The sequence below is a fragment of the Setaria italica genome, chromosome VI (assembly GCF_000263155.2).
Source record: "Setaria italica strain Yugu1 chromosome VI, Setaria_italica_v2.0, whole genome shotgun sequence".
Lineage (NCBI taxonomy): Eukaryota > Viridiplantae > Streptophyta > Magnoliopsida > Poales > Poaceae > Setaria > Setaria italica.
This window is the reverse complement of record NC_028455.1, coordinates 29,393,607-29,451,150: the sequence shown is the minus strand read 5'-3', so window position 1 is coordinate 29,451,150 and position 57,544 is coordinate 29,393,607. Positions and strand designations below refer to the sequence as shown.

At 47.9% G+C, this 57,544-nt stretch overlaps 6 protein-coding genes, 1 long non-coding RNA gene and 1 other non-coding gene across 9 annotated transcripts; 3 read left to right on the top strand and 5 right to left on the bottom strand.

Annotated features, from left to right (window-relative positions):
* The first annotated feature begins 5,352 nt into the window (after positions 1–5,352).
* On the top strand, positions 5,353–10,545 carry LOC101774112 (probable leucine-rich repeat receptor-like protein kinase At1g35710). Its single transcript, XM_022827326.1, has 2 exons — positions 5,353–9,874; positions 9,988–10,545. The coding sequence occupies exon 1, from the start codon at positions 6,984–6,986 to the stop codon at positions 8,352–8,354; it is 1,371 nt and encodes a 456-aa protein (XP_022683061.1). The 5' UTR covers positions 5,353–6,983; the 3' UTR covers positions 8,355–9,874; positions 9,988–10,545.
* A 280-nt stretch (positions 10,546–10,825) lies between these two features.
* On the top strand, positions 10,826–17,468 carry LOC101772877 (cyclin-dependent kinase C-3). 2 transcript variants are annotated; one of them, XR_001164380.2, is made up of 12 exons: positions 10,826–11,053; positions 13,659–13,740; positions 13,843–13,933; positions 14,014–14,040; positions 14,180–14,280; positions 14,374–14,446; positions 14,531–14,645; positions 14,759–14,876; positions 15,448–15,593; positions 15,689–15,746; positions 15,949–16,053; positions 17,330–17,468. XR_001164380.2 is itself a non-coding variant. In XM_004973550.3 (11 exons), exons 1-11 carry the CDS (start codon positions 10,938–10,940, stop codon positions 15,994–15,996), a joined length of 975 nt encoding a protein of 324 aa, XP_004973607.1. In that variant the 5' UTR covers positions 10,826–10,937; the 3' UTR covers positions 15,997–16,256. The 2 variants fall into 2 exon arrangements, 1 of the variants encoding a protein (XP_004973607.1); XM_004973550.3 differs by lacking the exon at positions 17,330–17,468 and having other exon boundaries at positions 15,949–16,256.
* On the bottom strand, positions 16,389–25,513 carry LOC101773707 (respiratory burst oxidase homolog protein E). Its single transcript, XM_004973551.3, has 14 exons — positions 24,544–25,513; positions 24,289–24,448; positions 24,153–24,201; positions 23,851–23,964; positions 23,273–23,755; positions 21,230–21,667; positions 18,779–18,874; positions 18,157–18,272; positions 17,894–18,064; positions 17,643–17,802; positions 17,373–17,555; positions 17,146–17,274; positions 16,952–17,030; positions 16,389–16,820 (listed from the first exon to the last, which is right to left on the bottom strand). Exons 1-14 carry the CDS (start codon positions 25,283–25,285, stop codon positions 16,711–16,713), a joined length of 3,030 nt encoding a protein of 1,009 aa, XP_004973608.1. The 5' UTR covers positions 25,286–25,513; the 3' UTR covers positions 16,389–16,710.
* Positions 25,514–30,968: 5,455 nt separating this feature from the next.
* LOC101762228 (proline-rich receptor-like protein kinase PERK8) lies at positions 30,969–31,565 on the top strand. The gene has a single exon (XM_004974703.1). The coding sequence runs from the start codon at positions 30,969–30,971 to the stop codon at positions 31,563–31,565; it is 597 nt and encodes a 198-aa protein (XP_004974760.1).
* Positions 31,566–36,608: 5,043 nt separating this feature from the next.
* On the bottom strand, positions 36,609–36,681 carry TRNAA-CGC. The gene has a single exon. It is a non-coding gene; the product is annotated as a tRNA-Ala (tRNA).
* Positions 36,682–37,567: 886 nt separating this feature from the next.
* Positions 37,568–39,193, bottom strand: LOC101772199 (dormancy-associated protein homolog 3). The gene is made up of 3 exons (XM_004973548.3): positions 38,736–39,193; positions 38,160–38,265; positions 37,568–38,036 (listed from the first exon to the last, which is right to left on the bottom strand). Exons 1-3 carry the CDS (start codon positions 39,010–39,012, stop codon positions 38,009–38,011), a joined length of 411 nt encoding a protein of 136 aa, XP_004973605.1. The 5' UTR covers positions 39,013–39,193; the 3' UTR covers positions 37,568–38,008.
* Positions 39,194–45,777: 6,584 nt separating this feature from the next.
* LOC105914644 lies at positions 45,778–47,807 on the bottom strand. The gene is made up of 2 exons (XR_001164319.2): positions 47,480–47,807; positions 45,778–47,385 (listed from the first exon to the last, which is right to left on the bottom strand). It is a non-coding gene; the product is annotated as an uncharacterized LOC105914644 (long non-coding RNA).
* Positions 47,808–50,984: 3,177 nt separating this feature from the next.
* Positions 50,985–52,949, bottom strand: LOC101771270 (chaperone protein DnaJ). The gene is made up of 5 exons (XM_004973546.3): positions 52,710–52,949; positions 52,513–52,609; positions 52,285–52,352; positions 52,025–52,168; positions 50,985–51,632 (listed from the first exon to the last, which is right to left on the bottom strand). Exons 1-5 carry the CDS (start codon positions 52,818–52,820, stop codon positions 51,585–51,587), a joined length of 468 nt encoding a protein of 155 aa, XP_004973603.1. The 5' UTR covers positions 52,821–52,949; the 3' UTR covers positions 50,985–51,584.
* Between the last annotated feature and the right edge of the window lie 4,595 nt (positions 52,950–57,544).

The window sequence follows — 57,544 nt, the reverse complement described above, 5'->3', positions numbered from 1 at the left end:
GGTCGGGCTAGCGGGTACTGTGGCAGACACGACCGGAACAACAGGTGGGGTAGCGCGGGTTTCCATGTTGGATACGCCTGGACCATGCAGCGGATCATCTTGGGAAGCGCCGCCAGGATTGTTTGCACCACCCATCACCCAGCCAGGTATTGGTTGTTCCTGAAAAACTTTTTGCATAGTGTTATCAAGCAAAAGGTCAGTAGTATTAGTAATATGATCAATGCAACTTACATCCCCTTGATTACGAAGATGATCAAGTAAAAGAAGGATCTCTTTTCTAAGAAGGGCGCCTGCATTGGGATGTAGGTGAGCAAAAGGAAACACTGATTCATCAAAGATGACATCCCACAAGATGTAGATCCTACCAGTGGTGGCATCTAGACATTTAAAGCCTTTATGCATGGAACTATAAGGAAGGTGCATTTGACAGATCGAAAGGCTAATTTGCGACTATTGTAGGACCGTAAATTCGGGCAACAAGCATACCCAAAAATGCTAAGGGAGCTATAATTGGGTTTTTCATTGAGCAGACATTTTATAGGAGTTTCAAAATTAAGAACCTTGCTTGGAAGAATATTTACAAGATAGGTAGCGGTCAAGAAAGCTTGATCCCAGAATTTAAGAGGCATTGAGGTGTTTGCAAGGAGAGCGAGGCTGACTTCTACGATATGGTGATGCTTTCTTTTAACCAAGCCATTTTGCTGATGAGCATGGGGACACGAGACACGATGTGCTATGCTGATCTGTTGAAAAAATGAGCTTAATCTTTCATATTCGCCTCCTGAGTCGGTTTGCATAGACACAATTTTCTTGTTGTGCTTTCGCTCAACCAGATTCTGAAAGTCTTTAAAGACTTGAACGATATTAGATTTCTTTTTTAGAAGATAAATCCAAGTGTATCTACTATAGTCGTCAATGAAGCTCACATAATAAAAATGACGACCAACAGATATAGGTGCAGGGCCCCAAACATCAGAGTGAACAAGATCAAGAGGAGCTTTAGAAGAATTTATTGAACTCGAATATGGAAGCTGATGGCTTTTAGCCATTTGGCATGAATCACAAACCGACTCAAAACTAGTAGTACTATCACAAGGAAGATTATTATGACTAAGCACACGCTGAACAATAGGGAAAGCAGGATGCCCTAAGCGACTATGCCACTTAGAAATGGATGGTTTAATGGTGCCATAAGCTTCCTTGCTGCCGGCTTTGTCTGAAGAGATAGACTCTAGCGGATAAAGACCTCCTGTGCATCTACCTTGATGAAGGATTTTCCTCATTTCCTGATCCTTAATAAAGAAGAATTTAGGATGAAATTCAAGAAAGGCATTATTGTCTAATGCTAGTTTATGGACCGAAACAAGATTCTTGTGAGCACTAGGAACATGGAGAATATTTTTGAGATGCAATTTTCTAACAGGGGTATGTAAAGTTGAATGACCAATATTTCTAATTTTCATACCTGAACCATTGGCTGTTTGAACTTGTTCTCGACCATTGTACTTGTCTTTGACAGTCAGCTTGTCAAGCTCTCCTATGATGTGGTCGGTGGCGCCACTGTCCGCATACCAGTTAGTATCATAACCAAAACCAGTGGCTGTAGCACCGGCCATCTTGGTGTTTTCTTGATCGTCGTCCTCGTATCTATACCAGCATCTTGGTGCTTCATGACCGACTTTCTTGCAAGAAATCTGGCACACAATTTTCTTGGGCTAATTGGTGCTGCCACGGTTCTGTCCACCACGGCCACCATTATTGCGCCCATGACCGCGACCTCCATTGCCACGTCCTCCATTGCCTCATCCTCGAAATCCTCCACGATATGCTGAATTTGCTGAAGATGTATACTGACCCCCTTCGTTCTAAGCCTCAAGACGCATCTCGTAAGACATCAAGTGAGAGTATAGCTCGGAGAAAGGAACAGGATCCGAACAACCAAGCATCGATGAGACAAAAGGATTATACTCAAAATCAAGCCCATTGAGAATATAAGATGCCATCTCACCATCATCGATGAGTATTCCAACTGCGGCCAATTCATCCTTGATGGCCACCATCTTTGTGAAGTAAGTTGACGAGGACATGTTACCCTTCTTGAGAGTAGATAGCCGCATGCGTAGATTCGTCACACGAGCTCTTGATTGGGCTGCAAACATAGTCTGCAGTGCACTCCATGCTCCTGCCGAAGTCGTCTCTGCTACCACTTGCGCTAGGACTTCTTTGGTGATGCAGTTGAGTAGGTAGCTTAGCAATTGTTGATCTTTGGCCACCCATAGATCATACTCCGGATTGGCAACTATTTCTTTCTTGTCGTTGGCCTTCACCAATTCCATGGTCTTGGCCGGTTCCTTGATGGATCCATCTAAGATCCCCAAAAGCTGCGCACCACACACAGCAGGAAGGAATTGTGCCTTCCATAAGACATAGTTCTCCCATGTAAGCTTCTCCGCAACAGGAGCTCCAAGCGGCGCCGATGATGGGGTAGACGACGACGACGCCATGAGAGAGAGGGAGATAGTTTCGACTGAAATAGAAGGATATGGTTTCGGCCAGGTGGTGGTGGTGTTTCAGATGTACTGTGGAAGAAGTGCTCCGATACCATGTCAAAGATCAGAACACGGTTGCCTATCTTGGCTCGCCGTGGTTGCATGTTTATATAGGGGGAAAGTCCCAACAGATTACAATGGAAATAGTTACAGATAAAGGTCCAGCTGGTGTTCAAATACATCAAGAAGTCTATCTCTATCTCTATCTATCAACCAAACCGTAATCCATAACACCAAATATCCCTAACGATTACAAACCGTGTCACATACGACGACAACTTCTAACAATCACGAGCACGGCGAGGAGGGGCGCGGCGGTGGCGCGGGCAGGGACATGAGGTCTACGCTGTCGAGGGCGGACGCGGCCAGGGAGAGGTACTGTGCCGGGGGCGGCGACGTGGCCGCGGCGAAGAGGAGCGTGGCGGCGAGGCTGTGGTCGGCCACGAGGCAGCGCGAGAGCTCAGCGAATGGGATAAGGTGGCCCGTGCACGAGCTGCACACGAGGAGCACGCGCGGGCACGGCCGCACCACCGTCCGCTCCTGGACTTCTTCCATGGCGTGGCGCCTAGCTGATCTGAGATGCGAGCGCAGGACGAGTGCCACCGATGGTGCTCCGCTCCGGTGAGAGCTTGGGGGTGGAGTGCTTGTGCAGTTTGTGTTCTTCGTGATCCTCGGAAGGCTCGGTGGCCATCAGCTTTTGTAGTGTTTTTTTGCACAACACGACGAAGAATGTGTTAATCTTGCTCTCGCCTGGTAAGTCCAACATTCCGGTTGATATACATCATTGCTTGCATCATGAAGAATGCATTCGTTACGTGTTACGTGCCTATATCATTGAGCGTGTAGATCGATGCAGTTCAAATTTCCCAGCACAGTCAAAATGGGCGTCACGGCTGCAAACTGCAGGAGTGCTATGACAGTTGTGTCCATCTACAATAGTGGAATCAGAGGTGTAGAGGCAAGTAATTTCCAGGTTGCTAAGGTTGTGTTGTGACTCTGATTTTTTGTACAACTTGTGATTCTTCACACAATTTGATTCATATATGATGTGTATCAGTGTATGCAAGGATGTGAAATCAGTGAATTTCATATCAGGAAAAATTGTACCAAATCGTGTGCTAGTAAAGTAGTGGAGTTGTATATTTACAATGGTAACGTGTGCTCCTTGGAGTTTGGTGCTGTCCAGTTCGTTGTACCAGCAGAACATTCAGCTTATATGAACAGAGACTAAAGTAATGCCTACTGGTACTTGGTACTGTTAAATTGTGGATACAACTATCTAAGAGTTTGCGTACGGATAAAGTACCTTGCTATTTATGAAGTTTATGTTTGAAAATTGCTTGATAAAACTATAAATCACATTATGTTTGTTTCCTTTCTTTTTCAGTGGATTTTCTTTTCCTTATCTAATTATTAGATTTATTTTTTGGAAGGGGGAGAAAAACACATGGCTGTCCGTCTTTTCAGAGGCCCACATTTCTACTTGGCCCGGTCGGCAAAGCAAGATCACGAAAAGAAAAAAGTCCTATTTACTTCCTGGATAATGGGTTGAGTCTATATTTTCACCTAAGATTTGAAAAATGTCCATTCTATCACCTCGTATTCTTGAAACCGGACAAGTGACCCCCCTATCCGATTCTAGCCTGGTTTTATCCTATGTGGCACTGACTGGCAGCGATTTTGACATGTTGATGCATTTTTGTTGACGTGTCAACATAAAATAAAAATAAAAAAATAGCTCCACTCCGCTCCTCTTCCACGCTACGCCCTACGCTGAGAGCGAGCAAGCACAGCCGCGATACGCGAGGAGGTTCGTAGGTTGGTGGTGGTGCTGCCCAATCTGCCACCGGCGCTCCGCCTGGTTGCCCCCGACCTCTGTATTCTTGGTAGCGAGAGCATGTAGCGAGCGCCATGCTCTGTACTTGTCAGTGGAGCGGCACTCAATGTGTAGGCATGTTGGATCGATTGATTGAATGACTAAGCTTCTTAATTTGGTCGGAGAGTACTCAATTTTGTCCCTGAGATGCTCAATTGGATGCAGGTGATCAATTAGATCCTTGCGGTGCTTTCTGGTTGGAACCACCGACGGCAAGTTCGCGGCCACGATTGGTCCCTGAGCTGATGCAGTTTGGTCCTCATCGTTGCTATCTTGCTGACATCAAGCTGATTTGATTAATTGCTCTTTGGCTCGGATATCGTGTTAAGGTGTAGCGCCAGGGAGGCGACACAGGAGCGCTGGGAGCCGGCAGCGACCGGATCCGCTACTCTGGCGAGCCAGCGCCGTGCCGCCACAGCATCCCCGATGGTAAGGTGCAGTCGTCAGGCTCACAAATTCCCCTTCCTCCACCCATATTGCGTCATCATGGGAACCCAGCCTGTCGGCCGCGTCGAGCGATAGGGAGTGGAACTGGAGGTGTGCCCTGATGAGCGACTGAGCGATGCGACTGCACGAGGTTCATAGTGCTCTCCAAAAAGCGGACAACGACGAGGAGCCCCGCCAGGAAGGCGACCCCCTGAAGGCGTCCAGGGGGTCGCTGGAGGCGGACACAGGACCCCCAACCTTGACAGCGTGGGCACGGTCGCGGTCGTGGCGTTTCCCTGCGAGCTCCAGCCGCTGGATTGGGGAGGTCGCAGCCTGGGCTGCAACTGATAGAGAGGGAGGGAGCTGAAGATTACATGGGCTGACATGTGGGCCTGTTGAGCAGGTTGCCATCTAGAATATTCTAGATGACGTGGTGCCAGTGTAGGATAAAACCAGGATGAAATCAAATTGAGGGGGTCGCGTGTCCAGTTTCGAAAGAACGAGGAGCTAGGATGATGGATGGTTTTCAAGTCATTGGGTAAAAATGCGGACTCGCCTTATTGTCCATGGAGGTAAATAGGACTTTTCCTCCAGAAAAAAAATTGGAGCAAAACGGGCCGGCCCGTGAGACGGTAGCCCAAGCACAAGCCTGAGTAGAAAACGTAAAATGAGCCCTGCCCAAGCGGCGTCCGGCGCCGAGGGGGCGACCGGGTAGGCGGCGGTAACCATGGCTGGCGAGGACCGAGAAGGCGCCGCCCGGCGCCCTCCAACTGACGAGGAGCCCAGCGGCGGCGCCCATGCCGTCCACTTCTTCAAGCGCGCCCGCGGAAAGGCGGGGATTCGATGGGTAAACTAGCTACAGATAAAAATTCCTCTTTTTTTTTTCCTGATTCGTTCAATTTAGTTGAGTTGTTTTCTATTTTTTGTTATATAATCTGAATGCTGGTGATGTAGTTCTTCATGTAAATTAATGGCATAGTGGTAGTCATGTCCTGTCAAAAGATATTGACACAGTAAAACCTTTGGATTTTGGGGCGTTAACATGCAACATTTGCTTGGAAACGAGCCAACGAATGTTTTGTTCTAGTTTCAGAGTTCAGATAGAACATTAGTATCTCTTAAGAAACTGAGCAAGGAATGTTGCTTGCAAATGACTGGTGCCTGTACTTTGTGACAATTAATATGGGCTAGTGGGCTACGGGCTACAGCCATACAGGAACAGGAAGTCTTCCCAGGGAAGAAGAGGTCAAGGTTGCGCAGTCCTGATGACCTGATCCATGGAATGCTGCTTGCCTAGACTCTAGGTCACGAGACTTGCCCTTGAGCTCAGTATGACCAATTACTAAATCCACTTTATAAGGACGATACCACTTGTCCTTTTTTATTGGAAAAAAAATTGTAGTCATTTGAGTATATATAGTATAGTTATAGATAGAATTAATTTGATTTTGTTGCAGAAGTTCATTGTGCAAAACTAAGTCCCAAATTCTAAAACTTTTACAATTACTATATGATGAACTAAAGGTTAAATAGCATAGCTTCCTTTGCACATACACAATTCAAGTCCTAATCATACTGGCAATGATGTGCAGCTCTCCTGCATATTCAAGAAAAAAGTTCTAATCATACTGCAGGCTTGTGAAGGCGAGAAATTAGTGAAGGACTTCCTAATTCCTTATGAAACTGAAATTAGTCCATTGTTTTTCCGCTGGTAATCACAGCACAATTGGGGCTAATATTTCTACATCTACAAGGCATATATGCCCGGGCATGGCACAGCAATATTTATTAGATATGTCCTGTTTGTGCCGTGAAGACTCGTATTTTTCATTGACAGTCAACTAGCTACAGGGAAGTAGTACGATTGCATTCTGAAGGTACATGAACATCCTGCCATAAGATAGAATGCACAGTGCATATCAATACATGATATTATGAGACTGGTCTCCGTGAATTTAAAAGCTATGGTTATTAGATCTGACCTGTTATGTGGCGTGTAGACTAGGTCTTTGTGATGTTTAACTAGCTACAAGCCTATAACCCACTAGGTTGCATATTTGAATAGTTTATAAACGTTCGCAGTTCTCAAACACAGCCAATGCACTGCAAATTTCCTGCACTGCCGGTGGTACATGGCAAGTCCTCTAGCTTCAAAGATCTCACCAGCGTTTGCACACATTATGTTGCTACTATTTCTGCTTCTTATTCTTGCTCTTATGGTTATGACTGAGGCCGTGCCCCATCATCATGCTTCCGTAAGATCTCAAGCAGCAGCATTGCTTCAGTGGAAATCTAACATGCAGGGCAACACTGCTACGCCTGTACTCAGTTCTTGGAGGCCTGATATTCACCCATGCAATTGGACTGGCATCGCATGTGATTATGTCAAGAGACAGCATGCACTTAGAGTATTATCCATCACCAGTATCACCCTTGAAGGCACTGGACTTGTTGGACGGCTGGACACACTTGACCTTCTCTCCTTACCTGATATAACCAGCCTTGACCTTAGCAACAATAGTGGTCTCTCAGGTGAAATCCCGCCATCCATCGGTTCCCTTAAAATGTTGTCCAACCTCAACCTCTCTGGTGGTCGTCTTGAGGGAATCATACCATCTACAGTCGGTAACCTCACCATGATTCGAGGTATGTGTTTAAACAACAACTGGCTGTCTGGTCCAATCCCTGAAGAGTTTGGAAAGCTCTCCTTTTTGCTGCACTTGGATATTTCTTGCAATATCTTGCCAGGTGCTATTCCAGCTAGCATTGAAAATCTTACTAGTCTATCCTACTTGTCTCTCTCAAGTAATAATCTTACTGGTCCCATTCCTAAAGAGATTGGAAGTCTCGAACACCTTGTTTACCTTGATGCTGCACACAATATCCTGACGGGTTTTATCCCTTCCACTATTGTAAACTTGGCTGGCTTGCAAAATCTGATACTAAAGGTGAATCACATAGGTGGCACCGCCCTTGACAAAGTTGAGCATCTTTTTAATCTTCAAGTTTTGAACATCCACCATAATGCATTCATTGGCTCGATTCCTTCCAGTCTCATGAATCTCTTTGGTCTTCAGAAAGTTAATATTGGATATAATAATTTTACCGGTGTTATTCCTCTGAGTGTAGGAGATCTCTCTCTCCTCCGTTTTCTTAGTTTTGCTAATAATCGTCTGTCTGGAACCCTCCCCGTGGAACTTGGGAACCTAACAAACTTGGAGTACATTTGGATCTACTTAACTCGCATATCAGGCTCCATCCCTGTGAGTTTCGGGAACCTGGGAAATATGATTGATATGCGGCTATTTGCAAATTATCTCTCAGGGCCTCTATCTCAAGTGCATGCAAACCTTACTAATTTGGTTATTGTTGATTTGTCGAAGAATAGATTCACTGGGAAGTTGCCGGACCTATGCCAGGAAAAGTTTTGCAACACCTCAACTTTGGGTCAAACATGTTTCATGGTTTTGTTCCAGACAGCTACAGACACTGCACAAGCTTAGAATTTCTGAGCTTCTCAAGCAACCAACTAGAGGGAAATTTGTCTCAGCATTTTGGAATATACCCACATCTTACTGTCCTCGATTTAAGCCTGAACAACTTCTATGGATTCTTCTCACCACATTGGGGTTTATGTCGTAATTTGACAACTATGTGGATGTTTGGAAATATGATTAGTGGAACCATACCTGTGGAATTCTCCAAACTAATAAATCTTGGAGAGCTATTACTCTACTCAAACAGTTTAAGTGGTGAGATTCCACCAGAGATTGGTAATATGGGAAACGTCTATTGGCTAGATTTGAGTAAAAATCAACTGCTCGGGACAATACCTTCACAAATTGGCCATCTCAACAACCTTATGAGGCTTGATTTATCTCACAACTTATTGAGCGGAACAATTCCAAAGGAACTTGGAGACTGTCAAAAGTTGATGTTAGTTAAGTTAAATGACAACAACTTTAATGGGATTCTTCCGACAGTCATTGGAAGTATGATAAACTTGCAGATTATGCTAGATCTGAGCAAGAACAATCTCAATGGTGGAATACCCCTAGAATTAGGGGAACTGATCATGTTGGAAATCTAGAATCTCTCTCACAATCAATTGAGTGGAGGCATTCCATCCTCTGTAACAAGTATGCGAAACTTGTCAATCTTTGATGTATCATTCAACAGTTTGGAAGGTCCTGTTCGGCTGTTCCCAAAGGGATGCACAATGCTTCAATAAATTGGTCTGTCCATAACAAGGGTCTGTGTGGCCAATATGTTGGTCTGCCACCATTTTATTCGCCAACTGTGCACAAAGATGGGAAGAAACGCAGAAAGTTGTTACTAGCATTTGGGTTTCTTCTACTTGTTAGTGTACTTTCAGTAATCACAGTTTTCTTTATTCGACATAAGAGAAAACCTAAAGACACAACTGCCAGGAGTGCCAGAGATATATTTTCAGTCTGGACTTTTGACGGAAGATTAACATTCAAAGATATCATTATTGCCACTGACAGTTTTGATGAGAAATATTGTGTTGGATCTGGAGGTTATGGTAGTGTCTACAAAGCACAATTAGAGGGTGGAAGTGTGTTTGCCGTAAAGAAGATACACTCGAATGGAGAAATGACAGATGATGCAACATTTCACCATGAAATTGAAGTACTAATGAAGATAAAGCACCGCAACATCGTCAAACTGTATGGCTTTTGTTCACATAGACAATTCAATTTTTTAGTTTATGATTACATTGAGAGAGGAAGTCTGACTACTATCCTATGTCATGATGAGCTAGCAAATGAGTTTCACTGGAAAAGGAGAGTATCCCTCCTTAATGATGTAGCTCGGGCTTTATATTATTTGCATCATGAGTGTAATCCACCCATAATTCATCGGGACATTACGAGTGGTAACATCTTGTTGGAGACTGAGTATAAGGCCTTTGTATCAGATTTTGGTACAGCTAGAATCATAAAGCCAGATTCATCGAATTGGAGCGAACTTGCTGGAAGCTTCGGTTACATCGCACCTGGTATGTGCAATATGTGCATCTATCATGACATACTATTTATTTTCCAAAGAACAGTATTGATTTCTAATGGTTATTAAACGAAATTAACTTTGATTTTTTATTTTTTTTTGCAGAGCTCCTACAAACCTGTGGCTACAGAAAAATGTGATGTGTACAGCTTTGGTGTGGTAACAATGGAGGTGATGATGGGGAAGCACCCAGGTGATCTTATAGGCCGCCTAACCTCACTTGAAGAACTGGATGGTTTGCTTGAGGACATCATTGACAAACACCCTGCGACACCGACAAGCAACAAAGAACAAGATATTATTCAGCTAATTATTATTTCCAAACGTTGTGTGCAAGCTTCACCAGAAGACGCACCAACAATGCAGCAGGTGTATCGAACTCTTACTGGCGCCTATTAGCACCCCTTTGCTTGTGTTGATACTCCGCAGTTTACCGTTCTGAACCATTGTTTGTCAGGCTTTCAGTTTCAGCAGTAGAGAACCGAAACGTTTACTGAATGAAACATCTTGCGACAAGGATGTGAAAATTACTGAAAATCAGCAAAGCGAGTTGTATTCTGATATATGCTAGCAGTCATTTTGGAGTTTTGGATGCCTTTTCCTGTACCATCAGAACTTTCAGCGTATGTACACACAGGTTACAAGTAATGAAGTGATAATTTATCCGTGTGTATTGGTTTATTTAATAATAACTGGTGGAAAAGTATAAATCAATCTGGATTTTTTGCTAAAAATAATCTCAATTTGCGCACTTTTATTTGAAAAAACTGTAGGAGAGGCATGAAACCGTTCATCTGGTTTCTATTCGAATTGCTATTCCTTTTGCACAATTTCGCCAAATTGGAGTCGAAACGGGCCGGCCGGCATGTCGGCGCGGCGGCCCAAGCCTAGGCCCGTGAAGGAACCGAACGGCTGGCTTTTGACTTCCGTCGGACACTCTCCTGGGGCTTCCGCTGCCTCCGCGTCGTGCCGTCGCTGCCCTCTGCTGCCCAAGCGCCGGAGGCTCCAGCGGAGCGGTTGCCCGTCCCGCGACACCGCAGAGGCCTCCGCCGGCGATGGCCGGCGAGGAGGCGCCGCTGGGCGCGCTCAACCTTTCCGAGTACGCCTCCGCCGGCGCGCGGACGGTCGACTGCTACAGGCGCATCCGCAAGATCGGCGAGGGCACCTACGGGTAAGCGAAGCTGAACCGAAATCCCCCCTTCCGGCACGCGGCTGACCTGTTAGAATTCCTCTCGCATTACGTCCTGCTCCGCCTGAATTGTTAGCGGCGCGCCGCAATTGAACCGTGGATGGTGTGTAGCCGTGGGATCGTACGGGCGCCGGCGCCGGCGGCGGAGTGGTGATGATCCGTTCGGTCCGTGGTCGCACGATTCGTGGCGTGCTTGGAGCCAATTGTCGGCGGAGATTTTGAGTGGGGGCGTCGCTAGTGGGCGGAGCAGCTGTGCTTTTTGTTGCTTCGTCCTAGATGCCGTCAGTTATTGGGGCTAATTAAAGTTGTAATCATTTAGTCATTTGTTTAGTTATTTCTTAGGATTCCTTGTTGGGCACTAGGTGTTTCTGTCAGCATGCCTTTGCAGACTCCTTAATTGTTAGGAACATACTATATATTGAAGTTCTGTTGTACAGCAACTATGGAAATTTGTCATCTGTGTACAGTGCAGCTAGGTAATGTCACTTTTTAATCTGATGAAAGGAAATATAATCTCCTAATGACATCCTGATGGTGCTGTTTTCTCCAATGTGATTTTCCGTAGCTAGGCCATCTTCTGTGCAAAGTAGGTTTCTTGAATTCATGTATCAATGTTTTGGAGCATGTTAGGACCATCACACGCATTTCATTCAGTAGATAATGTAGATGAGCTGTCAAATTACCCTGTCCGGCCAATGCTTTGACAACTTATGATGGAGAGTTGGAGGCATTGAGGCCTTGGATGATGAGATCCTACAACTATGCAACGTCTGCAGATAAGAAAGAACCCAATATTGTCTTTTTTTGTGTGTGTGAATGATGGTTTACTCGTTTGGGCAATAGTTCAGGCTAAGAAACAGGCACTGTTCCCTCCACTTGGTTCTTTGTCCGTTTCATTGGGAATCATAGTTCAATACTTGAGTGGGTCCCTTTGGCCAATTGAAAGGAGTTTTTCACTCTTTTAAGTAATATAATTGTTTCTACTTTAACCTTAGCCTTCCTCCGCTTTTCACTGAAAACTCTGTAGTTTACTTAACAGAAAAGAAAGATAAGCATTCATACTGAATCCTAAATTACTGCAAGAATTATTTTGCAATTAATCGTCAACTCAAGGGTATGCTTGGTTCCTGGGAAAGATGAGCATCATGCCTCGTTCTGCAAATTTCGCTTTTCAGTAGTGCCTGAAAAACATGCTTCGCTTTGCAAACCTGCCCACTCAGGAGATGATATCCTTGCCTGTGGAGGCAAGCTGAATCAGCTCTCCTGCGTGAGCAAGGCTGCGCAGCATACCACCTTCATCAGCAGTTGTTACCTCGTAGCAGCATGACCTCAAAACATGAACTGAACTGAAGACCAGCATTTTTCTCCTTGGGACCTTGGATCACGGTGCCAGGGAGGAGGTGGAGGGGATGGGCTTAGGGTGCTTGCAGTTCTGGCACATTGCCAAGGAGCGATTATGGTCAGAAAGAGAAAACTAGTTGACTTCGAAGAAGCGGACTGGACTGATTGCCTGTAAGGAGGTTCTGGATCAATTACTCACATGGACTTTGGAGTTTGGATGATGAGATTCCTTTCTCCTTTCTTTTCCTTCTTTATTCTTTCCACTTGTTCATGTTCACAGAGATAGCTATCAGGGATAAGTAATGAACCCGTCTCATTGTAGTTCTTTTTTATGTTGTCGATTATAGCCTATATGGCAGTGTGGCAGTGATTTTTGACAAGGAGGTGAAGAAGGAATCTGGAGTAGTAAGCAGGAGAACCAAACACCCCTACCTTTCCTTACCGAGCCTTGGCCAGCTAGTCTGGTAAATTCCTGCTCAGGTAGCTGGCCTAGCATGCTCTCAGTGTTTGAATCTTGTAGAAACTGAGCCTAGCTCAGTTGATGGGAGGAGTGGGTGTGCACCCCTATCATCGAAGTTCGGGTACTCTTCAGTTTGAATTTGGGTGCCTATTTCTTCTTATTTACAGTGCCACCTAGTTCCTCCTAGGTTGGTTGAGCTTTCCGTTCGATTGTTTGAATGGAACAATTTGTCTTACCCTACTATGTTGACTACACCCGGCTCCTCCCTGTTAGAGGATCTAATTATATTAATTGGAAATCAATGAAAACTGTGCCTACCCTTCTTTTCTATATCCATAATTGGTAATCGATGCAAGCACTTCAATTGCAAATTTGAGTATGCATTGTTGCAATATACAAGGTGTATGAAGATTCAAAAATTAAACTTTCTGAGAAATTTGTAGCATTCATGGAAAATAAATAGAGGCATAAGCTAGTCTTTTGCACTAATGATAGTCTACAGTCCTTTCTGAAATCTCACTGAATCGGGTGGGCTGTAATATCTCCCATTTTGTCTTAAGCTCTCTGAAATAAAAATGCCAGCTTTCTAGTCTTGGTGTTCTTTCTTATCTCTGGAATCATTTCCTGATAAGAAAATATAACAAGAGTTGTCCGCCATCATTTTTGTAGATTGTATTTCATCACCATTAAACTTCAAGCTGGCAAAGCTTTTGCTACTAGATACATGTATATGATCTGCATAACCGCCTAATTTGTTGCTGCCATGTTTTTTACTACAAATCTCAGTGAGGTATTTGAGGCTGTGGATATTATTACCGGGGAAAGAGCAGCACTCAAGAAAATAAAACTGGATGATGGCAAAGAAGGGGTAAGCTTTATGATCTCAATAAAGCTAATTAATGCTCTTTTAGTCCTTTTATGATTTGCAAGCACATTGTAGACCCCTCTGAACTATTCAGTACCTCTGTAGTTTCCACGCCAAATCTTGCGTGAGATTAAACTATTAAAAAAGCTGGATCATGAGAACATCATCAGATTGAAAGAGATTGTAGTATCTCCTGGTAACAAATGTTCATCTAGTCATTTCTAGATATACATTAGAGTATGAGAGCATTGCTCACCCATTTTTAAATTTTCTCAGGTTCTGCACATGGAACAGGGGGATCAGGTACATCACTATGTTTGCTTTTGTTTAGTTGCTTATATTCTTCGTTTCTGTGGTTCATGATGACTGATTTGAACTTTGCCCCATTTAATTGATTTAACCTGCATATATTTGATCCTAGAATTGTGTTAAACATATGCAGATAATAATCAGATGTATAGAGGAGATATATACATGGTTTTTGAATACATGGACCATGATTTGAAGAAAGTATTGCATCATAGTACCCCATCCCAAGTTAAGGTACTCTAATGTACCTACTGGGAAAATATCAATTTAACAGTGAGATGTGTCATTGCCTTAAAATGTATCATTGTCAAATTTCCATTTGTTTAGGTTTATATGGGCCAGCTGCTAAAAGGATTGCACTACTGCCATGTCAATAATGTGCTTCATCGTGATATCAAAGGTTTACTTTATTTGGATTTAGCTTCAAGTTTTACCTCTCTGATATTCTTATCTCAGAGTTCCTTATTTTTGGAACTGTTTCTAGGGGCTAATCTTCTAATAAGTGGTGGTAAACTGTTAAAGCTTGCTGATTTTGGCCTTGCAAGGCCATTCACTAGAGAAGGAACTTTCACAAATCATGTCATCACTTTATGGTACCGGTAAGTGGAATGAGGAATCAGGGAAATAACATCATCATATTTCTCTTGCACAACGTATTCTGGCCACATTTGTTTACCCAGTTATATCAACACAACTTTTTCCATAATTACAGGCCCCCAGAGTTGCTTCTTGGTGCCACAAATTATGCTGAAGCTGTGGATATTTGGTCTGTTGGTTGCATATTTGCTGAATTTTTGCTTAAAAAACCATTGTTTCCTGGCAGAACCGAGGTATGATGTACATCCTTTTTCTCTCTTTTCGTCTGCTGTTACTCCTGGAGTCCTGGTGCTATTTAGTATATAATCACTGTATTATTCTTTAAACGGGAATAATTTTTTTTCAAGAATTTGAACTTTATATGTGATGAGGCTTGGCGTCATGCACAAATTGAGCTTTTTACTCCTATGTATCTGTTGTTATTACTGGAATAGTGTGATGATCCCTATCTGTCCTAATATGTTCTGTCATCCCTTTTCCATTACCACTGGTATCCACTTCAAAATCTTTTGGAATTATTAGTTTCGTAGAATATGCAGATAGCTACACCAATCTTTGAAAGATAGATGTTTCTATGGACTATCAAAGTTCAGAACTTTTCTTTGGGCCACTTTTAAACAAATTGGATGTTGATAACCTGATATTATGGTCTTATATATTATCTTTCACTGCCGATTTATGGAACTTATGTGAATTGGTACGTTGTTCTGTAATATTTCCTCAAATATGGCTTGAGTACTTAAATTCAAAATTTTCTACATGTTTATGCATAAAACCTTGACAGATGCTTGCATATTGTTTCAGCAAGACCAGCTATCCAAAATATTTGAACTGTGTGGATCTCCAAATGAGGAAAACTGGCCAGGTGTATCCAAGCTGCCATTGTACAAAACTATGGCTATCCATCCTGCAACGCCTACCAAGCGACGCCTGAGAGATATGTTACAGAAGTAATCCACTTACTATTTGTTTACACCTATGTATTTGAGTAGTTATTAGTTTCTTTTAAGGTTTGAATTTAATGTGGCAAAATAATTATCTACAGCTTCGACTATCATGCTGTCGATTTGATTGAACGTATGTTGATCCTTGATCCTACAAAGGTATGTTTTATTTCACACTGATCTATGTTTACAACATTTAATTTGTTATCTGAGGTTCAATATGAAACACGCTAACTAAAAACTTTGTATCATCTTTTTTGTAACCATGTTTAGGAGTTTAAATGGACCTGCTATACAAATCACACCTTCTTTGAAATTTGTTGACAAACTGTCAAATATTGGTGCCTTTCTTTGTTTGCAGAGAATATCTGCAAAAGATGCTCTTGATGCGGCATACTTCATCAACTAAACTCGTGTGGATTGGGTTTTTTGACCTTATCAGACCTTCTCTGGGGATCTCATTGGTGTAAGTACTACATGAAGACTGAAGTCTTGTTTCTCCTGCTGACCTTGGATTAGGGCTAGCGAGCAGTTTAACTGTCTGTTTTAGCTTTAAATAGATACATAGATGCTGTACATTGTTACTCATGGTAAACTGTATTTATCATCAATTCATTACAAGTAATGATTATTCTTGGTATAATTTCATATGACAAAGTGTTTAGTGAATGCTATAGGGAGTGCATCTGCCTCTAAGCTAATTAAAATACCAGTGCTGGCATGCTAGTTGCTTCATCAGCTGAGCTGCTGAGGCATAAGTGAAGAACCAATTAACAATACATGATTTCTACACAATGCCAGTGAGTAATAAAGTAACGATGAACTACTAATTGAATGATATACATTCAGATTGGTGGCCTCAGTCTCTTGTATGCTTAGCATACAATGAGTAGCTATGAGCTATACATGTATACCTGTAGTAAACCAGTAACCAATGCCTGTCTGAGAACACACGAAATATCTTTACCCTCCCGTTTTGTTAATAAAAATGCTTCTAACTACCCTCCGCCTTGTACTATGTACATTTACATATGGTGAAGAGGGTCAGTTTGCTTCTATGCAAAATTTGTGGCTGTTTTATCCGTATCTACTACTACTATGGAATTCAGGAGTGTATTCTCCATCAGAAGTACTCCTTGTGAAAATCGAAGCGTGTTCCCGTTTTGTGGCTCATGTCAAGTGACAGTTTCTTCAATTCTTTGGCAAGTGTAGGTCTCCCACAGTAGAACACCCCTGCATGCATAATAAAATCTTATGAACAGAACTATATTCACTTGAGTCATGCTAAACTGCTAGTGGTTATTTCATGCCAATAACTTGATGTCATTTGAGGGGGAAACGAACACATTGGGGTAAAATATTACCAACTGTGGAATTCGGGTGCTTGGAAGCGATTCTTGCGAAGACTTCCTTCCAGTTTGGTCTTGCAAAATGTGTCCTGACCTGAAACGTGAGTACAAATTACATGTTCAATTTGCAATCATTGTCGTCAAATTCCTCCCAGATCATTCACCTGTGAAGTCATGGTACTCTGTTTGCTCAAATAAAATGTGTTTACCCTGGTGCCTGATACAATGTCTACGCCATGCTTGGCATGGTTCAGGGCTTGCACCATTGACAGTAGCGTTGTCCTTGCATCACGCTCCTCATACACGCTTGTCAGATAGTTGTGCAGCTCAATGACACCCTGCTTGAACCATCAGGAACACCATCATAACTCATAAGTACATCAACATTTGCAGGGGACAACAGCACAGAGAAAGGGAAAGGGGGCAGAGACTTCACCTTCTTGTCCATTTCAGCGACCTCATTCATCACCCCCTTGAACCACTCGAATGATCCTGGCTCCCTTGTGACCCAGTAGAAGTGCGCACAGCTCGTCCTGTACGCCCGCCTCTTGTTGCTGCTGCTCGCGGTCGACAAGCTGTTGGCACTGTCCTCAGACTTGCTGGTCTCCATTGCCAGGTCCTGAAAGGTTCAGAAAGGAGTGACAGTCAGGCAAGCAAGATTTGAGTCACAGAAAGCTGAAACTGGATGCTACAGACGAAACGATACCATCAGCTCATCAGCCAGCTTGATATTGTTCAGCAGATCCCTCAGGATGCTGATAAAAGGTGTGGCGCCGATCCCAAGACCGACGAGGAGTAGCACATCATAGTTCCTGAAATCCTGCGCAGGGGCACCATAGGGGCCATCGACCAGCAACCTTGGCGGACTGCATTAGATGCAAGCTGTTGCTCAGTTTCGTTCAGGCTGGGATTAAACAGACAAAAGAGGAGCAGACACGCTTGGAGAATGCATGGAACCTCTTCTGCTCCGCCGCGCCTAGCTCCCCGAATGCAGCTCGTATGGGCACGCATGGCGTGAAGTAGTTCTCAACGAAGATGCGCTTGAGCTCTTGGGTCCAGTCCCCCCTGGTCTGGATGTGGACACTGATGTAGTCATCTCCAGGAGCTGAAGTGATGGAAAAAGGATGCCTTGCAAGTGTGGAACAGAGTATCAGGGATAACAGTACCAAAGGACATATATTGGCGGCGAGGGTGATTGGTGAATGAAGAGTCAGGCATACCATTCAAATGGAGAGATTGTTGGACACTGGAGAAATATATACTGCCCACTTCTGTAGCGAAATCCATATGGTTTCGACATTGTTATGGTCAAGACATTTCCCGGTAGAAGGCACACCTGAGTGAATGAGAGTGCTATAAGAACATGCGTAAACTTTTGTAAGTTGTCACCTAATACCAACCATCAGGTATTTGTTCGATATTTCTCATCTATATTCATCTTAAATTGATGAGACTTTTGGTGTGAAGTGACCAGCTAGTGATGAGCAGTTGTTCTAAATGAGACAAATATTCAGTTAAGCCTACATGACCCCTGTCCCCTGCATATCATAGTGCCACCATGACCTAGCACCATATCCCCATCTTGCTGTCCACATGCCAGACTTTTAATGACTCTGAAACCTTCCATTCTGAAAAGGGCAATGATGGTTGCAACAATTTGCAAGACACAACTGAGACCATACCAGCACATGCCCCCTGAATGCATGTTATACTCTGCTTGTCGTTTCGACCAACTGGAGATGATAAGGTGATCGTTTTTTGTCAGCGAGGGTGCTGACTGGGCGACTGGTGCTTAGCATCCAGATAACGAGATGCTAGATGAGCTCTTGGATGTTCAGTTACCTTGAGGATCTTAACAGCATACGCCTTGGATCTGAAGGCACGTAGCGTCCGCTCCCCAACGTAAAGCACCAATGGTACAGAAATGTACATCCATGTCTGGAGATCATCAAAGAGATCACACAGTTAACATCGAGTTTTTGTAGCAGGAGAGTCGCACCATGATGTTAAGAGAGCGAAGAAGTTCAGAGCAAATAACTCAAGACATGCGCAGAATGTCTCAACATAGCATCAGGATATCTGATGAACAGATCAAGGGAAGACCGTCTTACTAAATTGCATGCAGAAACGTTGGTGAAAAGAGGGTGCAGAAAGCAACTGTTAGTTACAGTACTAATGTTTCAGCATACAACATTGTTCCAAGTTCCATGTAAATATAGGTTAATTTGAAGTGCACCAAGACATTCAGCCACTAAACATTTTTGGCAGCTGTCAGATTCCCTAGGGATGATCATTCAGTATATCATGCAACAGGATCGAGAATGGCAGTTGTAGAGGTGAGTGAAAAAGTTGTATTCTTCTGCATTTCATTAGTGAACATTAGTAGTTCCTTTGACAGAACTGATCCCTAAGCATCTTCCTTTTTTGGCGAATTGATTCCTAGATACCACACCCGTGACACCTTTACAACTAGGCCTCTAGCAGTTTAGCTTGGGCATTACAATCATTGTAGCATTGTGCAGCCAACATGTGGCAATGAACGCAATAAATCAGAATTCTTCCCACAAAAAGATTTCTTTTAAAAAAAATCATACAATTCAGAAAGGTTGTTGATTGCAAGGGGTCAGAAACGGAGCAATCAAGCCAGATCAGAACGAGTCTAACCCGCGTGCACTCTTGGAAATGTGAAGGAGACCACATTGTCCAAAGGTGTCAAAAGTCACATTCACTATTGGTGGTTGATATTCAAGTCAAAAGTCCTGTTTGCGTGACCATGTGCTTCGGGGCAGACAAAACAAAATATTGGCTTTGACAAAGGTGGTGCTGAAAACAGAGGCTTTTGGGTTTACAAGTATCTAATGCAGGCCTGCTGAGGCTAAGTCAAAGCTGTTGGCTTTCCATGCAGATTTGTAAACTGTGGATCAGTGGATGCCACGCTGAGCATCGTGATGCTATACAAATAATGCAAATATATATAATGCAGATGATTTATTTCATGCAAATGATCTAATGCAGATTTTCTGATAACGGCGGTAGCTAATAATAGGAAAAAAAATAGGTGGTTCTTCCACATAATCTCAAAATACATGTTGATTTTTTCGTAAGATTTATCGCTATACTACTTCATTTTAGCTTTAACCATAATATCTGAAATTCCACATACATTGGGCAAACATGTTAGTCAATGTACAAAATAGCGGGTTATAGCGAGGCTATAGCGGCGTTATAGCGTTTGATGCTAACTGCCGCTACAACAGTGTTGTACTAATTAGCTGAGCTATAGCGGAGCTATAGCGGTTGAGCACAGCTCTACGCTAAATCTCATAGCCCGCTATTTTGTACATTGATGTTAGTGCTAGTAAAATGAAAATAAAATCTTGCATAATATAAGACTATTTCTATTTAAGTAATATACATACAATATATATGGTTCCTTTTCCTTAGATCGTAGGCTTTGGCATATCTGTAAGTTAATGAGGTGGATCCCCCGTCCGCTTCCGAAGGCGGGTACGCATATCCGAAACGGCACATCACAGCGCTCCCACTGCTGAGAGTACGGGTGCAGGCCATGGCAAATGGTTCTCTCGCTGTGCAATGCCCTACACTAATTAAGCTGCCTCTATCCGTTAACCCAACCCGATCGATGCAAAAGTGATTGATGGACCAACCGACAAGCACGCGGGGTTAATGCTAAGCAGATACGGTCCAAGTCGGATCCGACCTCAACAGACCACCAACCAGCAGCATGTCCCTACTTGATTTTGCAGTCTTCGACGACCACATCAGCCTAGCAGTAAACCCCTCTTCGCCAAAAAAAAAATGTTGGAGAAAAACCCCAAGATGGGATTTGACTAAATTTAAAACTTTCATTAAAAAATTATAACTTGGTGGACATGATCAAGCTGTCCCTGTATGTAGGGCTCGGAGCACATTTATGCAATGTCGTCGATCTTCCCTCTCTGAAAGCTCTGCGAAACAGTGCAATGGTGTTCTATGTACTCCGTATATGGGAAAGATCTCCCTCTAGCCGTCCAACATCCATGGCCCTACCCAACCCAACCTCATTAATCAGTGGACATGCCTGATGACTACACCATGCTCGTCGTGTCCACTGTCCAATCTCTCGATGCATGTGGAACCGTTACTCTGTTAGTTTGCTAAGCCTTGGCCTCAAGAACATTTCCTTTCCTTTTCCATTGTGCCCATCAGCAATTCAGCATAGTAACACCCAAGAAGACGACACCATAAGTAAAGAAAGAAGAAAAGAAGAAAAGGGAAGGGAAGCTTACGTACCGTCCTCTGGTACCACCTGTCGACGAGGAACATGAACCAGCCGTGGACGAGCAGCAGGAGGTAGACGACGATGAGGAGGTGGTGCGAGTACCAGAAGGCGTTGAAGCCGGCGAGGTGGCCGAGCGGGAACGACCACCGGAGGAGCCGCCGGCCGCCACCGCCGGCGGCGGCTGCGGCGGCGCCCTTGGCCATCTCCTCCCGCTTCCGGAAGGGGCGCGTGGCGAGGGTGAAGGAGACGGCCATGAGCGTGACCATGACGATCCCCGTGACCCCCTCGGCGCCGGCGAGGAGGGCCCGGTAGGTGGGCTTGTCCCGGCCGAAGAAGCGCGCCACGAGGCGGTACTCGTCGGGCCCCGACGCGATCAGCCGCGGGAAGTCGCACGCCAGGTGGTTCCCCGCGTGCAGGCAGATGCCCAGCGCGATCGCCGTCGCGATGATCTGCATGAAGCTCCAAAATGGTTTGGCATGATTACCACATGGTAAAAGTAAAACCATCTCAAATTTACATTTTTTAAAAAAAAATACTAAGAAGAAGAAGATCACGAATAATTTATCATGACAAGCTGATTAATAATTGTATAAGTAGATATTCGCTTTGGGTCGTCGGGATGGTTGATGACCACACGCTAAAACGCGACAATGCATTGTAGGGCTTTGCATTAAGAAAGGAATCAAGGCGTTAACGAAGTGGCAAAAGCGACATCAATTAGAGGGACCCCAGGAAATCTGTTTCTCTACACTAGCAGTCTTGTCTGGCTAATAATCACATTCCTCAATTAAAATATTTTATTTAAGCAAGTGTGTTGGTCTAACCAGTAACCACTAATTGCGAGTAGAAAACGTTGTATATTCAAAATATAGCCAAATTTTAACATGCTGGAACAGATGTGTCAATACTTTTTTTCCCCCAAATTCCAGAAATAACCAAAAAGTAATTACGTTGGTCTAAACTTAAACATATATATTGACAACATGTAACCTAAAATAGTTTTTTCTTATTAAACTAAAGGTTTCGTTAAAGTTGTGAAGACGTGCCGTGGACTTTGCTGGTGAAGTGGACTGAGCAAAAGGTGAATAGTGCCCATGTTAAACATTGAAACCAACGCTTAAGCTTTAGCCCGCACCAAACCATAACAAGTCCACTGTGTTGCACGGCCAAATGCAACGTGGATCAATCAAACGCTTAAGAAGGTGTTTGGATATTAGGTGCTAAACTTTAGCAGTGTCATCTCGGATGTTTGATACTAATTAGGAAGACTAAACATAAGCTAATTATAAAACTAATTGCAGAACCCCTGTGCTAATTCGCAAGACGAATCTAAGCCTAATTAATCTATCATTAGCAAATGGTTCATGTAGCATCACATTGTCAAATTATGGACTAATTAGGCTTAATAGATTCGTCTCGCGAATTAGACTCCATTTGTGCAATTAGTTTTATAATTACCCTATGTTTAATTACTCCTAATTAGCATCAAAAATCCGATGTGACAGGTGCTAAAGTGGGTATCCAAACGGGCCTAAGTGCACATTTCAAATTTCAACACGTTTTCCCTCCTGGACGGGCGGACATGGGCCCACCTGGCAGCGGAAAACCTGTCGGTCCGGCGGCTTTCATTTCATCGACGTGAAATCTTGACCCCGACGCGACCGCTGCCGTGGCGCGCGTACCCGGCGCGGCGGAGGCACACATGCTGCGCCGTCGCGTTCGCCGGCCTCACAGCAAACGGCCGCCATCTGATTTCTGATTGGACCGCACGGCGACACCAAGGGGCCCACCCCAAAGTACGCTGGTACGCCACGGCCCAAGAGGCCAAAAAGATACGCGGCAAAGCCGCACGAGATCCAAGCCCGCCCCCAGAGCCCCACGCGGCAGCGGCCCAATGATTGGCCCCGCGCGACGCAAGGCGACGGCGACGGACGCCGGCGCCTCGCCGCCGACGGCGACCGCCTAACGACCACGCCGCCGACGCAAAATAAAAAAAAAATACTCTCTGCTACGGGCCCGCGTGTCAGTAGCGCGTGGAGACCGATTTGTTTTACCTTGTGGAAGGCGATGCTGTCGTCGAAGGGGACGAAGAAGCGGGCCCAGGTGGAGCGGAGCCACGTCAGCGTGTTGCGGCACACCGGGAGGAGCACGAGCGCCATGTTGAGCTTGAGCGTCTCGGCGGCGCCCTTCGCCGTCGGGAGGCAGTACCCCATCACCCGGAACGCCGACGACCGCCGGTACTGCACGAACCGCCACGTGAACAGCGCCGCCATCGCCGCGAGCCACAGCGCCAGCACCCACGCGCGACGCCACCCCTCCGCCGCCGCCACGCGCGCCCTCGCCGCCGCGCGACGCGGGCTCAACCGCCGCCGAACCTGCGACGCCACGCCGTCCCGCTGCTGCCCGCCCGCGCCCGCGCCGGCCCCGGCGCCTGCGCTGAGGCCCTGGCTCCACTGCCCCGCGCTGCCGCTGCTCATCGGCCGGCTGTAGGTCATGTACGCGTCGCGCTGCAGGAGCAGCGCCTCCAGCTGCCACAGCTGCGTACGTGGCGAGTCAGCAGGAGTGTACCGACACGTGGCAGCGTGTACAGCAGCGGTGTCTGTATTTGTACGTGCATGCATATGCAGTGTACCTCTATGTAGCCGAGGTTCTCCGGGTCGAGCTCCTCCATGATGAGGGAGGCGTACTCCTCCGCCTGCTCCTTGAGCTTCGCCAGCTTGTTCGCCGACGCGCTCAGGACGATCAGCTAAGGGGAAAAAAAACTTCTTTTTAGTTAACCACATGCTCGATATCAAACTTAATTACCGACACAGTGAAATTCCATGCACAACTCTCCCAAAGTGAGGCAGTGCCAGTAATACTGACATGTTAACTTTCAACTACTGATAACGAAACTCTGTTGACTGATTAATCTAGTGAGCTTAGCTTGATTACCTCTTGCACTTCCTCCCTCGTGATCCTGCCGTCCACGTTGGTGTCCACCCTGAAATGAATTTGATTTTCCATGCCAAGAACGTCATGAGGAAGCAGGAAAAAACCGATTGATTTTGGAGCGGTGGGTAGTGCGTACATGTCGAAGAAGATTTGGAGGCGCGCGTCGAAGCTCTGGTCGGAGATTTGGAGCCAGAAATCGTAGAGCTCCTCCTTGCTGATCCGCTCCAGGTTCTGCCGCCGCCGCCGCGCCAGCGCGTCGAAGATGCCCACCGCGAAATCCTTCGAGTCCTTCATCCCTGCACCCACCCGCGCCAATGCCATCACGGTCATGGTGATTCCGTCGTCGATCATGGCCGGCTACGAGAGCGGAGATCGAATTCTCCACACGTACCGATGCAGTCGCCGAAGTCGTCGCGGGAGACGAGGCCGTCGCGCGCGAGCGCGTTGAAGCGCTCCTCGACGCGGCGCCAGAGGTCGCCGCCGCCAGCGGCGTCGTCGCCCGTGGTGCGGCTGATGAACCGGAGGCCCTTGAGCGCGCGCCGCGCCCCGGACCGCGACCGATTCAGCCGCGCCTGGACGCGCCGCCGCTCGCGGGCCGCGAGCGCCGCCTCCCGGACCGCCTGCTGGTCGGACGCCGCCGACGCGGGGACCGGGTGCCGCTGCGACGGCGAAGGGGACGGCGAGCGCAGCCAGGCGAACTTCCTGCGTATCCGGGACGACGTCGACGAGCACCGGCTCAGGCTCCGCGCGCCGTCCGGCGTGCGCGCGCTGGCGCCCCCCGCCCCGGCGCCGGCGGCCAGCGACGTGGGCCCGTAGAGCGCGGCGGCGGTGGGCGTGACGCTGCGCACCACCATGGACTCCTCGTCCAGCTCCAGCATGACCTCCACCAGGTCGCCCTGGTCCGCGAGGAACGCCGGCAGCATCCCCTCCGCGCCGCCGCCACCGACACCGCCGCCGCCCCCCGCGGCGGACGACACCGAGGCGGCGCCGAACCCGAGCTCGTCGCTGTGCGCCGTGATGAAGGACTCATTGTCGGACGCGTCGGTCTGATCGTCGGCGAGGTAGTCCACGATGCGCCGGCGCCAGGTCCGCCGCCCGCTCCCCGACGACGACCCCCGCGACGGCGCCCACATGGCCGCTACGCTTCCTGACGCCCCTGCCGTCCTCGCAGCATATCCCCGCTGCTCTCCTCTGCTCTGCTTGGCCTCACCCTGCTCGTGCTCGATCAGGTGATCACCTGCTTGTCGCGAGCTGAGGCGAGAAGAGGCGAGCGGCAGGGTGGGCGTTGTATACTGCTCGGCCGGGCGTTGAGCGCCGCGACCGGTGGTTGGGATTCGGTGCGCCGAGCCGTGGACACTTCCAACCGGACCGGATAAAAGTAGGCAGACGGTGGGCGTCGTGTGACACGGGCCTCCATCTACGTACTTCATACAGACAGTACAGGCCCTACAGGCATAGGGTTTGTAATTGTAACTTCAAATTTCAAAACCATGTTGGCAACGCTGGAATTTTAGTTTTCTCGAGGATTCGACTGGTTATCTGATAAAACTTTTGCAAATGTTGTCGTGAAAATTAGCCCTTGCACGTCACTCTGCAGATGCACTGTAATTTTGTGGTTGCAAATGCAGCTGCAACGTAGTACAAGACTCTGGGTCTCGTCTGGTCTGAAAACGTGTAGTGCTTGGGAAGAAAAGAACGGTGAGCCCTGCATGACTGCACCTGTTGAATCCTGCCTGCCTGTCTGTCCGTCTGCAGGATGATAACCGACACCAGTGTCCTCTGCTATGCTGTAGCCTTGCGGGCTTGCGGCCCTTGCCTGCAGAACAGCAGAAGCGGCTGAAATGCTTGCTGCTCCAAGCTCGATCGGCGGCGTCAACTTCCATGGCGCCCATATGTCGGAACAGGGAGGGCACAGCACGGTGATTTAGACGTGAAAACCGGCGACAAAGCTGCTATTACAATACTAATGATTAACCTTCTTGTTTTCACCTACTGCTAGAACCCATCAACGTGTGTGACAGCGGCCGGCGTCTCTGCTGCGAAAGGCACGCCGTAACGGGCCGACGCTGATCGAGTGACGAGGTAGCATAGCGAGGGCAGCGTGAGGAGCACGGCTGCCATGGCCGGAGAGCAATCTGCGTCGATCTCGACAGGTGCTCGCGAATTGCCGATGGCATCTCCGTTTTAGCATCTGGAAGACGAGCATGGTGCTTCACGACCACGTCTTTTGAAGGGTAAATTGGCCATTAGCGTTTTGTTTGCCGCTTGTTCGGATCAGAGGCTGTACAGCGTCGCCAACCTCATGAACAATCGATTAGTTGGGTCACACGGATCCTCTATCCCTAGCAGGGGCAGGATTACATGCATGAGTCCTCTAGAGAGAAAATGTGCATGACTTAACAGTGACATTGTGGCATTACCTTTCCCTCCAGAAAGAACAGAAACATGGCATAGCATTACCATTTTACAAAGCCTTTTATCTTACAAAACCATTCTCGCTTTTGCATGTGAACCTGGATTTAAAGCCCTAATCGATCTATTCTGCTTTTTTTTTTCCCATGGGACATGACAATCATCATTCACATGGCAATGCAACACAGGGCCTTTCTTCTTTAGTTGTTGCCACATGCTTGTCTATCTTTTCTGAGGGCTAACTAATAAAATCGAGTATCGAGTTCATTCATGAGCAAGCCATCGTCCGTTAAACCGACAGCTGAAATTAATCGGCCAAGAATTAATATGTCGTCGATTCCTTCTGGTCAGCTTGAGAGAGAATTTACTCGCAAAAAAAAAAGATTTTCAGAGAGAATTGGCTAGGCAACAAGGAACGATTATTCCTTTCGGAAAAAACAAGCAAACGATTGTATTCAATTCTCTGAAACCATATCACTATATCAGGCATATATGAGCTGCTTGGAAACGATGACTAGGAATCCCTGCGTGTATATCCGCATATGCAAACTCCGTGGACGGCCGTACGTGCTACAAACGGACACATCCTACTTTCTTGGCAAAAGACAATGAAAGCTTTGTAGGACAATTTGGCTGCTTTCACTTCAGAAAAGATAGGCTTATTAACGCTTATACTGTACTTATACCACTACGTTTCTGAATACTGCAGTGGCATGTTTACTTTGGGTTGTTTGGTTATCTCATGGAAAAAGCTTCATACAACTATCCTGTTTTAGTTTTTTTTTAATATAAATGTTAGGCTAAGCATGCATGACCAAGCAAGCAAGGGTTTTCTTTTCCTCTAACATAAATCCCTTTGTTTAATTCCAAGGATAATGTAATTGTTTTGGGAACATGTCTTTTATATAGCATATGAGTTAACCTACTACTCTTACTAATCATCTTATACATCTCATGCATATATACATGGTATGCCTATTTTTTTTAAGGATGGTATGACTTTTTGTGAGGGGTACTTCTGGTATATCAAATTTAATTACATATATACTACCTCAAGTCAAACAACTATTGTTGTGGATGCCAATATGTAGCAAAGCAATTTAAACTTTGATCATCATTACATGCTTCCATCTATTTCTTTAGAATATTTAGAAAATATATACAAGTGCATGTGTCTCAAAAATAGGTCCATGGCAAGTATAAATTCATTATATTTAATTAATATATTAAAACAAAAATTAGGAATGGAAGTTGTGTTGTCAGGACACTGCATCGATGTTTAGAGCCCCACTTATTTGTCACCGGAGTGTTTTTATGATTTGTGACACTATAAATGCGTGCGCAAACACGTACCAGAGCAGTTGTGTCTGACTTGTCGCTTGATCCAGTATAGGACGGCGGCAACGTGCCAGGCCAAAAGAGTAGTGGTCACGTATAATGTAACCTCGTGCAATATAGGGGGTGATTGGTTGGGTGCATATCCCCCGACCAGGCTCACGGGATGCAATACTCTGTTGATTGGTTAGCCGGACGACCCCGACCAGGCTCACGAGATGCAATACTCTGTTGATTGGTTAGCCGGACGACCTCTCGGGCCTGACTCGTCTCGTGTGAAAAGGACTCCGCAGCCTAGCTCCACACCTACGAGAAAAATGAGCGTTTCCGACGAGCCAGGCTCGCTGGGTGCAAGCGAGTGCTCTGGGCGCCCAGGCTTTTGGCTCCGCGTGTGCACGGCGTGTCATCGCGGGAGTTTCTTTGGGTCACCGCCTTGTTGGCGCCAACAATCTGCATTAACCTCACCGCTCTCCTCTCCCTTCAATCTTATCCTCTCTCAGTCGATGCTCACCAAGAAACCTCTCCCCGGTCTTCCTCTCCTCTGCTCTTCATGTTCCCCTCCTTCCCGATCCACAAGAGAGGGCCTTCGATTTGTTTCAATTCACCGCCCTCTTCTACTATTCATCTCTACTTTGCATCGATTTGCCTTTTTCCGCAGAGGCTTGGATTCCAGATTGCCTTGCGTGGTTGCACAGGGTAACGAGGCATGTGTTTCCCTATCTATTTTTTCTAGTCAGATTGCCACTTGCTATTGCTCGAAAAAAATGTTGCATATTGCGGTTTTTAGTATAGATCTACCGCCATAGCTTTATCACCCCTCGTTTCACTGTGTAGGGTTATACTCAGTTGATTTTTTGTCCTGCGCTGCTGAAAGGTAAAAAGCTAATTAATTCTTCCATGAATTTCGATTTGCACACGATTCTTGTCCTTGTAGTTAGAGGGATGTTAAATCCCTATTCTGGATGCCATTCTTATTTTCGGTATAATTTACCATGTTTAATTAGGATGCAAATTTTGCCTGATGATACATATCGATGCCAAGATATTTTACTGGTAATGCAGCACCTCAATCTTGACTGTCAGTATGCAGACGTAATTTTTTTAAGAACGATTCTGGTATCTAATATCGTCCATGATAGTGCTTTTACAGAACAATGCTTTGTATCTGATATCGTTCGTATTTGACAAGTAAAAATGGCTATGAAGGAGCTCGCTACAAACTACAAAGGATGCAAGACAAATCATAAAGTGCTTGCAGCCAACCAATTTGAAGATACAGAAAGAGAGGTCACGCTAAATGACAATAAAAAATTTAAAAAAACAGTTTTGCTTTCACGTGTATAGATGGCATAATATCAGGTCAGGTTGCTGTCATTGCCATTTTGCTATGGAACGTGATGTAATTTGTATGTTATAATTGTTTTTTTTCGAAACGAACCAGTAGCTGATTACTATATTAAAAAGAAGGAGTTCCGGACTAGAAAGATAAAAAAGAAAAATAAAAGGAAAATAAAACAAACTCGCTCGGTTAGATTGGTACATCAACGCGTGTAGTCACTTAACTCAACACTACCAGACCCGACCGGTTGGATTGGGATATCAACGCGGCCTTATCACTCCACTCGCTATGGTGGCACCCACCAACCTCAACGCCGAAACCTCCAAACGTGGCCCGGCGTCAATAGGAAACCGATAGAAATAGATTGCACCGCACCGAGAAGACCACCGCCATGCGGGACCTTCCATTGTAGTACCGCTGCAACACCACACTCCACCTGATAGGGTGAAACCACCAAATCCGGACCTCTCGCAGGCTGCCTCACATTCGCCACCACGATAACACAACGCGCGGGGGCCTCGCCACATCCGTCATTGGACTCCACCTCACTCTCGTTGCCTTGAAGAAACACCACGCACGGGGCCTCGCCACGCCCGCATAGTACTCCATGTCACGGATCCGTTTCTTTTGTCATTGTTCGAGTGGTGAGTAAGGTTGCCCCGCTCCACAAGCTCTCCGTCGATCAGCTAAGTCGGCGCCACAAGATCGACCTCGCCTCGTTACTTCACCCGCGCAAAAGCATCCGCCGCCATGTCAGCAAGCTGGAGAAGTCGTTTTGTGCCGTCTTCCGATGATGTACCACACCGAATAGCCCAGCCAAGCTGAGCAACCCGTCGCGATCTGCTGCAAGCCAAGTTATCCCACGACACCGTTGCCGCAAGCACCGTCCTCCGATGCAGTCCCACGCCACACTGACCATTGCGAAGCAACACCAGCCGCCATAGCCCGCTGCAAGCGGCCAAGACCAACATTATGCGACAACCCCTGGCTGCCACCATCACTGCGATCGTCTCCATGTGGCCTCAGCAACACCCTTCTAGCTTGCCACACGGTAGAGTTGTCGCCACCCGCTACGGCCGTCCGTAACTTATGGACCAGAAATGCTATAGACCGAGATGGGTCTCTAGAGACGACGCCTCCAAGGAAGGCACGACACCAATGGTGCCGCCATCGCTCGTCCAAAATCTAGACAGGGTTTTCACCCAGAGGACCCCGTGCAGTAGGATTTTAGCTCAAAAATGATGCCCCCAACAGGGAGAACGACGCCCTAGGACGCCGCCTTCATTTCCACCAACAAACGTCGGTGAGGACTTTCACCCGGAGCATCCCAATCTCTGCACGCTCACGGCTCGGCACTCCCAGCCACAGTCACGGTAGACCATCTGGGACGTCGCCGCCACTGCGCCTCCTTGCACCACGCCGCCCTACCTCCTCCTCCGCTCTCACACCGACAGTCATCCTCCTTGCCGATCATCGTACTCCCTCCTCATCTCCTCCTCCGATGCCTCCTCCACAACTCCTCCTCCGTGTTTGCTCCTCCTGGCGGCCCCTCCGCAACTCCTTCTCCATCGGGCCGCCGCTGACGCGCTCCGTCCTCCACCCGGGCCGAAGCCGCCTCCGCACCCTCCAACCTTCACCCGGGTCGCCTCCACCGTCGCGCAACTTCTCGGACCTCCGCACGTCGTGCCGCTGCTGCGGAGCCGGGCGCGTCGCCCTCGCTGGCCTCGGCCATGGTGTCGAGCGTCCAGTCAAGCTCATCGACGGTAGCCCAGCAGCTCGACGCAATCGCGCACCGCCCTCTCCTCGTGCGCATAGTTGGACAACGAGGCGAGCCCCCTGACCGCCCCCTCAGCGCTCACAGCCTTGCCGAGCCCGCCGCATCACCGGCAAGCGTAGTGAGCGGTGCGGCGCCACCGTCCACGCACTCCACTACGCCGGACCTGCACTCGCCCGTGGTGCAGGAGAAGTGGCCAGAGCCCGAGTCCGCGGCGCAGAGCGTGCGGCCCCAAATGCGGCCCGACCACGCCGGGGGCACATCCACGGAGCGGGACTCCCCTGCCGCCAGCACGAAGCCCGTGGTGGAGAGCAGCCGCGACCCTACGCTCGACAAGAGCCCCCCGCCATCTTCACCCGGGCCGCCACCACCTTCGTGCACTTGCTTGCCGGGGTGGGTCGTGGGCAGCGAATCCGGGGACGGGAAGGCCGAATCCGCCCACGGCAGGGCCAGATCCGGGCCGCCGCTGCTCCGGCGCGCCACCCCGCCCCGCCCCGATGCAGAAGCCACAAACCGACCTGTCTACCCCACCGCCGCCGTCCTCGGGAGCTGATCGGGCTTTCGGCAGCCCCCTCTAATGGCGGCGAGACGGGCACGAGAGGCAGTGGGGGGTGGTTGGTAGCGGCGGCTCGGGCGCCGCCCGTGTCGCTCGCGGGGGAGCGACGCGGGGGCAGACGATGGTTTTTAATGTATGTTATAATTGTGCATTTGATGGTCAAAATCACCGGTGGGTGTCCTTACCACCTCATGGAAGAAGTAACCGAACCACGTATCTGCAGGCAACTAATCAGACTCAGTTGACATGTCATTTTTGAACTTGTTATGCAACGTGGCTAACCAAACAACGTCTCTAACCAGCTAGGCTAGATAAAGGAAGGCAACCAAACATGGCACAAACCAATCACGCCCATACTATCACATACACGTACAAGATGGGCTGCCAAATGCCGATCGACAGATGCACAGATCGATAGCAATGGTGATGCAATGAGATAGGCAACATGAAGAGGCAAAACGTCATGGCCACTTCGGATTGGGACGTGCATGGGGCACACCATGGATTGGCGAGATCCCTCTGCAGACGGCTGTCGTAAGTGTAGACAGAGCACCAAGAAGGTTCCGCTTCGTTTCTCATGCAAATTTCAGAAGCGCCAAGTTCAGGCTTGCAAGCGAATTAGCAGTTGGGACTCTTTGCAGGGTAGTGCTAGTCATAAGCCAACAGTAGTGAGTGCCATAGATTAGGAGGCGGCCCCTAACCCTATCCATACTTACGTTTTCTAATGTGTTTTGGTCAAGATAATGCTTGATTAAGCCCGGTTAATGGAAGACCATCGCTAGTGCTGGTTCGTTCATCAAGTCCTCTGCTCTGCATTGCAACAGGAGATTCCTATCGTTTGGGCCAGTTTGCGTTTGTCTCAGTACCGGCCGGCACGACAACGCACCCCTCTATTTTAGCAGCTAGCTTTTTTTATGACATAGTCCAGAGGTGAGTGATAAGCGTTTCACTAGGCAATCTGTGACGTCTAACCTATTGATTGATTTTATTTAGTTCTTATTCTGTAACCTATTGCATGATTGTAGTTCTTGTTTCTGAACATGCGTTCTTATTCTCGATCTGACGTAAATACACTTTGAATCATCATATGTAGACTCTCTATCAGAACATACCAGCCCAAAAGAATTTCAGTTAGCACGACGTTAATCTCGCCGCTGATTGATCTGATGGAGGCCGGTCGTGCATGAAACCGCGTCATACGGATCTTGAAATTCTGCAGAAAAGAACAAGGACTTCCAGCACGCCAGGAAGAATAGTCCATATAACATTAACTGAATGTCTGAATCTAGCACTAGACTTCAGTTTCAGCTATCACTTAACTGTTGGTAGCATCGTTCTAGCTCTCACCGAAAATTCGGATCAAGCAGAGCCACCGTCGAATTGATTCCAAGATCGTGGACGAAGAACGAATAAGTCGGAATGGCGGTGGTTGTAGAAAAGTTAGGCGTTGAAATGGTGATGTCAATGGAAACCGACCTCAACCCTCTCAAAGGTAAAAAGTAGCTCATGATCTTTACCTCCTTTTTCTATGAAAGGATTTCATCTTTTTGTTCTTTACTGGCAAAAAAACTTTTTGGAGGGTCTGTGATGAGAGTGGTTAGCATGGGGGGGGGGGGGGGGGGTGTTTAGAGAGAGACAAATCTTGGTTTGCACGTCTTGTTAGGTCATTTGTTCTTGTTATGCGTCTAGAAGAAGAGAGGATCAGATGACACAGGTCAGAAACCAACCACAACCAGCACTCCAGCAGTAGCATGTCACCGGACAGAATGAAACGACAAGTGCAGTTGTTGCAGGGTAATATACTTCACCGTTATGCCACTAACTAAAAGCGAAACAAATCTTACTTTTTTCTTGTTATTAGGAGTAAACTAAACGACGCCGCGCGATAATCACACGGGTGATCTTTGAGCCAAGTTTGAAATTAAAGTCTGTAGTTTCACTTGAATCAGACTCTACAGCGATAATAAAAAGTGTAAAAACAGTAGGTCGATTGAGCTTACAAATTATTTTAAGTTGCTTTGAAACAAATTAAAGGAGAAGTTATTAGCTGCAATTGCAACCTTGAGGCCACCGATCAAATGGTCACGCACGCTCAACATGTACAAAGAAGTAAACGTGACCCGTCAGAGACGGCAAAGTGGCAAACAGGAAGCAGCTTGAATTGAGGTACTGATGTTGCTAGGACGAACTGGACATTTACCAACCAACGCTTGATGCATACCGAGATGCTACAAGAGTACAAGTCGAATACTGTCCATCGCAACTTGCTGCGGTCCGGCACAGCTATTCTACGTCGCGTCTGAAAGAGCGGTTTCTGTTCTTTATGCTAGTCCACAAAGAACAATCTGAATTTGAAATGAGGATTTGAATCTGACAAGCGACTACAGTCGCCAGTGCTACGAGCATAGGACATGCAAGGAACGGTCGGGCTCGTCGCGGTCATGGCGGCAGGCCTGTTTATTTGATGCAGACGAAGAAGTATAGGCGGACAAAAGTTGTGGCTACCGGATCGGAGCCATAGAGGCCGTGACCGCAATGTGGACATTTACTAGTACTTCACAAATCAGAAATGCCGCGGGTGACACTGGATGCAAATGCGCATGACAAAACACTGGGGGCCAGCAGGTTCAGAGGGGAACAAGCAGAAATCCCGTGATGGCTTCTGTCCCGATGGACGTCTGTTTGGCTGTCTGCCGGCTGCCGGTGAATTATCTATCCTATTCTCGCTCAACCCAGGATGTTGATGGAATAGTTTGAAAATATTTTTCGAAAAGTTCAATTTGCAAATATCCGTCGCAGTGAAAACAAACCAGTAGTTCAATACTTCAATTCCCCAAGCGTTTTGTTGTCAATTTCTGGATATTTAACAACCAATTCATCAGCTAGCAATCGCGAACTTGTGGTGATCCAGCCAGCATGGCAACATAAAAAATTCCATCAGCTGAAATTTCAAAAGCTTGAGCAAAATCAGAGAGCCCAAGTTTTTACCCGGTGACAAGGAGCCATGGGAGCGACGACAACCTAGAGAAGCTGGCGACCTGGGTAGAGGCATGGGCCGGCCGGTTGGTGAGGATGAGGACTCCCCCGTCAGCGCCAATATGATGGAAAGCGCTAGCTGCGCGCGCGGAAGAGACAGCCGGATCCGGTGTTTTCTCCACGGCCGCGCCGGAGTCGACAGTGACGGCGACCAACCACGGTCAGTCGGTCACCACGACCGGTGCGCATACGTGACCAGGCAGGCACTCACGCGTGGCCACCATGAGTTCATGGCCCCCCGCGCGCGACTCGCCGGAGGCGGAGTGGAGACCGGAGAGTGAAACATGCACGTCGCGGTTGTTGATGCAGTTGTGATTTCGGCTCAACGACGGGATCGAAACGCTGACGAACGGAGTTGTCGGGTTCCCGGCCGGAGCGAACGAGAAAGGTTTTCTTCGTGTCAAAGGAAGTTTGGGCTGGTGAACAATCTGGCGATGGGGATTGGTGTTCCCATCGAGGCTGCGCGGCAGGACGGGGATCTCACTCGAGCGATCGCGGCGAACTCTCCGGTGCATCACGTGGAGAAATGCTGGCACAAGTGCTGAAGTGCGGGTAGGATCGGGAAAGGGACGGGAAAAAAATCTAAAACAACACAGCAAGCTCGTTAATATTTATCATACCGGATGTCCGATGGGAATTTTTCCATTGGACGTTTCGTTACAATATCAAAACAAAACATCTGCAACGTCAAAAATTTATAGTTGCAACATTAAAAAATATGCGAAAAAATGACTACGTCATTTGACTTGGGATAGAAAATTCCTGCCGCAACATCAACACTATATCTCATACAATATTCACTGTGAAATATGAAATTACAACACCAATACTTAAATGTAGCATTACCCCTCCCGGAGAGGGTGCCACGTTTGCCACTTTGCCAGTGTGCCCTGTGCCGAGCTGAGAGCATGCGGCGGCTGCGGATGCGGCGGAAGCGGGCGAGATCGAGCGACTTCCGTGACGATTGGGAAGAGATGGGCCAGGCGCAGGCAGGAGAAATCGTGGTTCCGCCTTTCCAGGGCCGAAACTGAAGTGCAGTGGACGGCATGTTGAGCTCTTGTTGGGCTCCGCCGGAAGGCCATGATGGGCCAGAGTGTTTGCCTTTTTTTCTCTCTCTAAATTCCGTGACGGGCATGTTGAGTGAGATCTTGTTTGACAGTGCCGTGAGCTCGCGAGTCCTCCGTGACGGTTCATCGTGTAACACGACGATTCGTGTTCACCTACGAAAACAGCCCAAGGCCACTGCCATGGTGCATTGGCCAGGCTTGGATTGCCAACCTAACAGTGCGTTTCTATGGCAATGCGCTTGCTTTTGCATTCGCAAGGTACCGTGACCGGCCAAGCAGAAGCAGGTAAACTCTACACCCGTGGCTAGAGGTGGAAGGAACCTCTGCGAGACTGCAACCATGACAATGGGAGGAATGGCCTATAACAGAGAGCCGGCCCGGTGAGAAGCCTCTGATAACGACAGGTGACTCGGTGTCATAGGTAACACAGTAGATTACACGGAATACATACTTGTTTACAGTTCTCTGAACACGCGTTCAGATACGAAGCCCAAGAGGATGCAGTTTACTGTAGCAAATTTGACGGTGTGTTTTTTTCTCGAAAACTGCTACAAATATTTGAAGGTAGACAATAGCTGTATAGTATATTTCATGACAAATCTAATAATATGAAAGTTTTAAGTGTTTATGACATTTTGCTGAGAAAAAATAAGCAGTCAAAATTGCTATAGTAAACGGAAACGGAGGTTAGTAATAGTTTTGAGTATCAAAGAAACGTGTTCACAGCTCAAACTTCTGATTGCCAAAATGGACACGAGACAGCAAAAACTGATAAGCTGTCGATGTAAGAGGGTCTGTGTCATGCAGTCATACTGAAGCAGATAGTCAGGCTCAGAGCAGGGCGTCTGAACTCTGAACTTCTGAATGCACAGCGACTTAACGAGGGAGGAAGGAGAGAAGCAGGAACCGCTAAACAAAACGGCAAACGGAATGTAGATGGAGACGCGGGGAATCGAACCCCGTGCCTCTCGCATGCGAAGCGAGCGCTCTACCATATGAGCTACGTCCCCGTTGATGCTCCATGCAACTTGTCCATAATTATAAACGTATACTCACGACAATCAAACACGCAACGCAACCGGCTCTATGTGATGCCAGCAGTTGCGTGATGTAATCCTGCAGTTCCAATGTGACAGCGTTGCCCATAAGCTCGCAGCGGCAGCGACCACACCACGTACTGACGCACGGACAGTCGGACACGCCGGTACGTCGCCACGCCCGCGGCCCCAGGATCCAAGCGAAGAGCCGCCATCGATCCGGTCCAGAAGCCAGTACGCGCACGTACAGGAGAGTACACCGGGTCACGATAGAGATGTTCCTGACCCCGGGGGGACAAGGGTTCCACGGACGAAACACACCAAATTCAGCTCCATCGGTCGGGCACCAACATGTCCAGCAGGGCCAGGATCGGCAGGAGCTGCCAAGCCCTCACATGGAATGTTCCCACACTCCAATCCGCTGCCACCTAATGAGATCGTTGTCTGGATAAGCGAATGACGAGAGAGGGACCGGGACATACGTGTACTACGCTTGAATAACAAGTAGCACAAAATAAAGGGATCCTATCCAGTTGGATCTTGGCGGATTTGTTTGTTTTCTCGCTAGAAGAAGGTTCGGATCACGGAGAACGACGAGATACCAGCAGAGCTGCATCGACAGGCTTGCCGGCTTGGCTTCGGAGATCAGGCTCCAATCCATCCAAAGTCACCAAGGACTCGTGGGTTTCCAGATTGCAAACCGAAGAATCTGCCTCACCGTGCAACCTACAAACTGACGAGAACATAATTTTGTACCATTAACTGGTGTTCAGTATTCAGTCAACCCAAAGTTATCAATGCCCGAAACCGCAACTTCATGCCGCCGGAGTCATCAACACCAGGTTTTTGGGACGCAGGATTTTCAGAGGAGCAGAAGAAAGCAGAGCCATCAGCCATATGCTTTGCATTGAACACAGTACTAGGCAATTACAGGGGAGGGCAGAAAATAAAGCAGGCGGGCGTACACGAGATCCTCATTTCAGACTTCTTCCACAGATCGAAGAATTGAACAACACGTCTTGCCAAGGCCAAAACTAGAGACTTTCATCGCCGCCCGCCTACTTCCAATCCGATTCCCACGAACTGATCATCATCATCATCCTACCAGGACTCTAGATACACTACCCTACACATGCCACCCCAGACTTGTCAGACACGGATTCAGAAGAACACAGAACATATGTAGAAGCACGACGCGGCCTCGAACTGGCAAACACACACACACGCTAGCTGCTAGCTTCCTCTGTACGTCCGTCCTCTGCTCGGTTGCTTATTCCGCCGCCGCAGGATTCGCGCTGGTTCACCGGTCCAACGAGCTGATCACCACCCTGCAACAGCATCAGGTCCACAAGTGTGTCAGAATTCAGAACCGGCCATGGATGAATTGTTGTGATGACGCATCATGGTAGTGCAAGAGACTCTGAAGTGAGAGTGAAGGCCGTCGAACGCACCAGTCGTACACGGTGGGGCTCCTCCGCCCGACGGCCGGCTCCGGCCCCTCGGATGCCTTGGGTTTCCGGCGAAGCCTCCTCCAGCTATCAGCCTTGGGCGTCGTAGCTGCACAAGACACACCACCAAGTCAGAGGGTCAGGCGTGGTATCAATCAGATATTCAGATGCATGCACTAGTTCTCATTGCTTTTCTGAATGAACCGTGCTCTGCCAAGTTTAAATTTTTGAGCCTATTCGTCCCCAATGAATTTCCGGTTTTCCACAAATAATTTGTTACACGTAGATTGGGAAAAAAAAACACAGAAATTTCAGGGTGTTATGCATGACCAAATTCTTGCAGTGTTTTACTTTTACCAACTATCAAGTGTCAGATCTGTGACTGCATCAGGCTCAAGAAGGTGCAATGAAACGGCAAAAAAAAAAAAAGAATCATTCGTTTTCCCCTCCCATTTCATCGGAGATCCAATCCCCAATTGTGGCATGCATAGTACTGTAGGGACCGATCCTAAAAAAGAAAATATTTTTACTTCCCCGAAAGAGGGAGGAGACCAAGAAACGGAGGCTGATAATACGAACCTGTGGCGAACGGGGAGTCCGGCGCGCTGGCCGGGGAGGACGGCACGGAGGAGCTGTAGGACTCGCCGCGCGGCGACTGGTCGACGGAGAGCGACGGCGGGCGGGCGATGGTGATGCTGCGCGTCACTGCGGGCGGCGGCGCGTCGGCCGCCGCTGCCGGGGCCAGGGAGGACGACGAGGAGGGGGAGAAGGAGGAGTACTTGCGGAGCCTGCCGAGGCCGGACTCCGGGCGCGGGCCGGCCACCGTCTCGTCCCAGAGCTGGTCGAGGAGGCCCATTCCCACCAGAACCGTACGCGATTGGCTGGCCCTGCGTAAGTGGTTGGACGTATGCGCGCGTTTTCTCCTAGCTCGCCGACGAGAGAGATGAGGAGGGGGTGCCGTGCCTTGAGCAGTTGAGCCTGGTGGCGGATGACGATTCCTCTGGTCTCTCTCGGGGAGGGTGGATTGGGGAGGATTTTATAGAGAAGAGATGGGGTTGGGGGAGAGGATTCAGGCGAGATATTAGGGGTGTTGGTGTAATTTTGGATAAGGGGATAACTGGTGCTGCGCTCACATCTTTTCACCTCTTCTCGTTCTGGCTCGGCTTGGCTCGGTTAGGCACGGCTCGGCTGAGCCGGCTTCACTTTTTTCCTTTTCAGATGACGTTCTTCGCTATTCCATCAAACCCTAATCCACTGGCCTTTTTTAAGCATATTCCACTTCTCTAGCTTAAATTGCAAAATAAATAATTAAATAAATAAAGACACTGCCACATCTTTGTAGTTAGCAGTTAGCATACTCTAAATGCTTTTTTAGTTCTTTTAAAAAATATTTGCACAAACCCTGCTGAATAACAACCGCTTGACCACTTTATTTGACAGTCTTGGGAACCTGGGTGGGTTGTTGCCAGAAAAAAAATTGTATTTATACTTACCATGATGACGATGGTCATAAGTTTCATGATGTGTGCATCCTGATTTCAACTATAGTTTTCTTCTGCTTTATCGCGAGATGAGTAAAAATGGAATTCCACGCTGATCAATCCTTATCTAGGAAGGGAAGATTGTCATTGATCAATGCTAGATTTATTTCCCACAGGTTCAATGGACATACAACTACAATTGTATTGTTATTTATGGTTGTTGATTTCAAAGGACATATTGGCTTGCAATGCCAATTCCATATTGCAAGCTCTCCTATGGTTCTTCATTGTAAAGAGGGCATTTTAGATTCCAAGGTCAATTCTATGCCACAAGCTTCTCTACGACCAATACGTAGTATTAAAGTAACAACCAAGCAAAGAACTTCAACTTTCCTTATATGCCCCATGTCCAGAACACAATAACAATCCATTGGAGAGAAAAGGAGTAGAAGGAGGGAAGACGAGGATGAATAAAAGAGAGCTCTTTTACTCACCTCCTCTGTGCTTGTCACTATGCCAAAACCTTCAGGCACTACATGTTTTTTTATCATTTATTAACTTTAAGAGGGGAACTCCAGGTTGAGGGCTAAATATATATTGTCCTAACTGTTGATTCATTCAACCCCCCCCCCAACCCCCCATAGTGGGAGGAGAGGAAGACAAGGAAGGATAAGGAGATTTATAGGATCATCCGGCAGTACAAGTTCAATTTATCAAGATCGTTAGTTAAGTTTGGAAGTGATAGGTACATGAATTTGCAACAACACAAAAAGTTTTGCTAGCCTCCAACTAGCAATAGTCCAAATAGCCATCTACAATTTGTTTTGGGTAAACCATCTAATATATTAGTGCAAATTGCTTCCTATTTCAAGTTTGTTTTGATACCAAGCACAATAATTAGTTTTAATATTAAGCCTATAAATATAAAGGTTGCCAGCTTGATCTAGACTTTGGCAGCTTATATCTTAAATTCAATCTCCAAGATATTTTTTTGTCACATTATCCCTCACAAATTCTATTGTTCACGGTCTCACATTATCCATGCCAAATCGATGAGATTAGGTGCGAAATTCCAGACTGATGGTCGGTGAATCGCTTGGTGCTACAATTTATCCTTTCCACCATCGTCCAATAGCGGCTTCTTGACTCCCATGGTTTCTTTGAATAACTGTTTTATTAGTTCCATTAGGCCAATCCCAATTAGGAGAGGTCTAACAAAACTTCCTTAGTGATTTAATTGTTTGCACATATAAATAGTCATGGAATATTATGACAATCTGATGTATGGTCAACTTGTTGGAACAAATGGCACGATCTACTCTTTTTATAAAGCATAGGAACATAGTTACAATATCCCCCCGCAGGTCATTTTGTTTATATACAAGAGAGCTGCATATCTTACGTTGACGGGACAAATCGCATTAGATAATAGATACTCATGTGTCGACGCCGGTTTCACAATCGGAGAGCCCTGGGTTGGTCAGTTGGCGGCTTTGGCAGCCGGAGCCGAGCTGGGCTTACGGCAGGGCTCCCTTCCCGTGAGCTTGGACCGGAGCGGGAGACTCGGAGGGAGTTTTGACCGGCCCTGGTGCACCATATCCAGGGCCCCACCACGCGGCAGCGTCCACGTACCAGATAAGATCCGTACCTCTCAGGATGACTGCAACACGCCACGCAGTGGGCCCGGGCTTCCCGTCACGACTCACGACGCCAGTTTCATGAATCACCCACCACAGAAACCTGCACGATCACACCTTTGCTTTCGTTTCTCCTTCATTAGATGAGAACTGGAACGTGAAAACCTCCAGCAAAAAATAGGAGCAATACTAAATCGCTCGGATTACATTAAAAAAAGGATGCTTTTCCAAACTGTCTTAACCTTGATGTTACCAAAATGATTTTCCTTTAAGACGCGTGCGCGCAATTAAAGATCCCGTCTCATCTTTCTTCAAGGAAAAAACATAGAGAAGAAGAACAGCGTCTCAATTGTCTGCAGCAGAAGCACAGTGTTCCACGATGGAGATGGTGGAAGCGTGGGACAGTGCGTACGTGGCCTAAGAGCAGGCCCAACGCGGTAGCTCCGGTGGTGGTCTCGGATTTAAAAGAAGATGTGACTAGCGTTGGCAGGGTAGTAGTCTCAAGTTAATCGGGTCTACGTGGAGGGATACTTTTAGCGTTGGGCTTGATCTCAAGATGCTCAAGCCTGAGCATGTGGCCGAGGATGGGCCCTGAAATGCACATGGCGATCTGATTATTAGGTTCATTTCCCATCTTGCTCTCGCAAAAAAACAAAGAAAGAGTTGATCGGAAATACTAATGATCTCCGGGTGACTTGGTGCATCAATCAGAGCTGATACTGAATTACTGATAAAGCACCACTGATAAAGAGATGTATAAGCAAGCATGCGTATACAGTGAACGGCTACGGATCGATCAGCTACGACATCATCAGCCTCTTGAATACTCGGTACGTTGACAGACGCTGTACATGTAGTTCGTCGTGGCTGGTAACGAGCGGTGCAGTGGCCTGTCGTACTGTCCGTCCCTTCTGGCTGCTTTGTAACTCACCTTAACTACTTCGACGGCAAAACAGCTTCAACCTTAAACCCTGACAGGGATGATTCGAAGCCTGCTGGCACATCGTGAACCAGTGAACAGGAACAGCATCATCACTTTCACTCTCACTACGAGCGCCCTGGCCACTGATTGCACGGGATATTTTGCCTTGTAGTAATATGATACCATGTAGTAACAAGTATCGTCCTAATCATGCCCCATCACAGACGTGACGGAACGCTGCAGCCTGCAGCGTCAACGTAACCACGGCCCACCACTGGCAGTTTGTTTGCGGTCACAAAAAATAACGACGACGATACACATTGTTTTTCTTTGACTAACACAGTTAAAATAAATGGGTGTCGGGATCACCAGCGGGGCCTACTACCTCCCCTAACCTTCAATTATTGGGGCCGCCGGTCTGCTGAGCTTTGCCGGGTGTATTCCAAAGCAAAGCAATGGCCAGTGTCAGCGTCCCGGCCGGGCAGTGCCGAGTTAGCATCTGGCCGGACGACGGACCGGTCACCGGTGTGCTCAGCTTTAGATGATCAGCAGCTCAAACCTGCGCCACAACTGTTCATGGCCGCGGCGGCGGCCTTTCGCCGCCGATAAGTGGGGTGGTTGTGGCGCGAGAGGATCCACAAGTGGTTGGGTTGGGGGAAGAACCGGGCACTGGGTCCATGATTGTGAGGGTTTTGGGTAGAAAAAGGGAGGAGGCTCTACCATTGAGCCACTGACATGCGCGCCCCATCGCATTTGGGTCCACATGGCATAGGCTCAAAGGCAGAGAATCTCGTTCCAGAAAAAGGGCATGCTGCGCATGCTAGAAGCGAGATGGCTCGCCTGATTGGCCGTTTCTGGTTCGCCGACTAGGACCTGACGACGCCTGATGGTGATCTGATCGATCCATTTTCCAAGTTTTATTGGCGCGCTGATGTATCAAATCGTGTGCTCGTAGCTCGCTTGCATCAGGAATGAATACATTGGAATGGATCCAAAAAATTGCTTTGGCTATTGTTTAATTTTGCTCATGTGGGTTTCTTTTCTTTTGCGATTGCCGTTGGAATCAGAATCACCTGCATGCGGTTGATGATATACTACGAAAGAATCAGATGGTCCTGGAGAGCATGGTCGTGACTCGTGCCCAGCTGGGGTGACGTCGATCTACGACTTTAATTTGTTTGAGCAGGGTGCATCTTCAACGACTTTAATTTGTTTGAGCAGGGTGCATTTTCAACGACGTTGAGGGTGCATTTTCAACTAGCTGGTTGATGGCTACCGTCGTTGTGGACGCTAGTTGAGGGTACACGAAAGAAGCCATCAACGACGACCGTGCTGCCGTGGACGCTAGTCGATCACGACAGCAACATCGGCTACGACCGTGTGGTTTCGTGTTAGAGTGGACGGCAAGAATTCGGATTGGTTTTCATCTCTCTCTTTTTTTTTCCCCAGATCATTTGAAATCCAAGCCATCATCATGTCTCTAAACCTGACCCATATTTTGCTCATCCTCTTCAGCACAGGGACTATTCATATGGTAGCGTAGTATTAGTTTTCATCCGGGCATGTAAGGTTGTTCATGGTAAAGTTGTCTTCTTACTGTACGTGTGGTTCAGGTTCATCATGGTGATTGGCGAGCAGTCATGGCAGGGCGAGGGTCAACGTCTAGCAGTAAGGTAATGTCGCTCAATCTCTTTATACTTTTAAGAAAAGTACCGGTTGGTCTTGAAGCAAGCGAATTTGTGGTGGATACAAAGTTGACGATGGCTGTCAGCGGACTTTGTGTGATTGTTATGTTGTCGGAGGCTCGCCGCGTTTGGCCAGGTCACTTGGTACTGAACACATCCAGCCACAAGCAGAGCACCGCGGCATATTCCGTTTATTAGGGAGATCCACGCCATCGCCAATCTCCGATCTCGCCTTTGACACAAGCGTAAACCTGGCTGTCCGCGCGTTGACACCGTAACCTCCTCTCCCACAGTTCCAGTTGCGGAGCCGATCAGAACAGTCGCCGGCCACCGCGACGCGACGTCGCTGCCGTGCCGGCGACGGGCTGGCCGGCGAGCGCCTCGCGTTTCCTCCCCTTCTCACTGTCCACTCGCTCGACTACGACGATGCGCGGCTGCCGTTTCCGCTGCGCTGCTGGTGCCGCTTCGATCGGCGACGGGCCTGTCAGGCGCTTTGTATGGTAATGGCATTGTATTTACCCTGGGCAAGTGGGCAGTACCGGACGGTCGGCCTCGTCACGTGGCACGGGGTTCGGATCAGATAGGGAGCTTGGCGACACTGATATAGCAGAAAAAAAAGAGAGTAACGGAATCTGGGCACGTTATGTGGCTGCCATGCAAAAAGCTGGCCGGTGTTGCTTGATTAAGGAGGTGTTTGATTTCACGGACTAAAGTTTAGTCCATGTCACATTGAATGTTTAGATATTAATTAGGACTAAATATAAGCTAATTATAAAACCAATTGCACAGACGGAGGCTAATTCGCGAGACGAATCTATTAAACCTAATTAATTCATAATTAGCACATAGTTATTGTGACATTACATTATCAATCATGGACTAATAATTAGGCTTAATAGATTCATCTCGCGAATTAACCTCCATCTGTGCAATTAGCTTTGTAATTAGTCTATATTTAATACTCCTAATTAATATCTAAACATTTAATATGATAAGTATTAAACTTTAGTCATTTAATATGACAAGTACCGAACTTTAGTCCGTGGTCTCCGTGGAATCAAAGACCGCGTAAACACTGGCAGCCACGCACGAGAACCAAAACAAAAATCAGTTGTATTCTCGCCACAAGCTGTGGCGCCGAATTCTGCCGCCACAAGTTTGGCGCTGCGGCGTGGTGTGGCAGGCGATGGCTGGTAACCAAGCAGGTTTAGGTCTTGTTTAGTTGCCCAACTTTGGATGTCAAAATTACTGTAGCAACACTGTAGCGTTTCGTTTGTATTTGTGAATTATTGTCCAAATATTGACTAATTAGGCTCAAAAAATTCGTCTCGCAAAGTACAACAAAATTGTGCAATTAGTTTTTGATTTCGTCTACATTCAGTACTCCATGCATATACCGTAAGTTTGATGTGACGGGAAATCTTCTTTTTCATAGTATCAAAGTTGAGATTTTGGAGTGAACTACACCCCAGTATCCGTGGGCACGACAGGATGAAAGCGACAGTTTTCTTCTTTTCCTTTTGGCTTTCCGTGGGATTGATTGGCCACGGTTGGCAGTTCGGAATCCTCTCGATCAGTTCGACTCGGAGCTCGCTCTCAAGTCTCTGATCTGACTGAACCCAGCAGCTCACGCTGGCTGCTGTACGTTTCCTTCATCCGCTGACGACGTTTCTTTCGCGGATGATGCAAATGGAACCTCCGGGGGCAACAAGTACATTCTAATAGATCATTTCTTTATTGACTAGAGCAAATAAACAAAAGCTAGCAGAGATCCGTATGCCCCTCAGAAGTCAGAACTAGACTTGTCCATTTGTGAAAACAGGATCAATACACAAAGTTTGAGTCCACAAGTTGCAACACGGATTACTTACGGGACATCAACGCGAAATAAGAATGGAACCTGGATGTTAAAGGCACTGATTATGGTTCAACAGAAAGATCATAATATCAACTCGAAGTACTTAAGGATGATGCCATTTACAACTGCATATGCTGCTTACACAGCATACACAAAACATATACTTCCTCAGTGAACTGCACTAGCTGGCCCCATAAAGTTGGGCACATGGCTACACGAGTGCACGAAAGCACCATGGAACACTGTCACAACTTCATAAAGTTCTACCCAAGCCACCGCTGCTCATATACCAACTCCAGTATCATCGGATAAGTCCAACAATCATGGAGCTATACTTGGCAAGTGAGACTTTTAGTGCTCGTCTGCCAATGACCCTGAGAACAAGGGAACATATGGAATATAAGGAGTCGAGCAATGGCTTCCAAGTCGACTTACAAAATGGATCCTCATGTGATCCATTTCATAAGACATTAGTGTTTTGTCTGTCCGCAAACCATGACAATCACATTGTGTTCTGGATGAATTGATATAACTCTGAAATAATCTCCAAACTTTGAATAGTAATAAGCTCCAAACAGATCCAGAGGGTTGACATTGTGCTTCAAAGACCAATTTTCACTATTGTAGTCCTCAAGAACCCAGACTGATAATCCATAGTCATCGGATTCATCAGATACATATCTTACTGCAAAATACAAGTGTCCCTGAGATAGGTAAACATCACCTACGTTTCTCCATCATAGTCTGGCATAGAAACAGGGATGCCTCTCAAAATATTTCCCTCCACGTCAATGGCTAATACCATGCCATAAAAAGTAGTCAGATGCAGAACCCCATTGAAAAAGACACCTTTTGAATCCATGGGAATCGCAAATTGACCACCCCATTTGAAATGGTCCTCGTTGAAACTCCAAACTCCAGTTTTGGAGGAGTAGGTGGCCACTACTTGTATCCTTCCATCAAAATCGTTCTCGTATGTCATTCTGTAAAAATCATTCACGTCCATCTCTCGATCATTCATATGCCAAACATGATCTGGTATGAACTCAAACACATGGAAGTGTGTGGAGATAGCTGGGTCAAACCCCAAGCGAGCGATCCTTGGCTCATAAAATGTAGCTTTGCTACACCAGCCAGAGTCGGGAACGACCACCCATTTCTCAGTGGCGGGATTGCACGAGGTAATCCAGTGTCACAGGATTAGTGGGTTTCCAGCCACGGCAAAGGAGGAGTCCGTTGCAGCTGTCCACGAAGTCAATGCTCTTATATTCGGGTAGGAACGAAAGGGCGGGGTCGATCAGAGGGTCGCCTGCTCCTGAGACGCTAATGAAATAGCGAGCCGATTTCGGGAATCGGTTTCTGTCGCAGCTCCCGTAGAAGAAGCCGGCAAGGGTCTGGGGCAGCTTCTTGCGGTGTTCGGTGTTCGGGGTGGGAGATGAGGTCACGCCAGCGCCTACACGCCGATTTGCCGAGGCAGAGCGATTTTACGGGCACGCGCGAGAGAATGTCGACGAGGACGTCTTCGGTGAGGTCGGCCACCACGTCCCGCGCCCCGCCCTTCTTCTTGTTCTTGTTCTTGGAGCCCCTCGCCACCCTCTTCTTCTTGGCGCACCCCGCCATTGCCGTGGAGACGGGAAGCGGTCAATCTGCAAAAGAGTACGGAAGGGGAGGGGGTCCCAGATCCGTCAGTGAGGGGAGCATGAATGGAGAGAGGATCTGCCGAGTGCGCAGCATGCTTACCGGAGGAGACCTGTGGAACGGCGAGCTTGCGCGGATTGGGTGCCCCCATCGGCTCCGGCGAGCGGATTGCGCGCCGGTGGGGGTAGGTTTTGGTTGGGGTGCGCGGCGGCGGCGAGACGGAGCGGAAGACGGAAGACGGAGCGCAATAACAAGCGAGCAAAGTTGGTTGGGCCTTTCTGATCGTGGACGGGTCTACGTAGAATACTTTTACAGGGGCCAGAGGCCCAGGCAGGCCTACCGAACTTACAAAATGGATCAGATTTGACCACGCAGACCCCTGTCACGGCCCACCTTAGATTTATACATTGAGGGTGTGTTTGTTGGGCTATAGTTTTAGGAAAAGATGCTGTGAACGGTGTGTTGTAAAAAAACAGCTGTGAGAAAGCAGTTGTAGAAAAAGCAAATTACCGTTTGATTAGAGCAACTGTGGCTTTTGAATAAACTGTCGAGTGGACTCTAAATGTCATCCGCAGTCCACGCCACTCAACTCTCTCTCTCTCACTAACGAGCGGGTCCCACTCATCAGCCCCTTCTTCTTCCTCCCGCTGGGCAGTCCACCCCACAGCGGAGCTCTAGCAGTGCCATAGCCATGCCTGCATGGCACAGATCCGCTCAAGCACCACCGCTCAGCAGTGTCGCTGGCCCACGCCGCAGGTTCGCTCGCGCGTCGTGACCCCATCCGCGCGCCGCCGCTCGCCGTGGCCCTATCCGCGCGCCGCTCATCGTGCCATGGCCTCTCCCTTGCAACCACTTGCGCACCGAGCTCCTCGCCTTCCCCCCCCCCCCCCGCGCTGCTTGCCCAGGCGGCTGTCGCCCAAGGTCGAGTGCGTCTTCATCCTCGCTCCCTGCGACATCCAGGACCACTGCCTCCTGGCGTTGCCCGCTCTCGACTACCGTCGGATTTGCCGAGCCAAAGAAGTGCCCACCGGCAAGCAAGGCGAATCGAGAGAAGAGTGGGGATCTTGCCGAGCAGCTTTGCCGGTGAATCGCGGGTGGACTTGGGGACCTCACTGGCGATGAAAGATGGTAGAGCGGACGAGCAGCAATGAGCCGGCTGGGGCAGCGAGCGAGCGGCGGGCATCCGGAGACGGCGGGAGGAGGCGGACGAGTGCGCTGCGGGAGTAGGAGAAATAGAACGGGGAACGAATTGGTATCTTCATAATTAGTGGCAGGTGGGTAATTTTTTTTCCCCAAAGCAGCTGAAAGCAGGGGAAGGTGCTTTTGATTTTGTACTAGAGCAAAAGCAGCTTTTGACCTAAAGCACCCGTAGCCTTTAAGCTCTTTGGTTGGCTTTTGATTTTTGCAAAAAGTAAAAGCATGTTGGAAAGTTCAACCAAAGGCACCCTGAAGTTGAGCCCCCGTCCTTTTATTTTCCATCCATGCGAGATGCAACCCTAAAACTTATATAATATAAAAAAACTAACCATAAAACAAATCGTACGAAATGAAACGATCGCACCTGTACGTTAATAATGCGAGTCTGCGACATCGATCGTAGTTTCTATTCTTTTTCTCTATCGACGACATTGACTGTACAATTGTACTCCTGCTACTTGTTAGCACACATTATCATAACATTTTTCGTATGATTCCTTGTCCATGTCATGTAGTGTTGCACTGTTGTCCTGTTGATCATCCACAGGTGAGCCGCACAGTGGCAGCCACTTCACCTGCTGGCATCCACAAAAGCGGCTGGATCCTAAAATCTAGTACCGCCGGCATCCGCATGTCAGACCACATCCAATCCACTTGGACATACCAGTCGGCCGGACCTTTCCCGAAGTGGCTCCCTCCAACTGGCGCCCCCAACTTGCCGAAAAGGAATCGTTCTTCTACCCTTTCCTTCTCCCCGCCAGTCACCGGCTGGTGGTGCCGTCGCTGTTGAGTGCAAGCAGCAGATCCGCCGCACGCACACTTGACCAAGATCGGTTCATCTACGGGATAATAACTTCGAGAAGTAATCCCCCAAGTTGTGCCACTAGTTCTCGATCGCCTTTTTTTTGCCTGGTTCCCCGTCGCCGTCGCCTCGGATTAGGACGGTCGGCCGCTGTAGGCCTCCTAGTGGGGCGGTGACGTGGGATGTGTTTGAATGGGTTAAAATGTAATGGGCTGGGACGGGTTGGGTATATCATAATTACGAGTTGGAGTGGGTTGGAAGTGGTTCTTTGGGGGTGTTTGGATACAAGGTGCTAAACTTTAGCAGGGTCACATCGGATGTTCGGATGCTAATTAGGAGGACTAAATATGAGCTAATTACAAAACTAATTGCACAAATGGAGGCTAATTCACGAGACGGATCTATTAATCCTAATTAATCCATCATTAGCAAATGGTTAGTGTAGCACCACATTATCAAATCATGGACTAATTAAGCTTAATAGATTTGTCTCGCGAATTAGACTCTATCTGTACAATTAGTTTTGTAATTAGACTATGTTTAATACTCCTAATTAGTATCAAACATCCAATGTGACAGGTGCGAAACTTTAGCAGCCTGCGTCCAAACAGGTCTTTTTTTGTTTGAGTTCGTATGGGTTTAACTCACAAGTTAAGTTTAAGTTTCGGTTCTTGACGTCGGATCCATATGTGGATTTAGTTACAGTACTTTGCACAAAGTAGCGGACTGTCAAACTGATTCATTTCCAGCAAATTTTGATCAATTTCTCTAAAATTTTAAGGTGTGAATGCGAGGTTTTAGTTTTAGGGTCCAGCTCTTGATGCGGGGCCTACATATGCCAGCCGCACTACCTTGCACAAAGAAGCGGACAGTCAAACTGTTTCACCTCCAGCAAATTTTGATCAATTTCTCTAAAATTTTAAAATGTGAACGCGAGGTTTTAGTTTTAGGGTCCGGCTCTTGACGTGGGGCCTATATATAAGTCCAGCTGCACTACCTTGCACAAAGTAGCGGACTGTCAAACTGATTCATCTGCAACAAATTTCAGTCAATTTCTCTAAAATTTTAAGGTGTGAACGCGAGGTTTATATAAATTCATAGGTTCATATATCAAATATGCGGGTTGTGTTAGGTTTGACAATAAAATTATGAAGCAGGCAGGATGGGTGAATGAGTTAATTTATTACATATTGGGACGGGTTTCAACCTAGCCGCCTACAAGTTGTGCCGCGAGATGCCGGCAAGAGGAGCACGTACTGTGGCGTGGATGGTTCTTGCCCAGCCGCAGGCCGGTCGATCAGTCACCTGGCTCGTGTGCACTGTGGACCAACCCGACGAGGGGTCCCTGGCTCCGGCCGAGAGGCGTCGGACGACGCGGCGGCGGCGCGCTTTCCTCCCGAACCTGAACTGGTCCCGGTCCATCGGCCAAGTTGCCGGCGGGAGCCCGTTGAAAAGGGAGCGTCCGGCGCCGACAGCCGGCCGCCGCTTGCTTCGCACGGTCACCGTGCATCGGTCGCTCTCACTCAGTCTCTCACGCACATCCGTGGCCCATTACCACAAATGCTAAACATAGTATTTTTAGTAGACGTTTATTATAGGAGCAATGCGTTTAGCACATTTCTTTCTCTTTTTTTTCCGGTGACAAGGTGAGAAAAAACCTCTGCGACGAGCTTTGCAGTGGACAGTGGTTATATTACAGGTAGAAAGCACTCGGAAGATTGCCAACAACGGCGTCTCGTTAATTCGAGAAGGTATCGTGCGTGCATACAGTACAATCTCAATTCTAATGATACCAACCAATCAGGCCACCAATCTGTAGCAGCAAAATCGGAGCATGCATGCATGCATGCATCAGAAATCCACAATGCGCAGGGCAGGAGGGCCGCCGGTGTTATCCTGGGTCACAGGACTTGCCAGCCTCCTCATCCCATCACACAGGTCGCTGTTCGTTGGCCTGTTCGCTTCAGCTTATAAGCCGGCTGAAAAGCTGAAACGGCTGATTTGTTGTGAGAGAAAAACACTGTTTGGTGGCTGATAAGCCAGCTGAATAAGCTGAAGCGAACAGGCCGCATGTCTCGATCAGTACGTCATAGTAGTAGTAGATTATCCTTTTGCGGCGCGCGGCTCCTTCCAACACCACTCACGGAACGTGTGCAATAATTAAACCATCTCGAGTGGACGTACGTACTCTGCATCATGCTCCTCACCCTACTTCCGTGCAGCCCTTCTCTTGGACGCCGACTTCCCAGCGTCGTCCTGCAGGCAACACAACAGCACGCGCGCAGGGTTAAACTCATCTGGTCGTGGTAGCGACCGATCGCAATAAAAACACCCCTGATCCACAAACTATTGACGTTGACGGAGATCAGTGAAGCAGCGTGTCGACCTCGAGCCTCACGATTGTGTGGCTCTCGCGATTAGCAAGCAGGCCGTAAGACAAGTCATAAACGACACCGCCGCCCGACAGGGGGCCGTCTGTTGGAAAGCGACGCGAGGTCGACGGACGGACACGGACCGGACCCAACTGGTCACGTCACCTGGACCAGGAGGGCGAAAAGTCCATGTCCACGGCGGCCACGGGAGTGTCCGGGGGAGAAGAGGTGGAAGGAAATGGTGAGGGGATGCTGGAGACCAACAGCGACACGCACCGGCGGGAAGGAGGACGACGGCGACGGCCGCAGGAACAGCTCCTCGAACTGCCGCTGCATGTCCTCCAGGCTCTCCCCCTTGCCGTTCTCCGCTCCGTTCTGGCTCATGGCGTCCAGAATATCTCCGAGGATCTCCCCGGCGCCCTGCGAGAGACGGGAAGCAAAGCAAAGGTCAGCCAAAGGCCAAAAATATCTCTTTGCATTGGCTGGCTGGGCAGCCGTCCAGCCGATACTGGCAAATGCAGTGGAGATGTGCGTACGTCATCGTCGCCGTCGCTGTCGTAGGCTCCGACGTCGTACAGGATCCGCTTGTTGGGGTCCGACAGAACTGCTCAGTTTTTTCAGTTAGTTAAAAACCATATCACCTTTCCTTTCTTTATTATTTTACTATCAGTTTTTAAAAAAGAAAATATCCGACGTTCAAGCATCAGCAAAGGCCTCAGCTCAACGACGAAGGAAGGGAGGGAGAATGGAGCGGGCTGGTTTACCGGCGTAGGCTCCCTGGATCTTCTGGAACCTCGCCTTGGCCGCGTCCGCGCCGCCGGCGGAGCTCCCCGCGCAGGCGCACTTGTCGGGGTGCCATTTCTGACCAAGAACCGCGCCGCAGGGTGAGCAAGGGGGCCGATCGAGGGTCCCAAGAAACAGAGCAGGGCGAGAAGCAGAGGAGCCAGAACAACGAACGGACCATGGCGAGCTTGCGGTAGGCGCTGCGCAGCTCGGCGTCGGAGCAGTCGCTGGCCACGCCCAGCACCGCGTACAGGCTCACGCCGTTCTTGGCCCCGCCGCCGCCGGCCATCGCAACGGACGAGGTCGAGGAGGAAATCTAGCCACCAGCCGGCTCGTATCGTCTGTGTTCGCGACTCGCCGCGACCCGCGAGCTCTCTCTCTCTCTCTCTCTCTCTCCCTGTGTGTGTGTGTGTGTGCGGTGCGGAGTGCTCTGCGCGGCGCTACTTATAGCCGCGGCGCCGGCACACCCGAGACCGTGCTCGTGCGCTGCACCTGCACCAGGAATCGGGGAGAGGGACGGAAGCCGCCCAGCGCCAGCGAGCGCAAGAGGGGCAACTTGCGCCTCGCGGTCTCGCACTCGCGATATTTTTTACGCCGCGCGCGCGGACCGCGACGGCGTGCGGCGTCGGTCAGCATCGGCAGCGCGTGGTGTCGCCGTCGCGTCCACGTCCGGCTAGAAAGGCCCAGGTCACTAGCTACCCGCTCACTCACTCATCACTGGGCCACTGGTTCAGTGCAGCGGGTCCGTTCGCCTGCTGGCTGACAGAAGATGATGAGCCAGAGGGTCTAGGCGAGGCGACTGGACGGAGTGACCCTGCCGTGCCCCGGCCGGGCGTCCTGGGCTCCTGGCGAACGGTAGGGGCCAACCCCCAGTACAGTAGGGTACGGTGTGGGGGTGAACGGTGCAGCGTACAGTACTCGTCTCCGGGAGATGCCTGCCGGAACCGACGCGGTGAAGTTCAATGGATCTCCAGCGCTTCGAGGCTCAGGGCATTGCCCCGTGCGCACAACCCATACGCCCGCCTAACCCCGGCCTAGTAATGTTCTGGAGGCACGCCTGCTGCCTGTTCTTCTAACCGACCCTTTTGCGCTGCAGGTGCACGCATCACCTCCGATAGATTGGGGGCTGTCAGATTCCGCCACTGATTAAAGTTGGTATTCCAATAGTTTACCACCCTTTTTGTCTAGATGACATGTGGATCCTCGTGTTGTTGGTGTGTGGGATAAAATGGCGTATCATGATCATGCTGGTGGATTTCATCTGTGGCAATTCTAGAAAATATATACCCATTCAATCTTTTTCTAGCATAGTATAACTATAGACGCTCGTACAAATATACTCATGCACAAGTACTCACCTATATAAACAAATGCAGGTACCCTAATCCCCTACGAATGTCTTCAATAGACTGACTGCACCGGCAGATGTTGATATTGGAATACCCAGATTCACCATGGGTGTTTGCATTTTTCTGAATTTATTCCACGATTTAACCAACGCTATTCTTTCAGCGGTAGACGATGTACTCGTCGATATTGAGGCGCTAATGGTAACTTCATCAATCTCGAGAATTTGCCGGCTCAATCTTTCGAAAGTGCTCATAATCATAAGGGTAGGGTCGCGTACATTTATTCGTAGAGGCGAGCGTGCTTGCGTGTATGTGAGCGTCTCCGTATGTACTGTGTGATTCGAAAAAAAATAGGAGTGGAGCATGAGAAGAAAAACTATGTTTAGTATTGTAAGTGGCGGCAAGAGTGCACCAATAATCTGTTAGGGCCACTTTGGAAGCTCAGGTTAATTAACCCTGGGAAGAATGACCCTACGAGGTATTTATTTTGGATTTTGAAATCCCCCTCCTCCAGTGGCAGTGCTGCCCCCTTCCTAGCAGTGCTGTTTGGAGAACCTGACGCATGGCAGGGCTGCCCCTTCCCCTTTTCACAGCACAGCAGGAGGGAATAATTTCATGAAAAAAATACAAAATACAAACAGTGTGTCGTAGCTGTGTACATTTGCATTGCGCGAAATTGCATGCATGCAATGGTCCCTGCGACATCATCATCAAGTGACGATCCTTTTTTGTTATCGGATTTAGCAGCAATTGTACTGCTCGAGGGAAGCACACTGGCCGGAACCGCACAACAAAATAGCCAGAACGGAACCACCTAATGAGTGGAATAAGAGGGTGTGAGGTCTGGCCAGGGCGCCCTCGTGATTTCAGCAGGGCCTCTAATATACATCCATATATATTACATGCAAAGTTTAATTTAAATATCAAGTAGATCCAGCGAGTATTTGCTATATAAGAAATTCTAGCATCTCATCACCCCTTCCAGTTGACGAAACCACCATTATCCACCATTATCCAAGAGATTAAGACAACGAAACCACCATCTTCCGGTCAACACTCACTGATTCTAAAAAATAAACAATAAAATAATAATTAGGAAGCACCAGTCTGTATAAAGAACTAAGCATAAGCAGAGCATATTTACTAAGGCCCTGTTTGGGAAGGGCGTGTTAAAATTTAACAGGGTGTTAAACTTTAACACCCTCAAATAAAGGTGTTAAACTTTAGTATCTTGAGGTGTTTGGATGATCTGTTAAAATTTAACACCTTAGGTTGTAATTGACAACTTTACCCCTCATTACTCCTCTCAATGGCAGCCAAATACCCCTTCTTCCTTCTTCTCCTTCCTCCTCCTTCCTTCTTCCTCCTTTCCTGCGCCTGCCGCCTCCGGCCCCACCCCTGCTCGGTCCACGCCGTGCCCGGCGCCAACGTCGGCGTCGGCGCTGCCGGCCGCCCCGTCGGCCCCTCCCCTGCGCATGCCGCCTCCGGCCCCGCCCCGCCGCCGGCGTCCCCTACCGCGGCGCTAGCGGCCGCGCCCGCCCGAGCCCCCAACGCCACCACCGCGCCCGCCCGAGCCCCCACCGCCACCACCTGCGCCGCCCGCCGGTCCCCACACCACCGGATCGGCCTCGCCCGCGCCCGCACCCGCCGGCCGCGCCAGCCGCCGCCCACGCGAGGCCGCCCGCGCTGGCCGCCGCCTGCCGCCCGCGCGAGCCCGCCGCGTGCTGCCCAGCGTGGCATCCCGACGCAGGAGCGGCGCGGACCGGCGGTGGCGCGCGATGGGCGGACCAGCGGCGGCGCGACGGGCGGACTGGCGGCGGTGCGCGACGTGCGGATCGGGGAAGGAAGATGGGGGCAGTGGAGGAGAGAGAAGAGGAGAGAGAGGGGGGCAACCAGGGAATAAGTGGGGAGGGGGACCACTTTTAACACCTTTAGCACATTTTAACACCCCCTCCATGTGTTTATGAAAAGAGGGGTGTTAAATTTTAACACTTCATCTTTAACACTTGTGTTTGGCAACCAAAAGTGTTAAAATCTGTTAAAAAGGGGGTGTTAAACTTTAACACCCCCTTCCCAAACAGGCCCTAAGCCATGAAACAGGCATATATGAAATATTTTGATGAAAGACTAGATTAACTTATCAGACTAAAATAGTCTAATCCAACAAACACACCTGAGCAAAGGGAAAGGGAGCATACCTGAGCAATCTTTTTCTTCAACCAAATCAGCCGGACATTTGGGTTTTTGTGCCCACTAATATTTTTCTATTTGTTTCACTTTGGAAAACTTCATTTGCATTAGCTTTTTGTTCATCCGATAGCCCTTCCATGGCATCCACAATGTCAATACATTTCTCAATTGAGTAGTCTTCTTCATGTCTTTTCTTCTCTTCTAACTTTTCTAGAGTTTTTCCAATTTGATCCTTTCTAAAGTCAATGTAATCCCCAAGTTTTGCAGCCATCTGACTTTGTTTGCGTTTCTTTCCACCGGTAACATCTTGGTCCTCTGAATTACGACTAGCTGGAGCAGATTGAACTTCTATGCTTTCTACACCACCAAGTCCAAAACTGAGTAGATTTCTATCAATAGATGCCATGCTATGATTGCTTTGCTCTGAGATACTTGTCTGGGTAGTGGATTCAGTTGGCAGCTCACTGTTATGGGGAGTGGGTTCAGTTCTTTGTGGTGGTGGCTGAATTGATGTAAAATTTAAATCCCCTGTGGCCACACTTCCTATTAAACAAATAATCAAGGTAACAATATCAACATCTTAGCATCTACAATAGCGAGAGTTCAAACTAGGAACATAATCTACAATGAAGTGACTCTCTAAAGCACCATCCACACCACAGCACTAAAACAAGAACAGAGGCAATGAACAACAAGATGAAAGCATTACCTTCATACAATAATTCCAAGCTGTTAAATAAAGGAAATGGCTTCTTACGGAACTTGGCAACTTTGTGGTTATCCTATTGAAGTACAACAAAAAAAATATGATTAGATGGTTTGTATAAAGGTTAGCTGTTATATAAAGGGTTGTTATATAAAGTTGATTCTCCATTTAAGAGACCTAACCTTAATCAACTTTTCCCATCCTTTTGGTTCTGCAATGATCATACCCAAAGTGTCATTCTAGCCAACACCACTTTTCCTCGCTTCTTTTATTATCTTATAGTTTCCTTTTAGCTCTTTCTCCTTTTCTTGCACTTGTTGCTTCGTGAAATGTGTCGTTGGAAACATATCATTGAATTTGTTTGTGATATTCCTCCAACCTTCAGCAATCCACCCATTTTGTCCCTTAAACATTGGGACGTTGGCAAGCTCTTTCAGAATATCCACAAGTCCCTTCTCATACGTGTAGCTCCACGTAGCTCTTTCCGTTGACATGGCTGCAAAAAATAAACAAGATTAGATAAAGGTTGTCATAAAAATAATACAGAAATAAGCAATGAAGTAAAAAAAAACAATACAAGCTGTCATGAAAACATTTATGCTTCACCTAATTATTACGGGAAGCCCACATCTGAAGAGAAATTTGGTCTCGTAGGGTGCTTCCTTCATTTGATTGCAATTCATTTGGATAGTTGTTATCCCCCTCTGGCAACTCAACATAATCAGATGGGTTGATATTATTTGGTTGGTGATCTAGCCACCCTTCATC

Bases quoted from the DNA above. Each gene is read 5' to 3' on its own strand.
- LOC101774112 (XM_022827326.1), top strand. From the start codon at position 6,984: ATGGCAAGTCCTCTAGCTTCAAAGATCTCACCAGCGTTTGCACACATT.
- LOC101772877 (XM_004973550.3), top strand. From the start codon at position 10,938: ATGGCCGGCGAGGAGGCGCCGCTGGGCGCGCTCAACCTTTCCGAGTAC. The intron at 14,646-14,758 runs GTAAGTGGAATG...CCATAATTACAG, and splicing joins GTCATCACTTTATGGTACCG to GCCCCCAGAGTTGCTTCTTG. The intron at 14,877-15,447 runs GTATGATGTACA...ATATTGTTTCAG, and splicing joins TGTTTCCTGGCAGAACCGAG to CAAGACCAGCTATCCAAAAT.
- LOC101773707 (XM_004973551.3), bottom strand. From the start codon at position 25,285: ATGTGGGCGCCGTCGCGGGGGTCGTCGTCGGGGAGCGGGCGGCGGACC. The intron at 18,273-18,778 runs GTAACTGAACAT...TCATTCACTCAG, and splicing joins ATGCTGTTAAGATCCTCAAG to GTGTGCCTTCTACCGGGAAA. The intron at 17,803-17,893 runs GTTCCATGCATT...CATCTAATGCAG, and splicing joins GGCGCGGCGGAGCAGAAGAG to TCCGCCAAGGTTGCTGGTCG.
- LOC101762228 (XM_004974703.1), top strand. From the start codon at position 30,969: ATGGTGTCGAGCGTCCAGTCAAGCTCATCGACGGTAGCCCAGCAGCTC.
- LOC101772199 (XM_004973548.3), bottom strand. From the start codon at position 39,012: ATGGGCCTCCTCGACCAGCTCTGGGACGAGACGGTGGCCGGCCCGCGC. The intron at 38,266-38,735 runs GTTCGTATTATC...TGTCTTGTGCAG, and splicing joins GGACTCCCCGTTCGCCACAG to CTACGACGCCCAAGGCTGAT. The intron at 38,037-38,159 runs GTGCGTTCGACG...ATGCTGTTGCAG, and splicing joins AGCCCCACCGTGTACGACTG to GGTGGTGATCAGCTCGTTGG.
- LOC101771270 (XM_004973546.3), bottom strand. From the start codon at position 52,820: ATGGCCGGCGGCGGCGGGGCCAAGAACGGCGTGAGCCTGTACGCGGTG. The intron at 52,353-52,512 runs GTAAACCAGCCC...AAAACTGAGCAG, and splicing joins GATCCAGGGAGCCTACGCCG to TTCTGTCGGACCCCAACAAG. The intron at 51,633-52,024 runs GTGCGTGTCGCT...TGTTGCCTGCAG, and splicing joins CGTCGTCCTCCTTCCCGCCG to GACGACGCTGGGAAGTCGGC.